The sequence below is a fragment of the Lotus japonicus genome, chromosome 3 (genome assembly GCF_012489685.1).
Source record: "Lotus japonicus ecotype B-129 chromosome 3, LjGifu_v1.2".
Lineage (NCBI taxonomy): Eukaryota > Viridiplantae > Streptophyta > Magnoliopsida > Fabales > Fabaceae > Lotus > Lotus japonicus.
In genome coordinates, this window is record NC_080043.1 from 8,433,429 (window position 1) to 8,505,517 (window position 72,089).

Sequence of the window (72,089 nt, forward strand, 5' to 3'; positions counted from 1 at the left end):
AACAGTAAGCGTTATCGTTGCCGTCTAGCGAGTTCACCAGTATGTACTAGGTGTGGCGCTGCAGTGGAGGACGTTGATCATGTTCTCCGTCGATGCCCAAGCTCGATTTGGATATGGAGTCAATTTGCAAACAATTTACCCCGGGTTCAGACGGCGCTGCAACTTAGGGGTTGGCTTTACACACATCTTCAGGTACATAATCATGCTATGTTTTGTGCGATTGTGTGGAATATTTGGAAATGGAGGAACAGCCGTGTTTTTTATCACGATCAGTGGCAACCCATGGAAGATTTACGGAGGATCCACGTCGATACTTCAGAGTTTCAGCGGTGGGGAAGTGGAATGGTTGATCAGGCGCCTGTGGCGGTTCAGGGAGGCGACTACGTGATGTTACATACCGACGGAAGCTGGTGCCAAGGTCTTAATCGAATAGGAGGTGGTGGAGTGATCAGAGACAGTTTGGGTAGGTGGGTGTTTAGCTTTACCATGGCAGCTGGTGCAGGTGATGCCTTCAAATCTGAAGTTGCAGCAGTGCATAAAGGGCTTCTCCAGGTGTGGGACTTGGGGTTTCGCCATGTGCGGTGTTTTGTGGACTGTTCTGAATTGCAACAAGTTCTAACAGATGACAGAGATGTCCAGAATTATTGGCATGGGGAGGAGATTACTCAAGTCCGTGTAGTATTGGCCAGGAATTGGAACGTAACTGTTGCTCATGTTACTCGAGATCGGAACGCTGTGGCGGATGCTTTGGCTAAACTCGCGCTGAATATGAACGAGGATTGGAAAGCTTGGAGGTACCCACCTTCAGCGGTGGTGCCCTTACTTTGTCAGGATGTAGTTTGCTAGTCTGTTTGTTTTCTTTCTTTCCATTTGTACCAAAAGAAAAAAAAGACACATGCATGAAGTTGCATACCTACACAAAAAGTATTGATCATGTCAAAAACATGTCTTATTAAATATTAATTCCTTGATTAACAAGGTACTTATCAGGAACATTGCTATATGTTATGTCTTGAAATTGTCTATTCAAACAGTCAAAGGAAGAAGGTCCCTGGAATTTTGCACCCCTTCCAATATAATCTCAAAATATAAACATAGGCTGAGATAGCACTCAGACACAGATATATGGTTGACTAATCAAGAACTCATTCTTGGTCAAAAGCCATAATTAAGGCATATAAAAAATAATAAAAATTCTTGTCGCATAAAAAACGAAATTACTTTGAACCTGTTGAGAAAATGTAGGGACAAACGACAGTAGTAAAATGCCGTCTTGTCTCCTCTTTCTTTTCCAATAGTCCAACCCTTATTACGGAGAAAGTACAATTCTTTTGTGCCATGTGGACAATCACATTATTCATCCCTAGTGTTCACATATAAGAATTGTGGAATCAAAATTTTCAATTCTTAAATTCTTTTTTTAAGGTAATTTTTAAATTTTTAAACGATGTCTCATTTTCTGTTTTACTGATCAAATTGTAACACATTAAAATTTCTTATGTTAGATCATAAGTGTTATTATGTTTTTTTAATTGATATGCCAAATTATAAATAGTTAAGATAGGAAATGAGCAATAGTTTTTTAATAAAGGAGGGAAATGAGCACCATATTTAGAAAGACGATTTAAATCCATAAGAATATATATAAAGAGAATGAGACAAGTACAACGTGTTTGAAAGGTTATATTTCTCTTCACTATATAGCCTAGAGAGAGTCAAATTTGCTTGTTTTCAGAGCTGTTATAGTCTACAAAACCGTTAAGAAAACCTTTGAATTTCAATATTTTTTTCCCTGGTTTCAAAATTGAATTTCGCCAAGGTAAAACAACATTGAACATCCCACTACAAAAATTTGGAGGATTTAAGTTATGCTCTTTGATTAAGAAATATGTGAGCGAAATTATATGAAAGAAAAAGATGAGTTTTTTTTTTTTTTTTTTACAAGAGGAATACTGAAAAAGATGAGTTTAAATGTATTATAACTCGTTAGGAAAAGAAGAGATAATTAGAAATTAAAACAAATAGATAATTAAGATCATTTGTCCCTATTTGATTTTGGACCGCATCTCTAACCGCATTTACTGTGTAACTTAATTAAATATTTTTTTGATACATCGGAAAGAACTTAATTAAATATTGAATCAATTAAGTAATCATTTTTTCTCACCCTTTAAATCCATCCCTATATTTAGTTTCAGGTGAAAATGGCCTCACCAATAAAATTGTGTGATGTCAATTAAATAAGACATGAGTACGAGAGTTATAAGAATACATGATTTTTTTAATTTAAATTGTACAATTTAATTTGTTATACACTAGTAGTTCTTAAATATATCAAAATTTTCCAAAAATATTCAAACAAAAAGACCAAAATTAATATATGGAGGACATCACGTGATGCACATATCACAAGTCACAACACCTCTATAAAAAGGATACACCACAATTCTACAAATACCCATTTCAATATCATCATCTTCATCATATTACCAAGGCTTTAAAAAGAAACAATACAAAATACAGAGAAGCTTAAACCACAAGGCTATAGCAGTATCACACACCACTTGTTTCTTTTTATTAATAGAAATCAAAGAAGCATGCAACGTTCATTGGCAATGAGCTTGTTCCAACGCAGGTTTTTCAGCCAGCAAAGGCGATCTCAGCTGTTGGCAAAGCGAGTGGTTACACCGTGTGATGTGTTCCTGAACCACAGGAGCACGGACACAAAGCGAACTGTGGCCACTCTCCTCTATGACTACTTGAGGAGGCAAGGATTGAGCCCTTTCTTGGACGAGAAGAGCATGAGGCCAGGGGACAAGCTGTTTGATAAGATTAATGGCGCCATTTTCGAGTCCCGGATCGGGGTGGCGGTGTTCTCCCCTCGCTACTGTGAGTCCTACTTCTGCCTTCATGAGCTGGCGCTTCTCATGGAGTGCGGGAAGAAGGTGATTCCCATCTTCTGTGACGTGAAGCCTTCTCAGCTTCGCGTTCTTAATAACCCGAAGTGGTCCGCGGAGGAGCTCCGGAGGTTCAAGGAGGCTCTTGAGGAGGCTAAGGACACCGTGGGGCTCACCTTCAATTCTTCCAAAGGGTACGTGTTAGTAATATTTGGTCCTTTAATTAGTTGCATCAAAGCGCTAACAAGACTCCCTTTATTACTGTTTTTCTATTGCTCTTTTTACTAAATTGATTAAAATTAGAAGTAAAATATATATATATATATATATAATTTAGCAGACTCTATGGATTTTAATCAATCAAAAATAGTGTTAGAAAGACGGTATCAAAGTGAATATTACTAGTATTTCTCTTAATTTCATTTTTTTAATAGCGACAATTTTACCATGGATCATTTTAGAAGCTTATTTACTCAAGAACCATATTTTTACTATAACATCAAACATGTTATTTACACTATATGTTTCTTAACCTCACATTCTTTCTTTTGTCTTCTGAAATGCAGGAACTTGTCTGAAATAGTTACTAATGCTTCTGACATTATCATTGGCAATATGATAGAGCTTGAGAATGAAGAGCTGATGAAGAAACAAAACTTGCCAATTCTTCTTTAGAACTGATCATTTACCCTAGTTCTAATTATTTCACCCTTTAAAATGAAGGAATCACTTAGATGAAAAATGAAGAGCTATAGCTGTTGATTTGATATCTAGAAGACTATAACTCATTAATTTTTCTTCTAGAGTGACTCTTCACTTTAAAAGATCAGATAGCTAAAACTCATAAAAAAAATCTAACCATACCTTCCTGTCCTTTGCTCTGTTAATAAGGTCATAAACACCAAATACTTATAATTTGTTGATTGATTATTGGTTCATTATTTTTTTCTTTTCAATAATGTTATGACACATACTAAATTATAACATTTCTGTTTCTTTTGTAAAATACTGTATTGCTCTGCAAATGCTGATATACATACATTATGTTCTCTGATTCTCTCCTTACTGCTTACTTTACATTTTCTGGCAATTATGCTGATGATACTGTTGTATTGTTACTTTAGTTGTATATAAATAAAAGGTGCGAATCTCGCTGCATGTCACGTACATCTTATAATTTCCTCTAGTCAAATTTAACTTTGGTTTTTTGAATGAGCCAAATTTTTTAATGGGAGCACAAGGGTTACCAATTACCAACCAAGTATATATAAAGAGAACAGAAACAGAAACAAAGAAATGACAATTCCAGTACACCAGATAATTCAAAAGAAAGTTAGATAAGTTGTTTTATAGTTGCAACGCGGAATCCTCAGCCAGTAAACCCAGCAAAGCTATTAGATTTTAACACCCGTAAAATTAATTATATAAATTGTTGAAAGATAAAGTTAAGTTTCACTAATCAATTCAAATATCTACATATCATAACCAAAATAATGATGATTTGTGAAATTTTACCAACTTTATGAACTGAATTTTTTTTAATAAGAAATGTTCATTCACGGTAACTATTTGCGATAATGAACAAACAAGCATAACCAAACAATCCAACAAGAACTACATCTAATAAGACAACATATGAACTCAAGCCACAACCACTTATACTCATGTTATCACACCACATCATGAGTCAAATAAGCATGTACATTATACATGTACAAAATCAATAACCTTAAGTCAGTGTATACATATGTCATGCTCATGCAATGAATGCTCCAAAATGATGCGGATATAACGAAAATTCCTCACAAATTAAGTAGGCGGGACATCACTCAGGAACAACATTATATATCGCCTTATTGTGAATGTCACTTACATGGTAGCCCTCTTGGAACCAACGACTATAGGCACGGTGTTCTCTACCTTCCTTAGGCGCGGCTTTCTTTAACGTCCCTAACCAAGATGTATGCAAGCATGACATAAATCATGGTTAGCCAAATAAACGGAAACACCCTCTCGAAAGTTCGCATTTCTCACTAAAGGTAATCGCATCAAGAATACCCACATGTAGGCATTTTAATAACTCTACGAGCAAAAAAGGTTGCTTTCCGCATCCAAGTGACCAACTTTTCACCACAACGGTTCACCACTCTAGGTAACCAAAATCTCAAGTTCATTTTCCTCCCAACTACTCGAACCAAAGACCCCACTTTGAAACTCTTTTCATTCTTTATATCTTGTGTTATAAATAAGCTTCTTTTCGTTTCGCAATAGGGTAAACACTTAGATTATTTCCATTATGGCAAGTTTATTCACAAATCCTTATTAAGTGCGTTCCTTTTCGAAAAACTTAGTGAATTCTATAAAAGTCTTCATCCGTTACTAGCTTTCAAAAAGAGTCTTCGCTTCTCAATATCGATCATTCCAAAACAGCTTTAGAAAACCTTCTAACCGACACTCATAAAGCCCTATGTTTCATAGTCGATATTCAGTCAATCAGACAGTCTGATATCACAGTAAACAAGGCATATATGAACCGATCATGTTATATTACAACCAACACATGAGCATCATGTTATATTACTCAATCATGTATTCCTTAAGAAATCATGCCTTAAAAGCCAATTCAACATCATATACAGCCAACACATGAGCATATCAACACTCAACAAGCAATCATAAAGTCCAAAACTAGAATATGCCCTCACCTCAATCCCTTTACTTCATACACCACGACTGCAACCATGACACGTCCTCGCTTCTCGTACCGGCTCACTTTTCTTCTGTTCTTTAGTTCCGATACAAAACGGCTCATTCTCCTCGTATCATTCACATACACATATCTTAGCTTAGTCACTCTCCACAACTTAAACTTTACTCTCTAACCTATGGTTCAAAGTGTGTTTCTAAGGCTATCCTCAAATGCATGCATCAATGTTACATAGGAAAACAACTTAATCAAAAAATTTATAAAACTCTTTTCACCATAAAATACATACAAGCATGATTTTCACTTCTAAGAGTCTCATGATGACTTTAAAAGCGCTTATACAACTAAAGCCAACTTACTCTTTCAAAATTCCTCATCAGCGTAGAACACTTTAAAACGGGTGGGGATTCTCTCAAGTGGGGAAAAACTTGAGGAAATAATGTGAATGAATCTCAACTCTTCATTTCTTTTAAAACAGATCAAAGGTTGAAACTAGAAGAAGATTAAATAGTGTCTTTTATGTGTGATTTACCCAATCATTTCTTTGTGAGTTTTTGTATCCAATCCTCATACTATAAGATTAACACAACCAAAGTCCATTTCATATTCCTTTTTTTTGAAACTGTCCATTTCATATTCGTGTAGTATGTAAATAGTGTTAAGGTTTTCTAAATTTTACTCTTTTCTTTTCTGGATATTTTTTTTTTTCTGGAACCAACAAATATTTATTGGCCATTTCAAAATTCACGTATTTATTTTGAGTTTCTAACTACCATTTTCAGAACATTTTACTTCCTGAAACCAATAAATAATGTTTTCTAACATATTCTTATCTCAATTCCACTTCTTGTCATGTCTTAAAAAAAAGTAGATAATTCTACTTAAATGATGTCATGTCAGTTGATAATTGATGTCTTAACAATTATGAGGAGTGAGTGCAAAAACATTGGGTACCAAAACTCATAAAGAAAAGATTGGGTACATCACACATAAAAGATACTATTTAATCTTCTTCTAGTTTCAATATTTGATCTGTTTTAAAAGAAATGAAGGGTTGAGATCTATTCACATTATTTCCTCAAGTTTTTCCCCACTTGAGAGGATCCCCACCCCTTTAAAACGTATACATGAGTTAAAAGAGGAATTTCTTCCTCCCCTTTTTCTCACTTCATGCCCTCGGCCACTAGGCCAATTTTACCCAAAATATTTTCTCAAAGTTTTTTGCATCCTCCATTATTTTCTCATGGCAAAACTCACACCAAAACCAATTTTAAACACAACACCTTTTTTCCCTGAAAACTTTTCCGTGCCTTGGCCTCACAAACCAAATATATCTAAGATTTTCTTTCAACTCTTTTGAGCCATAAATCATTTTCTTTACTCATTCAAAACCAATTTTACAAGTTCAACTTAGAAGCTCTTCTCCCATTACCCATTTTTTCATTTTTCTTCCTATTTATTTCAAGTATCAATACACTATGATCTATGTTATTAATCAAAAATCAAAATGACGTGGGGGCATTTGACCCCTCACAATTAACATGCATCCGCCCCTAGCTCGCATTGATTTCTAACTAAAATTCACGAATGCGTATTTGCCGAATTGCCGTCCCATATCATATGATGTTATGGCGGTAACGTTTTATAAAAGCTAAAATAAATACATTCACGTGCCATATTTGTTGTGTGCCATCTAACATCTCTCAAATTTTCAATGTTGGCTTAAAATGTCCATATTTAGCCATAACAGAACGAATCTGTTGGTCACTCAACGCGGAAGCTAAAAAACAGAACTCAAATTATTCTCAAAAAAATAAAATAGGCAAAACAGAATGGAAGTGTGTTTGTGTTCAATTGATCTATCTATACATAACCAAAACTTCTCTTCCTCTTCACGGTTCACCTTTCTTGTATATGAACATATATACACACTTTCTTTTTTGTCCGCATTGATCAAATCGGATATTGAAACAACACTTGTTTACTAATATTAGTAACACATGTAAGCAATGATGCACCGCTTCATGCCTTTTTGATTTTATGGGAAAGATAGACTAGTTTTTAATTGAGGATTTCGTAGTTGAAACGACACATTACAAGGACGGGGATAAATACTTCATTGGTGTCTCATGTCTCCCTTGTAATGTGTCTGTTTTGACATGATCAGCTTTATATTGTAGACATATCAGGAACACAGAATTTCAGGCCGTATTCAAAGATCAAGTTCGAGGGGTTCGAAGCTGCGTTTCTGAAAGTTGATGTTTGTTATGGATCAAGACATCAAAGATGTTGAGTGTCAAACTATATACAAAGAGAGCGTGCATGAGGAAGAAGAACCTGACATATTGCACAAGGGAAAACGTCCTGTAATTCTCAAGGTATGTATGTGTGTGTGAATTTGTAAAATGACCCTTTTGCTTGTGATTGATGTTTGCATTTTAACTTGACGAAAATGATTCAGTCTGTTTAATATACAAGTAGATTGGTGTTCATGGAAATAATTGTATTTTCTTTATTTTCAAAAATCATGATGTACACACCGCGCTAGTAACCATAATAACCCGGCCTAAAGGAGCTGATGTAAAGTCTAACAAGAACTCTAAGCAAAAACGCTTAGGACTTAACCATGATAGCGCGGCCTAAAGGAAGAGTTAATGTGGCATAACTAGTCTCGCGGGCTTAATGTAAGCACAATGATCCTAACCCCTAAATTAACTAGGCAATCATGATACTCTTTAATCACCTAATAATCACATAATTAATGTGTTACTAGAGACAACTCCCACGTCAATTAAAGACTCAAAAAAGGACAAGAATCTATCATCTTCAGTCTAACACTATTCTGGGACTCTGAGTTAACCGTCTGGCATAGTTTCCTAGGAGTTTGGAGAGAGGAAATGAATTTGCACTTATTCTAGGACGTTTCCACATTTTGTATTTTATATTCATGCAGCCTTTATTGTCAGCCTTCTATAATTTGGATCAATGCTGATATTTTTTCTTTTCTTTTTATGAACCACCATCTTGCTTGTGATTAATGACTCTGTTATGTTGATGAAAATGACTCATCCTGTTTAAGAGTTTGTGTTTGGATTAGTATTCAGGGAAATATATGTTTTTTCGTCATTTCCACAATAATTATTTTGGACTTGTTTTTTATTCATGTAGCATTTTATGTCAGCTTTCTCATGTGGAATTTTCTTTTTATTTTTCTTTTTATGATTCACAATGCAGTTTGATGATGTTGTCTACAAAATTAAGACCAAGAAAGGAGGACTCTTTGAGAAGAACACAAAATCAGAAGAGAAAGTGATCCTCAAAGGAGTGACAGGCACTGTTCAACCTGGTGAAATGCTAGCCATGCTAGGACCCTCAGGAAGTGGCAAAACAACTCTGCTCACAGCATTAGGAGGAAGACTAGGAGGAAAACTTCATGGATCCATAACTTACAATGGTGAACCCTTCACAAACACAATGAAGAGAAACACAGGCTTTGTTACCCAAGATGATGTTCTTTACCCCCATTTAACAGTAACTGAAACATTAGTCTTCACTGCTCTTCTTAGATTACCTAACACTGTCACAAAAGAACAGAAAGTGAAACATGCAAAAGATGTCTTAGAACAACTTGGTTTAACCAAGTGCAAGGATAGCATTGTTGGAAGCACAACTTTGAGGGGTGTTTCCGGGGGAGAGAGAAAAAGGGTTAGCATTGGGCAAGAATTGCTTATAAATCCAAGCTTGTTGTTTTTAGATGAACCTACCTCTGGGTTAGACTCAACCACAGCACAGAGGATTGTGTCAACTTTGTGGGAGCTTGCAAGAGGAGGGAGGACTGTTGTGATGACAATACACCAGCCTTCAAGTAGGTTATACTACTTGTTTCATAAAGTGTTGTTGCTGGCAGAAGGGAACACTTTGTATTTTGGGAAGGGATCTGAAGCTATTGAGTACTTTTCTAGTATTGGATATGCGCCAGCAATGGCCATGAACCCTTCAGACTTCCTTTTGGATCTTGCAAATGGTATGCTTTTAATTTTTATGCATATTAGCAAATATGATATGTCCTGTGATATTTTACTAAACACTTTGGTCTACATTTTAGTTTTACTTTGAATGTAGACCATGTTAAATCCTGAGCACCCATGAACCATGTTGTTACAATTAACATTCAGTATATATCATTTGCAATATAATTCATATGTGCTAAAACTAATTTGTAGAAAAACTCTTTTAACTTGTGAATCATGTTTTTCATGGTCAACATTATACAGAGCATATATTGAATTTAACATTGTTCTTGGATCTCTATATATTTGGAATCTGTTAAATTGTTAAGTGCTATTTGCTCCTAGAACTGGCAACTGGACTAGCACATTTTGTCTGAACGAAAATATTTGGTATCGTTTTTTAAATTAAACTTTTCTTAGAGAATTTGAAGCTTCATCCAATGAGATGTTGGTTTAGTGTTACATGTTGATTCCCTTTAAATAAGATATCGAGTTTGAGTGTTGTGTATTCTTAAAACCATGCTGAGAGAGCTAATTCCCTTAAACTATGAATCATCCTGACTCGAACAGGTTTGGCTCTTTTTTTTTCTTTGTCCATGAATTTACAGCTTTTAACTTTCAACATCTAAACAATAATAATATTATAGTAGAGTGATAAGTTCTCTGTTGATGTGTAAAAGTCCAAATGAAAAAATGATTATGTTTGATGTTTATTTAAAAGAAAACATTTGATATTGGATTATACCTTGTTACTTTGCTAAGTGAGGAAAATTTGCAGGTATCTACACTGATGGGTTAAACCAGGACCATGTCATAGATAAACAACATTTGATTTCCACATTTAAGAGCAAGTTTGATGCACAATTGAAGTCAATAAATCAAGAAATCAGTGACCCTGAAATTAGTCAGCGTAGATTTCAAGGCACAGGCTCTGGAAAGTGGCCAACGAGCTGGTCGCAGCAATTCTTTGTGCTGTTAAGAAGAGATGTCAAAGAGAGAAAGTATGAAGCTTTCTCTGCCCTGCGGATTAGTCAGGTCCTTGTGGTTGCTCTTATGTCAGGACTTCTGTGGTATAAGTCTGATATTTCACACTTACAGGATCAGGTAAGAATTTCAACTAAACTTATTTTCATGGGAAATTCAGTGATTGACAAAATAATGTTCTTCCAACATGTTAGCATTTTCTCATCTTTAGTGACTTGCACTTACCCCCCTTGTGCTTTGATCTTAGCCCATAAGAGCAGTTGGAGAACCATGCCACTATAAACTTTTTGATTCAAGAGTACAAGGCATTTTAAACTCCACACTAGAATCCCATACAATTGAATTGATGTGGAACTCTAATCTCATATCTTGCAAGTACATCCTAATATTCCACCACTCTCCACAACCTCCGTCCTCCTGCGCATATAGACCGAAATCTTTTGTTTTTATTTAGTGTCACATTCTCTGTCTCACTGGTTTATTTAATTGTGTTATGTCATTTAAAAATCTCTTATGTAAGGTTATAATTGTTCAATTTGTGTCCACGTGACACAATTTGATTGTTGAGCTAGAGAAAGGGACATCAAATGAGGACAAGGGTTCTTCATTTAGTGCCCACACAGACTAGACTTGCAGTTGCACTTTGCCTAGACCGGGGATAATGTAGATTAATACAATGAACAATAGAAGAATGATCATATTACTAAAGCTAGTTATTGCAGCTGAAGAGCACAAAGCAAATCTCGTACTTTTGATGTTGGACTCAAAACTTGCAAGTGGAGCCAACATCTCACCACGCTCCACAGTCCCCATGGGATGACAATGCACTAGCACTTTGATTAGTCCCAAGTTAATCCCATATTTTTGCAACTGCGACGCCCACACGGGCTCGCGATGCACTCGCCTATAACTAGGCCGGAAAATCTCATGCCTCATACTTTAAAAGAAGATCATAACATATACTTAATCTAGAAGCATGTAATTATAATACATTATCATTTTCTTAATTCAAAAGTATAATCAGTTCTCAGTATTAATGTGGATTATCAGAGAACTAAATTACAAAAAGAATGACTAACCTATGATTTTGATTGTCTATAAGCTACTAATCACAATTCATTTATGTGTTACTTGTAGATTGGGCTCCTCTTCTTCGTATCAGGCTTCTGGGGTTTCTTCCCACTCTTCCAAGCAATTTTCACCTTCCCACAAGAGCTAGTAATGATAGAGAAAGAACGCTCCTCAGGAATGTACAGGCTCTCCTCCTACTTCATGTCAAGAATGGTAGCTGACCTCCCCATGGAACTAATCCTTCCAACCATATTCCTCCTCATAACATATTTCATGGCAGGCCTAAAGCACAACTTCGCCAGCTTCCTCTGCACCCTCCTAAGCCTCTTACTCAATGTCTTAGTTGCTCAAGGCCTAGGCCTCGCCATCGGGGCCGTCGTCCTCAATCAAAAATCCGCGGCCACGCTCGCCTCCGTGATCATGCTTTGCTTCTTGCTGGCCGGCGGGTTCTACGTTCAGAATGTTCCCGGGTTTATAGCCTGGGTGAAGTACATTTCTATAAGCTACTACACGTACCAGTTGTTTATTGTGTCTCAGTATCATGCTGGGGAAACATACCCTTGTTCTAGTGGTCAGTGTCAAGTGTCAGAGTTTCCTTCTATAAAGGAAATGGGGTTTAATTTTCACGGGCAAGCGCTAACTGCGGTGGCTCTTGTGGTGATGATGATTGGTTATAGAGTTATTGCTTATGTTGCTCTTATGAGGATTGGAGTGACTAAGAAATTGGCCTAGTGTAATAATTCTTTGATTTTTGTTCACTTGTGGTGAGTTTTTCTTCTGTTCTTGTTCTTATCTTTATGCGGAAGGGAAGTAGTTAATTTGTTCTTGTTTTGGTGAGCAGTGTTGGATATGTGTATGTTTTTTGTTCTGAGCTGTTCCATATATAAAATTATGTTGGTTGGAATTATGATTCCTAAATGAAGGATCATCATCCCTTTTCTATGAGATTATGACTCAAGAATTGCTATAACGATTTACAATCATGCTTATAGGGGAGACTCGAAAAGTTCACCCAAAAAGTAACAGAGAAATGAAGTTGAGCCAAAATGATTTTTTTTTCTAATTATTGCAAGTTTCCAACAGTAATGCTTATATCATGATGAAGAAAAAATATAAAATTTAATGCCTTCTTACGAGAGCCAAAGGAATATAAGCGAAAATAATATAATAGAAAAGAGTATAAGTAAAAAATGATGTATTTTTTAAGTTGTTTGAATTGAGAGAAAAAGTATCTAAAAGTGATCCAAAAGTGATAACTAAAAATGAGAGTATTTAAGTATTACTAATTTACCGTTATACAATAAGTCAGAATTTATAATATTAAGTGACATTGTTCAACACTGATAAGGTGTATAGCATAACTAGTAGATAGTTATACTTCTTATACATCTAGTTCAATGGTCAATCTATGGAGGTGCGTATGGAAAAAATTTGTTGTTGGGAGATATCTACACAATTAAAGTGATCTCTAAACCCCGTCTAAGGTTTTACTAGTGCTTTTGGAATTTTTGGGGCATGGTAGGTTCCTAGTATGTTACTTTCTGTGTGGTTCTCCTGCGTGGAAATCACATGAAGTAAGTCGAACATATAGAGTCTTGAGCTTTGGATGCTACCTTTGAGTCTGACTACTTTCTTTTGATCATCATTGATGTATATTATACTACTAATGGTTGACTTATGGTTTCCTGCGGGATTGTTGTGTTTATTATGGTTGGGTTTATATCTACTTATTGTCTTAAGTTATTCATGGCATCTTTCGAGAAAACACTTTGAAAAATAAAAAGAAACCAAAAAAATTCATCAGTTATTTTATGATTGTTTGAGGAATTTTTTTGCATGTTTATTTTAGAAATGTTACTATTGTGACCCCGAAAATCAGGGCGTTTCTGTTTCCATTTTTATTGAACGGTAACTTCATCATCCATGCTCTTAATTACTTTATTATGAAGAGTATTCTTACACCATTACTTGTTTAGTAATATAGCTAATTGATCAAGAAATTATGATTCCCTCCGGTGCCTCATCATTTACCTCTCCCGTTCACTCATCCTCTCTTCTCCTATTTTGGCCGAATTAATCATCTCAATATCTTAACCCTATGCTATCATTTGGTCTAATCATGTTGAGCTAGGGGTTAATTTTATTTTTTACATGTACACAGTCCCATATTTTGTCCTTCATATTATTTGTCCTATTCATACACCATGAGCGGATCTAATCTATTCACGCCCAACTAAGAACTGATCTAATCAAAGTATTAAAACTAAGTCTCACACATTGTATAGATATAAGAGATAGTGAGTGTACTCAACATTGTGTGTTCTAGGTTTTTTTAAGCACCTTAAAGATTTTTGGACCACCGCACACCATATGCAAATTAAGCCCAAGATTTTTGTCCTATTGCTACATTTTGGGCTTGCTCTTCTTAGTCCAACACAAACTTTTATAGGGCTGAGTTTGTTCGCATGGCACGTATAAAAACAAAACATAAAACAAGTATATTTATCTGGTACTTCCTTTTAAACTATAATGCTATAAGTCGACGATGTCTTCCGTGGGTCAGTTAAAAACTGACTCACGGTGGTACACTAAAATTTTTTTATTGTAATGTCAGTAATGCCCTTAACTTATTTTTTTTTTGACAATACTATCCTCATCTTCTCCACTCTTCTCTGGGCACTAGCACTGTTCCCCCACACATAGCTCCTTCAAACTCAAATCCACAGTTGCAACCTCTTCACCCTCACAAAGACCAGGTTGTAGCACCCAGATACCAATAACACAGAAAAATGCAATGCAATCATCAGAATCAGAAACAACAAGTGGCAGCTAGAAGGAACAATTCATAAAAGGGGATTGATTGATTTTAATTTATAAAAAAGTTTTCATTTTGAAAATTCTGAATTGTGTGTTATTTCATAAATTGAGTCACGTTGGCGGTGAAGAACGTTGTCTCCGGCGAGGAGAGGAGGAGGAGCAGCTGAGCGTGACGCTGCTTTGTGAGGTTGAGAATGACGGAGGAGGAGGAGATCTGTCTCCGCCACCAGCAGGAAGCACCGGAACCGACAGATCTGGAAGATCAACTCTTCTCTCAAGCGACCTCAGCGATGTAAGGCGAAACCAGAGGAAACGAAACGGGGTTCCAATGGAAAGAAATTCACTGATTCCATAACAAGGGGGAGGAATTTCGAAGAGGATGATATTGATAACCTTGTAATGCATGTTATGTAAATAGGATTCAGACAGTTCAATCTAAGCCCCAGCGTGTTGTTGTTTTGTTCTTCCAACAAGAATCTATGGTTTTCTGAACTCTAACTTGTTCTTGTTTTTCTCTTTGGTTAGAGCATAACTCTTCACTGGAAGTTTTGGTATGTGGCGGCTTTGGTGCTTGGTGGTTCAGTTGATTCAGCAAAGAATGAGGGTTTGGGGGACAAGGATATTCTAGTAATTTGATATCTTTAATCCTAACTGTTGAATTTAAAATAATATATCAGATGGTGAATTTTAAACTGTATCACCGTGGTTCAGTTTTCAACTGTCCCACTGAAGCCAAAACCCTATAAGGAGTCATGGATTAGCGTGAATAACATTCCTTTATTGCCAGCCAAATAAAAGCACGTTGTATTATAAAAAGAAAACGGTGCAGTTTGTGTGCTAGAGTTTCCATGCTTCTTGTCCCATGTAGATGAATATGCAAGTGAAGAAACAATATATTACTTTATGCAAGTGAATATGCACGTTTCCATGCTTCGTAATGTTTGGGTAATTAAGCAGTCAAAAAACTTATGCTGTGGTGTTATGAATGTCGTGCCGCACTTTAAACTAACAAGCTCAGCATAATTTTGTTCTTGCGTGTGTGCCTTCACATAGCATCTCTATAGTATATAGTTTAGTTTGTTTAATTTTCTTCTATAACCGATAAAGAAAAGGTGAACTATGGCCTGCTCTATATATTTGACTTCCAAGTTTTTTATTACTTGAACCAAAATCGTCGACATTCTTTTGTTATTTTATTTCTATACTATATTACATCATTACTAAAGTATTTAGTGACAAGCTAGGATCGTCGTCCCCTAATCGGTTTCAAGATAATAATGATAATTATAATTTTATTCCATGTAATATGAAAACCCAATTTCCATGTGATTTCATCTATTGTCTTTGTTTCTCCTAATTTTTCGGAGACATTTCCCCAAAACAATCTTGCACATGTCAGTTCTATCTGGACAAGACATTTAGAAATTAAAGTAGGGTCCGGAAGAAACTAGACATGATAAAAAATAAACTTAAAATCCAGGTATGAACTCTCCTATTATTGATAGGAAAAATCAGCTTTGACCATAGTTTAATAGTGTCGTCTCCGATGGTTCACTAAAAAAGGGAACCATGCTGGTTTAGATTTTTCGTTCAGAAGAGAAAAACTGCTGGTTTAGTTTAAGCACGATTATTGAATATACTAGTTTAAAATTGAATAGTTGAAATTAATTGTAATTTGAGTCAAAATTTATTAAAATAGCCTTTAGTCTAATTTAAATTCACCACCTTTGTCGGGCTCTCTCCTCGCCGTCACTAATGTCTATCTTGTCCCCGAATGATAGCTCAAATGGTAAGAGCTAGGGACATAAGGGTTGGGTGAGATGAATGGTGAAGGGTCCAGGGTTTAAATCCTAAGGAAGACTAATTTACTAACATTACTAACAACTAGCATTTGCCTATAAAAAAAGAACTAACGTCTATCTTAACCGGTGATGATGAACTCATATCTAGGGGACTAACTCAGATCTGAGATCTCAGCTCTACAGCGACACTGGGTTCCATGGAAATCGCCCAACTGATGCTCACAAAAGATCCCTCCATCAACTATGTACATTCCCCTCATGATTGGCCCATTGCTGCTATTTCGTCAGCTACCACCGTATTCAAGTGTTGACTCGGGTTTTTATAGTGTCTTATGTGGGTATTTTAGGATATTTTAGATTTAGTAATTTTAATACTTTTTAGTCTAAGTTTGTGCACTTTGGCATTTTAAGTTCATTTTAATATTTTCTAAATTTTATTAAGTATTTTTTGTGTGCTTTTCATATTATTGTTTTGCAGGTTTTATTAAAGTTACACTGTTGTTTCTTGTTTGAGCTTCTTCTTTTTGCACATACATTTTCTTAGCGTCGTCGTTGATAGCCTAGACCTAACCATTGGGGCTAAGCCATGTGTTTTTTTATATATAATATATATTAAAAGTTTTTATCACAGACATGTGTGTTTGACGAATCTAAACATCGACTGATTAAGCAAATATGCTACAAACAAGAACGAAGTCAAATGATTATTCCTTTTATTAAACTTTTTATTAGTAATTAACCTTCTTTTTTATGTATCTCCCTATATTGCTCGATCAACTTATTTTTCTCTAATCGCCTGATATTGATGAATGTTGTGTCCATGACCAAATTGTGAAGAAGTAGTATAATTCTCACTCGTGTTTTGTCCTTTCTGACCTTTGGCTAGCTAGCACCTTCATTATGCACGTGATGGTATAGACAGGCAAAGTTTGACATGATCTTTGAAATTATCCAATTGGATTCAAGTCAAGCATTGTAAGAAATGAAAAATCAACTTTTATCACAGCATCAAATTCACTAGTCTAAATTGTCTCTTGAAATAATGCAATAGACTATCAAGTAAAATTAATACAGGATATATATGAGATATGCGCAGCCATTGTCTGTCAAGACTAATAACCAAGAGGATAAACTTTCTGTGAGAAAGAGTAAAATTGCGACTAAATAATTGACTAAGCTTTTGGCATAAAATAAACTCGTCAAAATTAAATGGACGTACGAACTTTCCTTCCATTAACTAGTCAAGTTAAAGGAAGCATGTAAGAATGTTATCAAAAAAGAAAAAGGAGGCATGAAAGAAAGGAAGGGCATGGGAAAGGGATTATCGAGCGAAATAGTAGGAGAAGCAAAATTTGAATTTCAACAATGTTACATAATAGTGTGCCCTCATATATATTTAAGTCTACGGCTGTCCATCGGACGGCTAAGTTGGTTTCGAGCCGCCGACGTCGATTTCGGTTTCTCACGCGAGAAAAAAAGTAAATAATTATAGAATGGATTGTTACCCATGCCTAGATCTCGATGAAAATCACCAAAAATTGAGGTCCACCACCGTCTGTTTTGAGGCTGCAGTTATGTCGGGTTCGATTTTACCGGGAGGCAGATTGAGTTGGTCGGTTAACACGGTTGATACATAAAATAAAATAAAAATAAAAGAAACTGAGAGCAAGGGGTGATTTACAAAACATTTCCTGAAAAATACAATCTAATCAAAGCATGAGTAAATTAATGAATTTTATACAACCAATAAACAAACAAAAAAAAATCTCCACATAAGATTTTTAAAAAAGAAAATTGAAAAAGATGGAAGACGTAACAAATCTTTGCATCTTCAACTTTAACTTCAAATCTTCAAAAGACAGGCAGAGAAGGAAGATAATATCTACAAATCTCAAACCCATAGTTGAGTGCACACACACACACGCACGCACGCACACACACACACACACCTCAGGTACATACACTACCTTCTAACTCTAATCTTATTTCTCCCTCAATATTACTGACTTGAGCGTTGAAGTACCTTGCAAATACTCACCTCTGGTGCCCACCAAGTCGCTGAATTTGAGAAGACAGAGCCATTCTAGGGAGGAGCGGTTGAATGAAGTATCCCTTCAGTATAGTCATACATCCTTACTCCGGTCAGGCAATCTATCACCAGAATATTGTCGTTGTCTGTGGGGAAAATTGGTAAATTGTATTCTCGTTCATCTCTACTATGAAAAACACAAGAAGGCATCAACGAAATTTAACTCCTTCCCAAGAAAGAGTATTTATTACGATCTATAGAGAATCTTTACACCAATTCAGAGCACAACCCTCACAAACCAATAAATTCTAGGGTTCATGACTGCCAAAGGAAACACCTTTGCTAGGTAGTCATCGCAATGACACTCAGCATTTGAATATCTCTGGTGACCCATACCGCACACGAATATAAGGGAAATGAGACAACCATTGTCTACCATTGGTAAAACAACGAGATAGCCCAAGGGGCACAATAAAGTTCCTAACTTTTACCACACCCTAACATGCAACTATGCAATGGAAAAGGAAAACAACAAGGACTGTGAAGAGCTTACAAAACCATGGGAGGGTTGAAGATTTCAGCGAGAAGTGATTTATGCGTTCTTGGTAGATGCTTTGCAAGATCGAAGAAATAGGAAGAAGTTGAAATGGCGCTCAAGTTCTTGATTTAAAGGCAATGAACCGGGTGGAAACTCAATATTTTACCTTCTAATCAAGGGGATAGGCTGCTTTTCGCGCCCTACTTACATCATTGTGTCACCTATAGAGAATCACACTGAGCTAATCCTCACCGATCTAGAAGCCTCACGTATTCGCTCACTTCATCAACTATCAAACCATGACGAGAAACATCTCTTCCCATTCAAGTGTACCTAGGACAAGGCGTCAATACAAAAGGTAAAACCTTGAGGCTGTCGTACGAATTCGGCTAAAATCATCCCTAACACACGCCTTGATGCTTTTAAGCTCATCCCGAATGACCAGTATACAACATGGGACATGCCAAGCATCTCATTGTTGAGGACCGGATATTATCTCAGATCTTAACACTGGTAAAGCGCCTAATGCCTCAGATACTCAGACTAAGACAATTGTTGTGGACCAAAATGATAGATCCATGCATGTACTTTGGCCCAATATGGACAACGTCCCGCGTGTATGGGAATAATGACTCTTAAATCAAGATGATATCTTATAATATCAGGCAATATCTATTATATCTTAACATATTTCTACAATATATTAGATGATCATTTCAGGCTTAGTATATGCTAAATATATAAATACACATCAAAGGACATGTCTTAGGTACATATTAATTTCTAACGCTACACTCATTATTTTTTCTCAACTTTAATTTGCTGAGTTCAGCATTCAAATATCTTACAAGTGCTAATCTGGTCATAGTGAAATATGAGAGGACAATAGAAATCCAACGTTTGTCACTTGTTGCTACATATATAATTGCTAAAGTGTAAAGTAAGTTCTCCTTCATATAGTCATGGTCAGTTTTTCTGCACCCGAACCTTCCAAGTCTTTTACTTAACAGTTGAAGTGAAGCCACCTCTCGTACTTCAAATCTGAACGTGGCACTAAGCCAGTTCTCATCTCAACCTTCAAAAAATATAAAATAAACACATTATTATTGACTATACTAAATGCCTAACCTTCTGCAACCTTCACTATCTTCAATATATTGGTATATTTGTCAACCACACAATATCTATCATTCAAATTCATCAATTGTCAAAATACCACCACCTTCATTCTCATAAAACCACACTCATCATCGCCATTTGACTTAACACGAAAACCAACCACGTCCTATTCTATTAGGTGCATTGTGTTACATTTTCTTTGGCCTTATCTTTCACACTTGTATTTCGCAGAAAATTTTAATTAATGCGTGAAAAATAAACCAAAACATAACATGCCAATCTCTAATTTGTTCCTTTTCCTATATCACCAAGCCAAGTTTCACAAAACTCTAAAACGTCACAAATCAAGGAAGAACAATCGAGTGCAACGCAACGCACCAATATAATATAGGAAAATGATTTCTTCACACCTCATTTTGAGGTGGAAGAAGGTGGAGGAGGAGAGAGATAGGAAGAAAAGAAAAAGTAAGAGAGAGAAAGTATGAGATGTGATAGATGATAAGAGGAGAGAGGTAGAAACAAAAATATGTGAAAATGAAGTGGTTAAAAGATGAGGTGTGTATATATCATTACTCTATAATATATTGACCTTGACTAACCACGTCACCACCCTATCTTTTATAAGAAAAGGACCAAAAACCTTTGAAAACCACACCAAACACACATAATTGATACCTGTTAGCATGTTGTTGGAGGTTGATGAGTGAAAGAAACACCTAAAGCAGCTGAAAAAAGAAAAAAAGAAAAAAAGAAAAAATGGAAAGAGGGGCACGTGTCGATCTGTGGAGGCATCCACCGCATGAGCATTATACGCTGTCGTTTTCGACCTTTCCTATGGTAACAAAATTCCAGCCTAACTCTCAATCTATTATATGGACACGTGCCCGCACGTGGACACCGTCCTCGTATCTTCTTCATGTCGACGTGGTTTAAGGTCATGCGTAAAAATTGACTTGAGCAGAGCTAACTGCATATATTATTACTGCTAGTTTGGAATACACGATCCTCTGCCACTCTAGTCTCTAGCTAGCAGTACCGTGTCATAAAGTGCAGTATGGATATATAGCAATTATATATGCTTCTAGAATATACCTGCAGGACTAACACCTGTCAGAATTATCTGATCCTGCTGTTTTTAAATGGAAAAGCCTTAATTGCAATTTAAAACACTTATGTTTTATTTTGGAGTGAAAAACATAAGAGAGAAAAAAATAGAGGGAAAGATTTGAAAAAAAGTGTTTGGCATGATACTAAAAAGAGAAAAAGCATTTTTTTTTGTTTAACAATAAATTTTTTTAGAATGCAAAAAGCTTTAGAGTCTCAAGCATAATATACTGAACAAGCAAGACAACAGTACTTGAAAGATCAAAGAATGTCATAAAGCAAGGAGAAACACCAAATGCCCACAAGGACCAACCCAGACAAGAATCAAAGCTCAACCAAGCACACCTAAGACAACAACAAAAGCCCGAGAAAATAAGTCGAGAAGGAAGAAACAGGAGAACAACAATAGCAACCCAAAAGCAAAAAATCTAGAAAAGCCCAATCTCAAAACCCAACCATAGGAAAGACAGCAGCAAAGCAAGATCAATTAAGCTAAGAAACACAATATTATCTCTGTTGATTCAAAATGAGATGGTCCGCATATAATCGAATGGTTTCCTCGACAGTCCCCTCAGGTGTTTACAAAAATTTTAACCAATATAAAACCAAGTTGTTATACAGGCTAAAGGTATGTTTATAGCAATTTAAAACCGCTAACAAATGCGTAAAACAAGAAAAAAAGAAAGAAAAAAATACTTGTGCACCCCTTTCCCAATTTGGGAGACTACAAAGAGCTGGTGAGACGCACCTTTGTAGCTCCGGTTCTATCTGTTCTTCCCCTTGCGAAACGAGAGGGAGACCCTTTGATTTCTCACTCTCATCTTTCTTATATAATTATATCATATATTATCTTATCATATCACATCATCTTATTTTATAGTGTCTAATGTAATCTTATCTTATTTAAAATTACATTTTTTTCAACTGCAAAAGGAAACTTATTAGTGCAAATAATCATAACGCAATCTAACAAAATTCACACATAAAAAAAATCACAACTAGCCCAACCCACGAAAACCCAAAAAAATACAACGTATCCGAAAGAGAAAACAAAAAAATATATATCGAACTGACAAATGAAAGTAGACAACAAACACTCCACTAAAGATTTAAAACTACAACCCCCAAATGACTTATAACCAAGAAGGTGCCAACCAAGCAAAGAACCCAACCCTCAAAATGATCCTCCAAAAATCATTCCAGAAAAGTTATCTTCTTGCTTGATTATCCATAATTTGTTCTTTCAATCTTTAATTTCTTCATCCTGAGTACCATCAAACACAAGACCTAATTTCTTACCCACACCAAGCACAACAAGCTTTGGTAAAGACTCTTGACTGTTTCGAAAAAATCTCCTAGACGACCATTGAAAAGAGCCTTCATCGACGACAGATCTCACATAGATGATACAAGCGAAGATTGACCTTCATCCACCACACCATGCAGGTTGTCCTCCTTTCAACCCTTGGGCTTCACCTTTCTGGGTCACCCACGTATAGTCTTATCCTTGGATCGATGGCCCCTAACCTAGCGAATACTTCCCCATCCTCCACAGATGCATTGCGCTAAAAAACTCTGCTCTTAGCCTTCTTTGGTTGTTCCCGTTGTTTAGGAGTTTCAAACACATCATCATCTACGTCAAGAGAACCTGCTTGTACCTCTTCGTAAATCAAATATATTAGAGTTGCACCCAAAGTTTAAAATTACCTAATTTTATCCATTCTAGTATAAACTTATCTTATCGTATCTTAAATTACGCGACTCGTATTTCACTCAATCTTAGTACCAAATTAAGCACTCTGTCATCTAGTTCAAGATTTAAATTTGAATGGATTAGAGATAACGCGAACCCTTGAAAACCTTAAAGACATATCAAAATATCACCTTATAACATGGATATCCCATTGATAACAAAAAAAACATGGTTATTATCACTAACTACAATGTGATTATGATCATTTTTATATAAAGGGTCACTCCATATAATAAGCTATTCGCGCATTTGGTTGAATTGAGCAAGCAGAACATCACATAAAATAGCTAGTTGATTATGTACTGACTTATTGTCACTCACATATTAACTTAAGCGTAAGGATTTTTTTTGCAGATGACCCATCATTGTTCCATCTAATAAGAGCATTAACACCATCATAACTAATTGAAGTTCTACGTCATCATCACCCAACCCAGTCAGCTCATCAACACAAGTCAATACATCTATCTTATAATTCCACATCAAATCAACTTTACAAATATTTTAATATTTGAGATAAAAAGGACTTTGATTTTACATATGCTTGTTTTAATCCTTGTAAAAGTTAAAATTCAACTTGACAACATAATATTGTCATACTTATGCAAAGTTAGTGAAATATTTTGAGGCATAACTATTTTTAATTTGTTTCATATATTTGTTACTTTTATTTTTGTACTAAAAGGTAAATGTTATCACTCCAACATATTATTATTTAAGTATTTAATATTTTATCCAACAAATTTTAAAAACTATTAAATCAAGCGTCTACCACTTGACCAAAAGCTATAGTTGATGGTAAGGTGTAACCTTATTTCTTTTTAATAATACTCAAAGTCGTATATAGCTTAAGAGGATGCACCCATTACAGGCATGTCATGAGTTGGGATGTTAAGCCCATCGAATCCTAAAGGCGACGCTGAAAAAAAGAGTACAATCTTCTTTAGTGTTAGTTGGGGATTCAAACGCATGACTTTACTCTGTTACCACTTATTAGATCAAATAGCTACAACTTGATCAAAAGTTATTGTTGTTGGTATGGTAAGGGTGAAACCTTATTTCCTTGTAGTACTCAAATCTGCATCTAGCTCAAGGGGTCGCGCCCATTACAAACTTCATGGGTTGAGACGTTAAGCAAAAAGAATCCCAAGGGTGATGTTGGACTATAAAGCCAACAAAAATGTTTTTGAAAATTTTACAGGTTAACTAAATTTGTGTTCTTCTTGGAATCTAGATTACGTTTTATGCCGAACTTGGTGGCAGAGCTTAGCTGTGATTTGGTCCGAGAGAGTGGTGGTGCTGGCCTCGAGTCTAGGGGAAATACCTACATAAGACATTTCAACGCCTAAGTCATTGAATGAGCAAAGAGAGAATACATGAGTCTAAGCAGAACTTTGAAATGCTAAGAATGAATAACATGTTATGTAAATGAACGATATAACATGTATTTATATATAGGTTGAGTGCCTAAATTCAAAGTATATGCAAAGAGAGGAAAGTCCTTTAAGTGGAGCTTTCGAGCGCACAGTTGGCTTGGTGTCGTCATGCTTAAGTATTTTATCTCGCATCTTTGCCAGACCGCTCAGACACTTTGCCAGTTGAGTCAGGGTGGTTCATCACTGAACCTAGTTGCGCTAGTCAACCATATGGTGTCTGCTTAAAAGCATAACCTAGTAAGTTGGTCGCGTCGTTGTCAGGTCCTATAGATTTTAGAGCCGAGTGAAACATTATATATATTCTTGTTACTTTATTTAAAATAATTTAGAAAACTTGTTATCATAGTTGTTCACTGAAAGATTTCTCTAGAACAACCTAGTACCATACATGCCTTAGTATCAGCAATACCATGGCTCACCGAGCCCACCGAAACATGAATAGAAACCGCTTCCGGGTTTTCGAAGCCATTAATAACCACGATCTTGGCGGGATTCTCTCCACTATCTAGCCTCGAATTTCTACATCAATTATGGCAGTATTGACTTTACAGAAAAAAGTAATAACTACCCTGATAAGCAAGAACCGCGTAGTAGGTTGGCTGACGTTACTCATGTGATTAAATCCTACCAAAAACCTTAAAAATAATAGTTTCTAAGCCTGACTATTTATGCAAAATCGAAAATATAAAAATTATTCAATTTAAGAGAACTTTTGTTAGAATGAGCTCTTTCTTGTTTTTTTTTTTTACCTCATAATCTCATATAATGAAGAGAGATAAAACTTGTCAAACAAATATGAATTTAGAAGTTATGCATCTTTTTTGAATCTAGCCATTTTTAGTTTAAACCAGATGTATCCTCTCTGAAATAATCATGTTTGAGTTGGGTAGGCTTCCTATGCGCAACAACATTTTTTACGGACAAAGTATTTAACACATATAGCTGCATTAACAAGATTTAAACTTGACATAAAATTCTATAGTAGTAGGCTCTTTAAAGAACATAAGAATGTAACTATAATATGGAAGAGAATGAAGTGTGAATGAATCATCGCTGCCGACTATTTACTAGTGTTTATCAAGAAAAAAAGTTTTGTATTTATTGTTTTTTACTTTTACGGTTTAATATGTTGCGCCCACCGAAGGCCACGAGTCCATGACCGTATAGAAACGAGATAAGGTCGACTGCAGGATGCCTTTTTGGACAGGGAACACACGGCGCTTCCTCAGTGGCTAGCAACTCAAGTGGACCCCACTCTCCACTGTAAGACTGTACTTATCTCGCTCCATTTCTTGCTATAAATAACACCCCATCTCTACCCTCTACAGAAGAAAAAAAAAAACATTAGAAAAAAAAGAAGAAGATAACATTTTAGTTTGGTTTCGAAAACAAACAGCATCATCATCTTCTATCTAAACCCCTCTCTTTCTTCTTCACTGAATGACAATGGGGATTCCAGAGAAAGACCCTCTTTCTCAACTGAGTTTACCTCCTGGTTTCCGCTTTTACCCCACCGATGAAGAGCTTCTGGTTCAGTATCTCTGCCGCAAGGTCGCTGGTCACAATTTCACTCTACCCATCATCGCTGAAATCGACCTCTACAAGTTTGACCCATGGGTTCTTCCAAGTAAGCCTCTCAAATTCTGAAATCCACTTGTTTAGATTTTTTTTTTTTTGAATCTAGGTTCTGATTTGAAAATTGATTTTGCAGGCAAAGCGATTTTCGGTGAGAAGGAATGGTACTTCTTTAGCCCAAGGGACAGGAAGTACCCAAACGGGTCACGACCCAACAGGGTAGCTGGGTCTGGGTACTGGAAAGCCACCGGAACGGATAAGATCATCACCACCGAAGGTAGAAAAGTCGGTATCAAGAAAGCCCTTGTTTTCTATGTCGGCAAAGCGCCCAAAGGCACCAAGACTAACTGGATCATGCATGAGTATCGCCTTCTCGATTCTTCTCAAAAGAACACCGGCTCCAGGGTAAGACACACTTTCGCTATGTTTTTGTTACTGTGTTATTTGATTATGTAAGTTAGTTGAATGATTTATTGTTTTTGCGAGCAGCTGGATGATTGGGTTTTATGTCGCATATACAAGAAGAATTCGAGCGCGCAGAGGGCGGCGTCAAACGGCACCGTTTCGAGCAGGGAGTACACGCAGTACAGCAACGGTTCGTCTTCCTCCTCCTCGTCGCACCTTGACGACGTTATGGAGTCTTTGCCGGAGATCGGCGGCTTCACGCGGCCACGTGTTGGCGGTGCGATGCAGCAGCAGCGTGAGGAGAGGGAGAGGCTCAACAACAATCTTCAGAGCGGTGGTGGTGGTGGATTGGGATTGGTGGATTGGTCTAACATTAACAACCCCTCTGTTCTGAACTCTTTGGCTGCGGCGGGGTTCGTTCCGGTAAATCAAGAGGCTCAGCAGGGCCAGAACCAGGGAATGATGAACTTTGGTGGTGGTGGTGGTGGTGGATACAATGACCTTTATGTCCCTTCGCTCCCAAATCTATGCCAAGTGGAGTCTTCGGAGAAGATGGGTAAACCGGTCGAGGAAGAGGTTCAGAGCGGTGTGAGAACCCAACAGGTTGAGAATCCCGGTTTTTTTGCCGGTTCAAATGGTTTTACGCAGGGGTTTTCAAACTCAGTGGACCAATATGGTTTCAGGTACCCAGCTCAGACGGTCGGGTTCGGTTTCGGGAAATGAACCGGGAATGTTAATGGTAATGTTACATGATATTTGTGATGATCAGTTGCAATTTGTGTAAATAGGTGGGGATTCTTTGGGCTAGTTAAAGGTTGGCTTTATGCTTCCAAAATTAGAATGGGAATGGAAAAAAAAAATGCAAATTTTGGTCCTCATTTTCGGCTAGTGATCATGTAGGCGGTGGCGGCATTAGATTCAATGAATCAAATTCACAAGATAAAGTAGTGATGGAACCATTAGGTCATGGAAAAATCAATTTATTAGGAAGCTAGGATATAGTTCTGGGCTATACTTGAACGTGCTCAACCACATGAGTCACGTTTTGTACTTGAAATGTACTAGCAATTTGTTTGGAATGTTAGGTTTTATTTTATTTTTAAATTTGATGTGATATTTTTAGCTAACCGCATCATTGGTGGCCTCAAGATCATATATAAATCAAATTATAAATCAATAACGGACTCATATTTTGTTGTGTTTTTGTAATTTTGTTATAAGGAAAATAGATTATACTGTAATAATACTCAGAGATACAGATAAACATTGAATTTGATGTGTTTTTGATAATTTAATGGTTTGGGTCACCTAGAACTCGCTAAAATTGAATTTTGTGATATTCACGTGTAAAAGGAGTCACCACTGATGTGAGTAGGTGCATTGCCATTACAAGAAAGAAAGAAAATGGTGAGGTTCGTGTGTGAAACTTCAATATATATAATGTGCTTAAATAAAAATTTCAAAGGTTAAAAGGGTCAAGTGGAGATCATTTTCTATTTCTTTTCTACATTGACATTTCAAACAGAGAATAAAAGAGGAAGTCTTTGGAGGGAAAGATGCTCCACGAAACAATGAGAGACCTATTTCATTGAAAAATGTTTATGCACGAGTTACAGTCTGCCGAATATTGTTGAACATTTGCACACAGTAAGTAAAATATATAATGTAAACAATGGCTCATTATATAATATTTAGTTAAATATGTATTTACTCTAATTTTTATAAACAAATGAGAATCTAAGAATTATAATGAGGATTGAATCGAGTCCAATATCTATGGTTTTTCAGTGAAAATATTTTAGGGTTAATGGTTAAATTTGTCCCTAAGTTTATAAGCGAATTTGATTTTCCTTAGAGAGATTAAAATCAAGCTCATTTACAAGCTTAAAGATTAATTTAACCATTAACCCAATATTTTAAATGTCAATTTTGGTTTTTAAAGAATTAGACGACTTTCTAAGTAAGAAGCTTGAATTGAAGAAAAAAAAGCTGAAGATAATTGAAGAAAAATGAAAAAAGAATAAGAATAAAATAAAATAAAAGAGATCGCTTAAAAAACAAAAATTGCATTGAAATATAGAGTGAAATCACATTCTTCAGTATGTTTAATTTCTTGAAATATTCAATTATATTAAAGTTTTTCAGAAAATATTAAATGAAAATAATAATTGTTTATCGGTAAATTAATAGACTAAGATAAATGGTGTATTATAAATAAAATAATAGTCATTGACTAAAAATTAAATTAATCAAATTAATTTGGTAATATTATAATTTAATTTAGTCATTGCGAAGAAGGTATATGTTGTCACTTTTTTTTCAAGGCAAACTTTTACATGCTGTTTTGTGAGAGGGGGTTACAATGTTGTTTCTCAATTACCCAATCAATGGATGCCTTGGTGTAAATGAGTTGCCTTGTCATTATAACTTTTGAAATTTGAAATCTGGTCCCTCAACTATTTGTATTGTGAATTTTATATTTATATTAAAAAGTTAAATGTTTGTTTTATGATATTCAAATTCGGGTAAAACAACTTAATCTGTTTGTTTCAAAAAAAAAACCTAATCTGTTTTCTCTTTAAAAAAAAAAACTTAATTTGTTTTCTTCCAAAAAAATAATCTGTTCATCTTCTTCATCGATGAATCCTTCCCCATTCTCCATGTCCATCATCATCATGAACCACCACCACAAAGTCTAATCTCATCAGCCCCATCCTTCTTTTTTTTCTCCTTTCATTCCCAACCCTCTGCTTTGCAAGTTGCATCCACCAGAAAAACACTCCTTGTCTGCTTTTTGAAGGATCCCAGTAGAGATTTTTGAAGGATCCCTGTCGAAACTAAAATTGGAGGTCGAAGAAGGCAATTGAATGAAATTAATCCCATAAAACAAAGAAATCAACCCACAAACCCCCAATCTATAGCAACTCTTGAAGCACCCAGCTGAAGGTTGAAGCCATGGTGTTCCCGCAAGCACGAGATCTGCACAAATGGGTGTTATTCCCCTTCTTCTTTTCCAGTCACTACGATCACCGCCTACGACCTTTGCTTCTGCCGCTTACGACCTCCCCTGCGACCAGGACCTCCATTGAGCATGGCATTTGCAGTCTCAGACCCATCATGATCTGTGTTTTGATATGAATTTTTGTAATTTTGAGTTTCAAACAGGTCTTTATTATTGTTATTGGCAAAAAGTTGGGGATAAAATACAAATTTTAAGAAGTTTAGGATTCAAATTTGGAACATAGTCAAACAAATGACGTGGCATATTAGTCCACTAAGCATCTTTTTATTGGTCATTAAGTGGGGGGCATGACTGTTGTTTAAAACACAACCAGCATTTTTAAGTTTGCCTTTTTTCAATATTTACGTGAATGTGTTGTCGTTTGTGTGGAACCAGTTAGCGGTGGGGGATAACCCTTGTGGCTTTAATATTAGTTTCGGGTTGTGTGTTAATCACCTTCTGTATGCGGTTTCTATGCATGTTTTTTGTGAGGTGCTCCATGTTAATTGAAGGAGATAAATGATTTTCTAGAATATTTTGTTCTTTGTTCTGGTTTGAAGGTAAATTATAAGAAATCAATCATGATTGAGTGCAAATTCAAAGTGGTGTGGTGGATAATATTGTAGAGAGGTAAGGGGTTGTGGTGGGTTGTTTGCACCTTATCTTGGATCTCTTTTATGGCGAGGGCGAGTAGTCTGTAGTTTGGGCCGAACCAGATAAAAGGCCTATGTAGTAGTTTTAGAGCCCATGTTGTAATAGATATAGGATTAGGGGTACGACCCCACTATAAAAGGCGAGACCCATGACTCAAGAAGACAGATTCTCTCTTCAGCTATGAAACAACTACACAAACCCTAGATCTGAGAATCCCCACTCCACATATATACTGGCCTTCCCTGAGTTTCCTCTGGGTCATGAGATCTAGATGAACCCATACATGCGATAGGAAATGGGGGCGAATAACTTTCTTACCACTCTTCTTTCTTGACCAAAATCATCATCAAAACATGCACCAAGGCGATGAATCATCAACAGACGCACCAAGCCTATATCATCATCAATTGATGGCATTTCCTAGGGTATCTCTGGGATTGTGAGATCCCCAATGTTACCGCACTATTTGACTGCACGCAGAACAAACCATATCTAAACTTCATCATGACAGTTGGTCGTGAAGCTCATGATGGCGAGACCTGTAACGATGAGAAAAAGAACAAACACGGTGTGGAACGAAGAGGGAGCGTGAACTCTTACTAGGGTGGAATCCACTTTACTGATATTCTGATTCACGTAGAAAATGTGTATAGGTCTCTTCAGCTTCAGATTTGAGATCACAAAGGCCAATTCAAAATCCCTACTTCGCTTGTGATCTCTCTCCTACAGGTTTATTTTTTATGATTTTGCACCTTAAAATTTTCTAACCTCTACTCTCATTTACTTCTTTCAATTTTAGATTATCAGCTTTTGAACATAAGACCTAGTAGCCCTATTTTTTGTATATGCGTGCCTTTTTACTTGATTGATGAAATGTCTGATGGTTTTGTGAGTATGATTGCATAAATATAGTTTGTTGTGTAGCATACTATAAGCTTTCTTTAAGAATTGTGGTCTAGTTCCAAATCTGTTGGATTAAACAATTAAACTTTAAATTATTGGATTGGAGTGTGTTTGTGATTGTGAAGGGAAGTGGGTATCGGAAACATCATTTTCAACATGTTGTGATAATTTTTCTTTCAAGTATTTGATGAAATGCTAAAATGAAATTTGCTTTAACTTTCAATTTTTGCTTGAGTGTTTTATTCCATGTGATGACTCTATTGATTAAAATTGTTTCTAAATGTTTAATTCGATGTTAAATCAGATGTGCAAAAGTTCAAGTTCTTTGACAAATGCTTTGTATGTTTATCTCTGAAGAAAATGTCGATGATCTATTACAATATTGTATTCATTTTCAAGAAGCTGATCTTAGTTCCATGATCTCGCTTCATGTTTAGTTGGTCATTTTTTTTCACTAATAATCATGACTCGTCTTATTCTTCTTCATGATGAATAGTTTTAATTTAAATTCAACGTGCACTATTTTCCATCACCAATTGTTTTATAGTCTTGACCAATAATTAATGCATATAATAGTAGTTTAAAATTTCACTTACGAGCTTTAATGATTTTTAATGCGTTGCAAAAGTGACAACAAAAAAACTCAAAATTAATTTCGAAGATATCAGAATTTTTAGATAGTGTTTCCAATCATTATCTTTAGAAATTTCGGCCATTATTCATTAGTTTGCCTTATTATCTTTTCTCTCTTCCTTTTCTGTGTTGGACTTGTATGGTGACTTGATTCTATCTAGGTGACCTAATTATGTGCTCAAACTAAAATGTTCAATAATTATCTTTCCTGCATAGTTGATATTCCCTATTGGGCTTATTATTGTGTTTGCTTGTTTATCTTGCACTACGAGAACCATTGCATGTGAAAAAGAATCATGTTTTGTGGTCACTGATTCCATAGGAAATTTGGTGGTCATTTTGGATGCCATGGAACAATGTTATTTTCCATAATGTTTTATGTTCTTTTTCTGGGGATTTGGACTTGCAGATCAAGTGTATATTATAATAGGTGCAAGCGTGGTTGAAACATTTCCCGTATTCAGACATTTTGCTCAAAACTTTTAGACGGTCTGAATACAGGGTGTTGTGGTGAGAAAGATGGGAAATGTGAGGTATCAAGAACATGTTATAAGCTTTCAAAATTATTTTTGGCTAATTTATCTGCATTTGATTTCAAAACTGAAAACTTTTGTTGTATATACTCTGATAGTTTGATGATATATGTTTGACTTACCTATGGTTTAATAGTCTCACACACACACACACACATATATATATATATATATATTAACTTCAATTCTTGAAGTAATTATTCATAAAGAAAGAAAAAAAATATGTTACTACTAGGACGAAAGAAGACCATAAAGGAACGCACAATGACTAGATCAAAAAGGAAAAAAAAATTAATGATAGTGGAAAACTGGAAATAACAATCCCTCTTCTGATAAGCGTGCTCGTTCAAAAAATACACAAAATCAGGCTAGGAGGGGAGTGTTTAAGACATTTTGAGTGATTCAACGTCAAACCAGAAGAATCCAAATACATTAATAGATCATCCATTAGTTTCCCCTAGATTTGTAACATTTGATAAAAACACTAAACAACCTTAGATCTGGGAAGAACAGAGGAACTACAAAGAGCAGAGGAACTTGCAGCAAGAAGAAGATGATTCAAACACTCTTAAAGTGGGACAAAGCATTTATGGCTTATTTGAGAGAAAGTATCAAGGAGGATTTTTTATCAATTTTTATAATGGAGGTTGTTCTAACCCTCCTTTTATGGATTTCTCTTTAAGGCAAAGCTTCTAACATTTTACTGAGTCATTAATATCTGTCAATATGATGGGAGGGAGGTCACTGGTTTAGATCTCGTGGCTCGTCGGGAAACAACAGGGAAGAATTCCAGTGGTAGTGATCTGAATCAGTGACCTCCATAATAGTGATTCATTATACATGTGATATGCTTATACCATGAAGAGAAATCCATAAAATGAGGGTTATAACAATCTCCATTCTTAATATTGATCCAAAATTCTCCTTGATACTCCCTCAAACATACCATAAATGGTTTGTCCCACTTTAAGAGTGTTTGAATCATCTTCTTGTTGCTCGAAGTTCCTTTGCTCTTCATGGTTCCTCTATTCTTCCCGGATCTAAGGTTGTTGAATGTTTTTATCAATTGTTTCAAATCCAGGGGAAACTAATGGATGATCAATAATTGTATTTGGATTCTCATGGTTTGGATTTGAATCATTTAGAATGTCGTAGACACTTCCCTTTTGACCAGATTTCGGGTATTTTCTATGACGAGCACACTTAGCAGAAGATGGATTGTTTTTTCTACAATCAGTGTTTTTTTCCGGTTTGATTTCATCATTGTGTTCATTTATGGTCTCCTTTCATCCTTATAGTAACATGAAAAATTATTTCTTTCTGTAGCAATAATTAATTCAAGTATTGAAGTTATAAAAATATGTGTGGGACAGTAAAAATATAGGCTAAACAAATATATATAAATATATAGGGGCGTATCGGGTGAGAGGAGCGGTTTATGATGAGAGATGAGAGCATTTAATAATAATCGTTAGATGTTCATGAAGGGATAAGATTTAATCTCGTTTAAAATATCACACGTCACACTCTCCAACCTTAATATCTCAACCCCACACGCATTTCTTTTTCCTGTTCCCTTCTCTCGCACAACTCACTTAACCATGGCCACCGATCTGTCGTTGCATTCCTTCTACTTTCCCCTCTGTGATTACCACAAGCTGCATCTAAATTCTCGCCAGACTTCGTTCTCCCCTCTTCTCTGTTCCTTGTTTTCTTTCTCGTACACAGCACTGAGTGGTTGGAGGCCTTGCAAATTAAAATAGCATGATAAAACTTGAAACTGAAATTGAAAATTAAAATTGGATCTGCACACAACATTGAAAACCAGAAATTGAAAATAATTCAATTGTGATTTGTCAATTATTACTCGAACATAATTCAATTGCATACTTGCATAGTTGTAGAAACTGCAAGTCTTTTGAGAAAATACCCACGAAAAATCTCAATTGAGCCATTAATGGGGTAGAGAATAGGTGAGTGGCACTGAGAGAAGTGGAGGGGATTTGGGTTTAACACCCCACTCATTAGGCCCCATGCCCCACCTGAAGGGGCGAAATTACCAAAAAACCAGTTGATTAATAACGGTAAATGATTACCCGACACTATAACGGGTAATCATTTACCGATCGTGTTTAAAACCTATAAACTCGACAGTTTGGGTTTTGAAACCCATTATTTCAAAACCCAAATTTCCCTCCCCAAATCACACCCTCTTCAATCTCTCTGAAAGCACTTCAATCTCCCTCAAAGGTCGGTTCTAATCATCATCAAAGCTCCCTCAAAGACCCATTCCATTACATTCAAAAGGTAAGTTTTGATTTCAATGATTCTCACATTTCAAGTTTGAATTAGGTCAATGGTTGAACACTAGGGTAGTGCATTTGTGATTAAAGGTAGGTTTTGTTGTGTTTTGTTGCCTGAAATTCCATGAAATGAGTATGGGCACGAGTGGGGTGCATTTGGGTCTGCTTCTGGGTTCACTGTAATATCGGAAAATGATTTTCCGATATGATAATGGAAAATGATTTTCCGATATGATAATGGAAAATGAATTTCCGATATGACAGTGCAGACTTCCAAAATTTATTTCCAATATTTAACCATGGCATGTATTTAACTTCCAGGATTACTTTGCTGATTTGTTGAGAATTGGAAAAGATCAAGATAGATTTGAGTTTCATATTCTTCATGTGTTGTTATTAGGAAAGTTGTTTCTTGTTTTTGTTTGCTTGTGATGATGGTTGCTTGACCTTAACACAGCTAGAAAGGCTGTAAAGTTACACATGAAATGGCTTGTATCAGACTTCTTCACACGCTTCTTCCTCTTTGCTGGTTGTGAAGACTTCTTTTCCTCTTTAATCTTCTTGTCAGTAAGTTCAAACACTGAAGGATCACGAGTCAAGGATCCTATTGCTCGACCCTTGGGTGGTTTGCTCTCCTTCAACTTAGGAGTGCGGTTGGACTTTATCCGAAGCTCAGGAGTACATAGTGTACTCCTTTCAGGACAATATATCGCATGAAGCTTCCTCCTTACCATACTCTGCCCTCCAGTATCCAAAGAATGGAAATAACGTGTCAATGCCTCAACTTCTGGGTGCATCTCTCCATGGTTTAGTCCGCAAATATCTGAGCTGCCAGTATCTGCAACAGGTACATGCTCCCAACTTAGGCTCTTCTAGAATGGATGAATGGCCTTGTACGGAATCCTCTGATAATCAGCAAGTTCACAAACATGTCACATTGAATCACAAATATAAATAATTGGAAGTAGTTGACAGGAGAGTGGTTGACAACCGCAAGGTAGTCCATGAGTCTCTCTCAATAAGCAATCGCTGTAAATTCAGGTTCCCTCTTATCCGATTGTCCTGCACGATGCTGGGACGAGAGGTTCGACAACTGCTTTACAGTAAAACAAAACTTAACAGCAGAAACAATAACACACAGTAATTGTTAACCCAGTTCAGTGAAAACTTTCACCTACGTCTGGAGGGTTTGCACCCAAAGAAAGGAAATCCACTATCTCAAGATTCAGGAATTACAGACACTCATGAACAACTCAGTTCATAGTTCACTTCCTAATCTACCCAGTGTATTTCTACTTAGAATCTCAACCTAAGTATGAGAGCCCCTCTCACTTCCTCTCAATCACTGCCACAGTGATTGGTAAACACAATGAACAAGTAGAGTTTGAATGCAATCAAACACACAGAATCTCTCTTTGCTTTATAGAATCAGTGAGCAAAGACAGATTCACAACCAACAAAGGACAAAGCACAATTAACAAATCCTAAAACACTCGATCTTTCTCTATCAGCTTCGACTACTTTCATGTTTTAGGTCTTCATCCTTTTATAGACTTCAGCAGCGGTAGCATGGGCTTTAGGGTTGGCACGGGCTGAAGAAACAGATTGCAGTAACAGCAATTCAAAACGCAATCTTGATAGATTCAGTTTCTTATTGCACAAGCAAAGATAGAAACCAATCTTTTAACAAAGATTGTTTCTACAAATAACAACCCAACAAATAAACCCTTATGGAATAGCTACTTGCTCCTCAAGTAACTCAAAAACATATCTTCAGTAAATCTTCAGAGGGCCCACAACAGAAACACAAGCTGAGGACTGATGCCCTAGCTTCACGAGATCAGATGCCACGGCATCTGCTTCGACAATCGGTTGTTTTGACAAAATGCATGACAACATGTTCCAACAATCGCATCTGCCGCCGTAGGACTACATTCTTGTCAGTTCAGCATCAATGAGTTTCAGGCATTTGATTGACACAAATCCCCTAATATTTGTGTAGAAATGAGTCTTGAAAAGGTGATCAATTTTATTCATACTGCGCTCAAACGATGCTACTATCTCAGTGTGACGATTGATGGTCAAACTATGCGACGCATCCCATGATGTGGCCAGGTCACCTTTACTGTTCCGCAACATCAACTTCAAGCTGGCATGTGCACCTTCAGCCCTGCAAACCAACAACGCGGATGTAAGAATTAATACTGTAATAATCTATGAAATGAAATACATATAACAAGTCATAACATAATTTTTGTACCTGTTACTTGTTGTTGTTCCAAAATGCATCACATGATTTGTCAATGCCTTGGCAAATTTCTGCTTGTGGACCAACCATGTGGTAGAACAATAAGTGGCAAATTTCAACTTGTGTTTAAGCTTTCACATGTTAAACAATTCAATCCAATGAGCTTCAAATTCTGGAACTGTTGGAGCATCTACCAATTCGGCCCACTTGTCCATAACCTCTTGAGCAAAATCATCCGTGCCAACATACTCTTTGCACTTTGCCAAAACACACTTGTTGATGTGCAACAAGCATAGTAAATGAGTAGTGGTGGGAAGGCTTTGTGAAGCAGCACTCAATAAGACAAGATCTCTGTCCGTCACAATCACTCTAGGCAACCTGGATTGGTAGGAAATCAGAGACTTCATACACTCCAGTGCCCAAATGTAGTCATCTGTGGTCTCACTGCCAATGTAACAGAATGCTATTGAGTATGTTTTATCCGTGGAGGTCAGGCCAACAATCTCGAGCAAGGGTAGTTTGTATTTGCTGGTCTTGTATGTGCAATCCATGATCACTACATATGGGAATGTGTTGAAAAGTTTGACGGCATTCGGATGAGCCCAAAATATATCTCTAATCACTTCCGATCCGGGTTCATTTCTTTCGAAGTGAACATACTTCTCACCGTCCAACTTCTTCAGCAAGTATTGCATCTCTGTCAGTGACCCACGAACGGATTGTCTGAACCGCTTACAAACACCATAAATTTGTTGGATGGTAGTCAAGTTTGAAGGATCTTTTTCTTTCAAGGACGCCAACATCTTTCTAGGTGGAACCCAAGTCTTAGCCTGATTTATCACGTCCTCCTTCTCCTCACTATTCAGTCGATCAGCGTAATTGTGGCCAAGTAGTGACTCAGCTGCGAGATGGATGTGTCTACCCTCCATCACCTTCAACCACCATCCTTTACCATCTTTCGTACGTCGTCCTTTTAGCCTAAAAGGATAACCTGTCTTTTGTGTTGACGTTCCTTCAACAAGATCAGGATCTCTGTAGGAAATATACACACTATGTTTCTCACACCCCAGAATGACATATTCTTTTCTTCCCTTCGCACCACTATCAGACTTTGTTGTCACCAAAACAAAATTATTTGCCATAGAAATGTCGCGAACCCATTTCATTAGATCATCTTTCAAAGGGAAACGCTGTTTTAGGATAAACAAGGCATAAGGCATAAAACAAGGCATAAACAAAGCATAAACAAAACATGCAAAAATTTGTGTAATGAGTACCTGATCAGTCTGATACAAATGAGAGACATCTATAGATATAATCGGAGGTTCAACTGGTGATGGTTGCTCCTCTGGATTATAATTTTCCAATCCAGCAGCATGTATCAATTGTGATTCACAAAAAAAAAAGGACTCTGTCATCCCTGGAACCAAAACGGTAAATCAATATCCGAACCACTAACGGAAAATCAACATCCGGTCCTATAACGGAATATCATAATCCGACCCATTAACGGAAAATCATTTACCGATACCGTTCACGATACAGCAGCCTAAATTACCAACTTAACTAACTAAACTAACTACTTAAACTAACAACTAACTACTTAAACTAACAACTAACTACTGAGATAAAGTACCAAAAAGCTAACAATACTTACCAGGAGTTTAGAGCTTCCCCTTGGTGGAGGTGGTGTTGGTGGTGGTGGTGGTGGAAAATGTGGAGATGGTGGTGGTGGTGGGAAAGTGAAATGTGAGGGAGGAGTGGAGTAATGGTGGAATAAGGTTGTGTGGGCGAGTTATGGGGGGCAGGTGGAGGGAGGAGTAATGGTGGAGGGGTTGGTGGAGGGAGGAGTAATGGTGAAAAGGTGATCAAACTGCCAGAAATCATAACGGTAAATGATTAACCGTTATCAATATACGAATCTGTTAATGATTAACCGATATTGTTCTTCGTGTTCTGGGTAATGGTATGAAGGTGTTCATACAGAGGAATAATAACGGTTAATGATTAACCGATGTGTATATTTATATCGGTTAATCATTTACCGATGGGTACTTTTGGGATAAAAAAAAAAGCTGGGGCGCGTAGCCTAAAGGGTGGGGTGGGAAACCCAAATCCCGAAGTGGAGAGGCATTGAGTGGACTTTTATATATATATATATATATATATATATATATATATATTTATATTGATGTTCTGGTGTTAGTGGTGTATCTTGGACAACAGTATTGAGAAGTTTGAGTTGTTCAACAACCTTGCGAAGAAGCTTGCTATCTGCATCTTTTCCGGCTTGGGTATTTTGGAGATTTAGTTTAGAGCCTTTCGTTAATTGGTAAGGTTTAAACAAGGGTTTTTCTTTGTGATTTTCTTTTTGAATCCCTGAGGTAGAGGGAGCTTCCATCTTAACTTTTCCTTTGTTCAAAAGTTGGAAATAGGCTTCATCACCTAATTGCTGAAGGTATTTGTTTGTGTAGTTGGCCTGTTCCATGATATCTTTGATATCCTTCCATGTAACTGCTTCCTCACTTTTCGTTTTGAACGGGGATGCTAGGACACGACGGTTTTGGGCATTTTTAACCACAAAAGGTGCCTTGGGAGGTACATCTGATTGTATTGTTTTTCCATCGCTTAGTTGCCAGGTTATGACATCGACTTGATAAGGGTAATTAATCCCGTTTTTTATGGTATAAGCATGGAACCAATTGAAAAAAGGGATATTTTGTTGGACGAGTTCAAGAAACCTATAGAATCGCTCTTGGATATTCTTTCTATTTTGGCCTTGGTAGTTTTTGAAGAACCATTCTCTTTGAGGAGTCCATTCCTCGGAATAGAAATCTTTTCTAAGAGATTCTTTATCAATAGTGAACTCTATATTGATTGCTCCGATGAAATTTGGGGTTTCAATGGAGGAGTAAGTTGGGGATAAAGTAGATCTCTGGTCATCATTATCCATTTGATAGGTTGTTTTTACCGGTGTTGTAGTCTCAAAACCAGTAAGGTGGATTGTAGATCCATCATGGGAGGGTTCAGGTTGAGCTCTACTGATGGAATTGGTTCGAGACATGGAAAAAGATCTTCTAGATATAGTAGATCTAAAGTCTTCTTTGGTTCTGATCGATCTAGGTAGGGAAAAGGAGTTTCTCCTATCAAAGACTAAATCAACCTGCCCAGTTTGGTGTTGGACAACATCACAGAAGTCAGGGGTGACAATAGGTTGAGCCGGTGTAGCTCTTTCTATTGACCATTTCTCTGGTAGAGTGATATCATTCCATTGAATAGTTTTTGGGACGATAATATTAGCTTTTTTATTATCAGTGAGAAACAAAGTGGTTCCTCCAGACTTTTCACAACCTGTTTTAAGGAAATGAGATTTGATTGAGTTCATAACCTTATACTGAACTCTGTAGATTAAGGTGATTGGGATAGATCCTTCCTTCATATCATAGCCATGAAGCTTGATGTTAAGGAATAGAACATCAAGAATGTTCTTGTCATCCAGACTTACTGTTAAGTCCGGATAACAGTTGAAGAAGATTGGTCCATGACTCAAGCTAGATTCAATAGTTCCTAAGAGAGAGTCGTGAAAATTGTTATGTCTAGTATCTCTTAGACATAGAAGAACGGCGACGTCTAGTGACCTCTAGTAAGAGGTTTCATACCAATTTGAACACTACCTATGTGCAGGTAGTTAAAACCTTTGAGGATATGTTCTCTGATGCTTTTCTCAGAGAGCAGATGAATTTCTTCATCCTCTTTTTGGATTTTGTATTTTTGTTCTACAGTTCTAATGATGTAATTTGATTTTTTGAAAAAGGATCTATTTGGTTTGTAGATATCGTTATGAGATATTCTTGGAATTTCCCAATTATCAAGATCCTGATTAATGTCTTCAAAATGAATTTCTTCTTTGAAGATTTTCTTTGAATGATTATGAGATTCATTTTCGTTGAGCGAAGATGAGGAAGGTTGGGAAGATTTGAAAGAAAGCTTGGAGAAGGAGCGTAGCATAATGAAATACAAATCTTCCTTACCCATTAATATCATCGCCATCATTTGGTTTCATAGAAATAGATAATTAAATTGGAATTATAAGTTATGTTCTAGGTTGTTCTTAATTCTTAGGCTGGAAATAAAGATAAGATCATACTAAAGCCACCTGAAAACAAGTGTTTAAACAGGGAAAAAAGTTTTGTTCGGATCTGACAAATTTTATCTATAGTATGGCCAAAAGACAACTAGCCCGAAAACCACAGGACTTACAACCAAGCGCCTCCGCTATAGATAAAAACAGTAAATCGGAACAGTACTTAAGTTCCCAGAGAGTACTCATAGTATAGATCCAACTTATTTCCAGATTAAACAATTAAGAACAAAGAAGATAAACAACTTATATCCAAGTTACTCATCATATTCCGACTTCCCCATCAGGCTCTGATACCAAGAGGGGTTCGGAAGCAGATTTAAGGGGTTAGAATTAAAGCTGGTAAGAGAAGTAGGATGCAGCCAGACTGCAGAATATAAAGATAGACTGGAATAATAAATGCGCAGTAAGTAAATAAATTAAAAGGAGGCTCAGCCTTCCATTGACAGAATAAAATAAAGCAGGAGGCTTAGCCGTCCATTAAACAAGATTGCAGAAGATTGATATTATTGAAAACTGAAAAGGATTGAAATTACAGAAATAGATTGAAAAACTGAAACAGATTGAAAAAAGAGAAAGCAGGAAGAGATAAGACTTACAGTTTATCTCTCTAGGATCTGACTATCTCCCTGCGTCTAAAGTGTGCCCTCTAACATAAGAGGGGCTCTCTATTTATAGGAAAAATACGAACACTGTTTGAATAGTTCCGGTTATCGACAGGAACTGTTTGGTACTAACTACAGTGAAAAGTCAACTTTGCTACAGTAAAAAAGTCAACTTTTCTACAGTAAAAAGTACAATTATTGAGATGAAAATCAAAGGAGATCATCTTCACTGTCATCCAGGCTGTCTGGGACAAAATTGGCGTCAGATTCTGATTTAGAGGGTATCCGATGCTTTTCCTTTTTCTGCAAAGGGTCCTTTGAAGAAGATGCTTGATTGTCTTTTGAATTATTTTGTAGTATTTGAAGAGCAACTTGGAGGCTTTTCAATAAACCTACCTCTGAAGAGGCACCTGCGAGTGTTGTAGTGATGTGAGCCTTCTGGTTGAGCAGGAGGCAAGATTGAGGACTTGCATGATTCATATACTTCTGATTTGTTCTGAACCAAAGATCAATATTTTCTTTTGAAACCATTGAAGCATCAAAGGTTTTCCACCATTTGATTGAGGTTTGCTTGTGGAGCTCAGGAAGATTATTGGTTTTAATGAGGTACTGCCATGCAAAAATCCAAGACAGCGAAAAGATTGTATAAAAATTTAAACTAACCGGATAGTTGTTTAAATCTTTATTCTCCAGTACTTCGGAGGGAAAAATATCTTTTTTAGGTCCAAAGAAATCCCACCAAGAGTGGAACCAATTTGGAAAAGAGTAATTGGTGGCTTTCTTGAAATAGATAAGCCAGGAATGTTTGAGATTCTTATTTTGGAAGCCGAGGATGGTATTTTCCCAGGCTCTGACATAGTCCCAATAATTAAAACCTATTGGGTCAAAGTTCTTGGAGAATTTCTTGGTTTTGTTGGGATTGTTACCAAAGTCTGAAGGTTTAAGAACTCTCATGATTTGGAAAGTTGAATGGGTTATTAGGGATTCATCATTTTTATCCCTAAAGTGTTTGATTGCCACACTATCTGTATCTACAAGAATACACTCATAGAAGTTTTGGGTTTTGTTGTGGCTGATTGGTTCAAGGTGGCTTGATGCGGGAAAAACTTTTGAAGCTGTTTTATTGGCTACGAGCTCACCACTAGTTTGGTCCCAATACTCTGGTTCGATCAACATGACAAATTTGAAAATTGGTTTTTTGAGATATTCTTGTCTGGGAATGGTTGATTGGATTGGTTTGGGATTGGCTTGAATGACTTGAGATTTCTGGGTTTGGATTATTGTTTGGAGTGATGGTAGGTCTTGGTAACTATCATCATCAGCAATGCTAGCCCAAGTCTTTTTTGGAAGTGTGGCTAGACCTTGTTCTTGGAAGGCCTGAAGGGTTTGGATTGGGAAGGCATAGTCTTCCTTAGTTTGTTTGGATTGGGCAAAGTTTTGGGTGGATAACCCAGATTGGTTTAGGGTGGATGACCCATTTTGATGTAAAGAAATATTCTTACCTCTGGATTTGCTGCTTCCCCTTCCTCTGGAGGAAGAGGTTCTGGAGGCCATATTAGCTTCTTCCCTGTAGATATTCACGGGTGAGATAGTCAGGGAGAGAGTTTGCTGAGCCTTTGATATATTCTATGTCAAAATCAAAAACACTTAAAATAGCTTGCCATCTAGCAAAAATTTGTTTTGAAGCTAAATTTTTAACATCCTTTTGTAATATATCCTTGGCAAATTTACAATCTACGCGGACTAGAAACTTTTGATTTATCAAATCCGATTGAAATTTTGAGATGGATAAAACGATTGCTAAAACTTATTTTTTGACAGTAGAATAATTCTGCTGAGCAGGGTTCCACTGTTTTGAAGTAAAAGTAATAATTTGTTCTTTGTCTAAAATTCTTTGTTTCAAGATGCCTCCAAAGCCAATATCAGAAGCATCAGTTTCAACAATTTTAAAAGCTTGGGGATTGGGTAAATAAAGACAAGGAAGACTTTTGACTTGAGCCGTTATTTGTTTGACAACATTGGTATGAATATCCGACCATGGAGGAGGATCCTTCTTAAGTCTATCATGAAGGGGCTTTATGAGGTTGCTGATATGTGGACAGAAATCAGCAACGTAATTGAGGCAACCCAAAAACCTTTGTAATTGAGTTTTCTCAATAATTTGATCAGGGAATTTGTCTGTAAATTCAATGGCACGATTGATAGGAATTATAGTTCCTTGGTGGATATTGTGTCCAAGGAATCTGATTCTAGTTTGGAAGAGACTAATCTTTGATCTGGAAATAGCAAGACCATTTTTCTTGATAATAGAAATGAAAATGCTGATATGCTTGAAATGTTGATCAATGGATTGGGAGAAGACCAGAACATCATCAATGTAGACAATTGTGAATTTTGAATAAGGATTAAAAATATCATTCATGATCTTCTGAAATTCGGAAGGGGCGTTTTTTAATCCGAATGACATAACATTCCACTCATATTGTCCAAAAGGGACAGTAAAAGCGGTTTTATACCTATCTTCTTCTTTGATTTGAATTTGCCAAAATCCGGATTTCATGTCAAACTTAGAAAAGATTTTAGCATCATGTAGTCTTGCAAGAAGATCCTTTTTGTTAGGGATAGGGTACCTATTCCAACCGAGGGCTTGATTAAGAGGTTTGTAATTAATGACAAGTCTGGGAGTTCCTCTTTCTATTTCAGCTTGCTTGTTAACATAAAAAGCTGAACAAGACCATGGACTCTTACTTTTGCGGATTAATTTTTTGCTTAATAGATCATTGACTTCTTTTTGACAAAATTGAAGAAGTTCTTCGTTCATTTGGATTGGCCTAGCCTTGGTGGGAATTTTTCTATCATTGAAATCTTTTTCATAAGGGAGATCAACCATATGGCGTTTTCTCTCCCAAAAAGCGCTTGGTAAATCCGAACCAATGGAAGATTGGATACCTTGAAGAAGGTTTTCAATCTTAGCTTGGATCGAAGAATTTTGTAATTGGGTTTCAACGTTTTGAATGAAATCTCATCTTTGAGAAAATTAATCTGTCTTTCTTTATATGAGATGACATTTAAATTCTTGATAATCGGAGGTTTGGAGAATTTGAAAGTAATAGGTTGTCCTAGATGTTGGACAGTAATGCCATCTTTGGTTGTCATATAAGGGAAGAGTTTTTTTATGAAGGGTGTTCCAATAATTACCCTGCTACTTAGATTTTTGACAAGCAAGAAAGATGTCTCTATTTCAAGGTTTTCATTTTGAATGATAGCCGAAGAGATTTTATATCTGATAATAAGCTTAGAACCTTCAGCAGCACTGAGTTTTTCAGTAGTTTTTCAAAATATTTAGTGGGGACAAGTCCTTCTAAAATGCAGCTGGAATAAGCCCCAGTGTCAAAAAGAGCTGCAGTTTTAAAGCTAAAATCTCCTATGATAATTTTGACATCAATATAGAACTTTTGGATTGTAACAGTATTAATTATCTGCAAGAAATCTTCAATATCATTTTCAGGAGAATTGTTATCATCATCGTTAGGTAATTTAGATGTTGAAGGTTTGTGGTTTAAAGAATCATCTTCATACGATTTTTCTTCAATCCAATTAACTAAGATGAGTTGCTGACTAGCCTGTTGTTGCTTCAGACTTTTGACTTCAATTTTTAAGTTGTTGACCTCCGATTGGAGATCTTGGATGGTAACAGGCTTAATACTTGATCTCTCAAGCTTCTTAAAGGTTTCTCTAAGATTAAACTTATTGGTGGTGAGAGGACCCTTAGGAGGTTTGCTTTCTAAGGTAGATTTGAGCTTCTCAAGATATTTCCTTTTCTCTTCTGGCTCAGGAATGGCATTAATTGCTGTAAAGAGCATATCTTGCTCATTGGTTAGGACATTAATAGAAGAGGAAGATTGGGACCAATCATCATCCTGGATGTGATTAAGGTCTTCAAATTTGTCTGAATTAGGAGAATGTGATTCTTCCTCATCAGAAGATTGAAAAAGGAGATTGTTGAGTTTGTCTTCTAATTCAGGGTCAAGTTTAAGCTCAGAAATCTTTCCTTTGAGCCTACAATACTTACTATAATGACCAGGCTTGCCACAGTTATAGCAGGTAATGGTTTTATTGCGAGAATTGTTATTATTCGCATAAGGCTTTTCAACAGGTTGAGTAGTTTTAGAATTAGGTTTAGGCTTCCTATTGTTGTAGGTTTGTCTAGGTCTCCTTCTATGCTGAGGTTTGGGAGGATCATGCCTAGTTTTAGGTTTGTCTTTATTTTCACAACGAACTCCAAATCCAAATTGTTCACAGAAGGTTCCTAAATCCCTTCTATTTTGGGCTTTTTCTTTTGAGAGTTGCTCTTGGATTTTGTCATCTTGGCAAATTTTAAGAGCAACCTTTTGGATTATAGCTATAAGCTGACCATAACTTAAGGTTTGGTAAGGGATTTCTTCGCCTGGATGTTGACTCCTAAGTTTTTCCCTAACCTTGTCGCCTAAGGATTTGGGAAGACCTGCAAGGAACTTTTCTTTCCAGAAGGCTTGCTGACTGTCTTCTCTAGTGTAAACTCTAGTCAGGAAGGTGTCTTTATACCATCTAAAATCTCCTAGAGATTTACATTTAAGGTTGGATAATAAGTCGCCAGACCTATCTTTGATCAAGGAGGGGTCTCCTATGAAGTGTTGGGCTATAGTGAAGATGAGAGTATTGACAGCATCAGATGTATATTCTCCACCTTCTCCTCTGATGGGGTTATCCTCATCATCGTGTTTGATGGTTGTCAGAATTTGGAGTCTTTCATCGTCAGTGAGATAGTTATCCCACCATCCTTTGAGTTGACCGCAGAATCCTGCTACGAGGATTTCTACAATTAGGGTTTCTGGACAGTTGTTTGAAGTAGAGTATGCTGTAGCGACCATTGTCATATTTTGGAGGATTTTGGTGATCCCATATTCATTTTCACCGTCTATGTTCCATTCATAGATATTGTTGGCATTGAAGATCTTGAAATTAGAAGAATCCTTTTCTTCTAATAATAAATAAGGAGCAGTAGCCCTATTGTAATAGAGTTTGGTTCCTTTTCTCCAATTGTTTCCTGGATTGTGCATGACAGGACTGATTTTAGGTGAATCTTCAACAGATCCTGTTGAATTTACTTCTTCAATATATTACAATAGGAATAAGGGGTCTTCAAACCATCAGAGTATATACTACAATAATTTTCAGTTTTCAAATTAAATTCTATCAAATTTCTACCATTTTCGGAGTTTAAAGGGCACACAATTGGGTGAATTAGGAAAAACATTATGGGAAGCTCATAATATCTACTTGATAACCCATCGATTAGCCATCCAAACCCACTTTTTGGCGCTAAGCGGCATGTAAATTGGCCAAAAACCACCTTAATGGCGCTAAGTGTTACTTTCTTGTGCTAAGCACCAAGTTTGCTTCAAAAGTAAGTTTTATTCAATGGTCAAAATGTCGTTAAGCGCTATACTCTGTAAAAAATTCATTTTTTTGCCAAAAGCTTGGATTTCCTTTATTTTCTTTACGCTTCCATCCTACATCAAAATTAAATGATTAAACATGATTTCTACTCCTAAAACTAAGTATTTGACAAATTAATCACTTGGAGGTAAAAAAAAAACAAGAATATTTGAAGCTTATAGGCCATAAAAGTGCTTAAAATGATTTCCACTTATGCTAAAAGAATGACACTTATCACTTCCCTCCAACTAATATTTTGTTTACCTAAGAAAATGTCATAACTGTCCTCGAACAAGCATGGCTGAAATATTTCCAAAGCATCAAATGCAGGATTTAACAAAGATTTATTGAATGTTTTAAAACATAAAGATGACGCCTACAATATAATTGACACTGATACAAATATTTATCAAACATGAAGCTCAATAAGCATTCTAATCAAACACTATCAATCAAGGAATCACTTAATCTAACCAAGTGTATATACATCACTACATCACAAAAGTCAAAGTTGTTACATGTCTCTACATTCATCAAATTTGCATGCACAATTAAGAATAACTAAGGACTTTATAGGGTTGTAATGAGACAAGGCTTCGAAAAACTTGGATGTTCAGATATACAAAGAAGCTCAACAAGCCAAGAGAGAAATCACACTTTCATGATATACACTCGTACTTCTTGCTTAAACCAACACTTATACACCTTTTTTCAATTCAGCTCTACTCTTTCTTTTACATTCAGTCTCTTATTTATTATTTTTCTTCTTTTTTTGAAATATGTACAATGGGAACTTTTACCAAGTATGTACAAAGAGATTGCTGTGTAATGACAGATAATAGCCTTCTGCCCCTAACTTGCATACAACCTACACTAATAAATTCTCTCTTATTCTTTTATGTACAAGGTTATATTCAAGAAAAAATACAGAATTTTCAACTTTCAGGCACAAAAGGTGAAAATTTGATTTCAATTGATACATGTAGGCTATTTGGAAAATGCAACTAATAATAGCAAGAGACCCAAACAAAATCAAACATGTAATGAAGTAATGTTTTTTCAACTCACAATGTATAGGACCATACCCTCACATGTTAAAAAGTTTCAAATTTCCCTAATATTTAAGCAACTTTCATGTTATGCTTCAAGAATTCAAAGAGAACCATATGAAATCATATCAAGTAATGAAATCAAGGGGGGAAAAATACAATTTCAATAATGTAATCACTTACTTTTAAATCATATACAATAGGCTTAATATGCAATTTTCTCACTTCATCAAAGACAAAGAGTTAACTAAAAATCTATCCTAGAACTTGAAAAATAACCTTTGAAACACAACACGATATTATTCAGAAGTTATAAGAATCAAATTTTCCCAGTTTTTGCAGAAAACATCATAGAAAGACTTATACTTCATTTGGAAACCTTCGATACCATCAATTCCTTTGCATTAATATAAACACTAAATTGGACTTGTATGATTCTCAAACTCAGTATTTAAAAAAAAATTGAATGTTATTTAACGTCATTGCTTTCAAAGCTTTTGAACACACTCAGTTGATGTGGTTAAGTGCCTTGTGGTCTTATGTAAGAGTAAATATTATGACTAATTTTTAATGAGGGTATCCTTGCCGCAGAGCCTTGTATCTTCATCGTTGTCCGCCGCCGAACCTGCTATCTTCCCCTACCACGCCACCGAGGTCCATTCGGTGCAGGATGTATGTACCCTTCTCGTCTCTAAGGGGCAAACTCTTCATTGGGATTGGGGGAGAGCAGGTGTTTATTCGAGAAGGTCCCAGTGCACATTTTCATGCTGATTTGTGCATTATTCTTTTCTTGGTTAGTTAGATAGAATGATTTTGTGAGTTGGGCCAAATATGCATGGGTCCACGATTACATATCTTTGAAATTCAATGTTTTGGGTTCATGATACTTTTTTTAAGTCGATGATGAAATTGGTTCAACAATGTTTGCGCCAAAACTTACTAAAAGATTTACATTAAGGGCCCATTGTGCTGGTAGATTTATTTTCCTCGATTATAAAGTTAAATAAAAAAATTCAAAGTAAAATTATTTTCGCACATACATTTTTTTAAGTCAAAGGTTTGGGCAAAAAGCAAAGTTATTAAAACCGGGCCGATGATCAAACCGGTGAGGGTACTAGTTCAAGGTTTATTGGTTCAACCGTAATTGAATCGTGGTCCGACTAGTATTACCGCTATAAATTAAACAATATTTTTTAAAATAAATATATAATATATAATGTAGTAATATTGAACAGTAAAAGACAAAAAAGAGAATTACACTAAGCAATGTTTTATGATATATATATATATATATATCTTAACAACTATAAAAACTTAACGTCAAAGAAAAAACAACTTTTTGTTATAAGAAAAAAAAAACTTTTAAACCTTAAAGCCCTAGAAAGCAAATATTTTTTTTCGAAACCTAGAAAGCAAATAGATACAGCCGGAGTGGCAAGAATGAACGTAAATGAAACATGTCACTATGGTAGGGGGGGGGGGGGGATAACATGAATAAAGTGTCAAAAGTTGGGCAGTAATGGAAGCGTTATCTGACAGAATAGCTACTGAACAAAGACTAGGAAGAGAATCACCGCCAAAAGATACATTGGAAATGAACTTGGACCTGTGACGCTAAAACAAATTCTTTGATATATTTTTTCAATTTTTTTCTAATAAAATGCAATTTTAGATCTGTGTAAGAGTGCTCATATGGCGCTATACAGTTGAAGATTTGCATCGGTCAAATAGCTCTTTAGAGTCATTGGATCTAATAAGCGGGTCATGATGGGTTACCGGTTACATGTTCAACCTCTAAATTTGTTAACTTATGTTTTACAGTAAAGCCCCTTAGTTTGTGCGTCATCCTTTCTCCCTCAACCTTCTTCGACACTCTTAACCAGTAAAACACGCATTACAAAAAAAACGTTATTTAGTGGGGGTTATTTAGCGGAGGTTTTGATAACCCCGCAAATGTGGGTAATTTTTAATAGTTAAGGGGGGTTTTAATAACCCCCGCAAATGTTTTATTAATTAACCATCTCACTTAGGGATGGCAATGGGGCAAAAAAAAACCCGAACCCGCGGATAAAAATCCGTCACGGGTATAATAACCCGCGGGTTTGAAAAACGGATATTTTAAATATCCGTCCGAAAACGGGGCGGGGCGGATATCCGCGTACCCTACCCGTGGGTACCCGTTAAAGTAAAATTACATAAATGCCCTTACTATTTACTTAAGCCCAAATTAAAATTTTAGGGTTTCATTCATCTCCATTCACTCTTTCCCTCTCCTTCAGCCACCGTCAGCGCCGCACACCACCATCTCCTCCCGCCACCGTCAGCCCATCTCCGGCGACTGGTACACCACCACCGTCTGGTAAGAGAATTTGATGCCTCACGCAACCCATTGCTGCGTTTTTCTTCGTTATCTGTTGTTTTTCGAAAATACCCTTTACTTATGGTAGATATTGAATGATAGGTATACATAATGATCATGGCTATAATGTTCTGTTTCATACCGTTTCAAGTCTTTTTTTCTTGGGTTAGGAAGCTAACAAACTAAGAAAGTGGTATGGGATTGGTGCCACTCTATTTGTAAAATGGTTTTTTTCTAGCTGAAAGGCTCTCCTTATAGGTGAGTTTGATAAAATTATCGGCTGTTTATGGGATAATCCAGTGGAAAGGAAACATTCTTGCATTCCATCATAAAATAATTATATGCATGTGGATGATTTTGGAAGAGAATTCATTTGTCACTCTACTTGGAGAACTGTGGTTTTATGCATACAACTGATTGGCTTATTGGTTGTGTTTACATGATAGAATTGTGGTTATTTGATAGCATTTGCCTTATTGTTTAACCCATCAGCTCAATGTTGATGCATACTGTTTTGTTTAAAAGTAAACTGCATAATTGTTCACATTATATGATGATTTTTATATCTCTGATTATGCATACTGTTTTATTTTTTTTGTAGAATGTCTACGGAACAATCATTCAGTTCGACTATTCCATTGGGTGATGGCCAAGAAGGAGAAGAAGATTCGCCATATACTATGAGTGGTTCAGATTTTGGTGCAGTCCCTGAAACTGTTTTGGAAGAAGAAGTTACAATTGAAGTTGTGGGTGATAAAAGGAAGACAAGATCTGAAGTCTGGGGCCATTTTGAGCATAAAATAATTGATGGCAAGCAGAGAGCAATTTGTGTACATTGTGGAAAAAGTTTGTTAGGTGATCCAAAGCAAGGTACAACACACTTGCGCAATCACTTGAACAGGTGCAAGGAATATCAAAAAAAGTGTGGAGAGCAAAAACATTTCAAAACCGAGCAAAAGAAGAGTGAGGATGGTTCTTATGTGCTTAACCCTGAAAAAGCAAGACAAGCTCTTGCTAGAATGATCGTCGCCCACGAATATCCATTAGCTGTGGTTGACCAATCAAAACCAAGGCTACATGGCTGTGACTGCTCACTTCATTGATGACTCTTGGGTTCTTCAAAGTCGTCTAGTGAGGTAATGCCTAAAATTTGTCATCTTTTTACAAAGACTTGTTATCTTGTATGTGTTGTTAATGATTTTTATTGATATTAGGTTCATTCATGTGCGTGCTCCTCATAGTGGAAGAGCTCTTGGGGATGTCTTGATTCGGTGCTTGAAGGATTGGAGTTTGGATGGTAAGTTATCAACTTTAACCCTTGATAACTGTTCTGCGAATGATAAAATGATTGAATATATTTTGGATGATATTTCACATAGCAAACTCATCTTGGGGGGTCGCATTTTTCACATGCGATGTTGCGCTCACATCTTGAATTTAGTTGTAAAAGATGGGTTGTCTGTAATTTCTGGTGCCATTGAGAAGGTTAGAAAAAGTGTTAATTATTGGACATTAACACCTAAAAGAGAAGAGAAATTTGAAGATGCTTGTTTACAACTAAATTGTCCATTTAAGAAACCGGTTGTTGATTGCAAAACTCGGTGGAACTCTATCTTTTTAATGCTCCGAGTTGCAATTGAATACAAGGCTGTTTATGAGCGGTTGTCACAGAGAGAGAAAGAGTATGAAGACTCACCTAGTGAAGATGAGTGGAAAATGGCTGAAGAAATTTGTCTGAAGTTGGAATTGTTTTATGATGTAACCAACTTGTTTTCTGGTAGATCTTATCCCATGCATAAACCCTGAAGTGGAAGAAAAAAGTGTTGCTGGAATAGTGCCTTGGCAGTCAATATATAAAAGTCATCAAGTTGCGCAAAATGGGAGGGCCAAAGGAAAGCATAAGTCAGAATTAGATATGTATTTAGAAGAAGCGGTTTTGCCTTTTGAAGAACCTTTTGATATATTGGGTTGGTGGAAGCAAAATGGCTTAAAATACCCAAGTTTGCAAATGGCAGCAAGAGATTTCCTAGCAATTCCTATCTCCACTGTTGCTTCGGAGCCTACGTTTAGCACTAGTGGTAGATTTCTCACTCCACATCGCAGTAGATTGCGGCCAGATACTTTGGAATTAATGATTTGTTACCAAAACTGGCTATGGAGTAATTTGAAAGGTATTTAAGTGTATTACTTTAAGTTAATAAAAATTGATTTATTATTGCAACCCCTTTTTAATAAACTATTTGTTTTCCACTTTCAGGTTCTTCGCCATCAATGGATATGAGTAAAATGATGGAGTATTCCACCACAATATTGGAAGATATGGATGTTGACATTGTTAGTCTTATCTTCATACTTTCTCTTTGAATTTCATAATAATATTGCTTGGTTGGATTTTAATTTGTAAACTTCTGTAGGAGCCATGTGGTGAAAGTTAATGAAGATTGATCAATATTAGTGGAATGAGGGATGATGAAGGTAAGAGTGCCTAATTTGTATACATTTCCTACATGATTTGCTAGTTCAAAAATGAGTGCAAACCCTTGATTTTCACTTGAGTCTTGATGCACATTAACTTTTTTGGAGGCGCTGTCTGGTAGTGGTTGATTTTCTTACTGCAGAATTTTATCCGGAGCTATTGACCTATTTTGGGCACAACTGAAATTTATTTCCTCTGGATTACATTGTTTAATGGAAATCTTAATGTACCAGAGCGGTTTTTTGGGTAGTTGTTATCAGTTTGTGGATTCTTGGTATTGTAGACATGTTTTTAAATTGCTGCTACCATTTTGGTTTTGTAGACATGTTTTTAAATTGCTGCTACCATTTTGGTATTTGAGACTATTTTTCTTTTAGCCTACCAGTTGTGCTTTTCAGTGAGTAGTAAGACAATTATTTGGCATTTGAGAATATTTATAATCTTGGATTGTTTTGATGAACTTTCAAACTAATTGAAATTAATTCATATTTATTTGCTTCATCCACTCAATTAATGTTCAATTATATGGGTGTTATAAGATCTGAAATCAATTTAAATTTCCAACAAAAAAAGTTAATTTGCAGTAATTTAGGAAAATAAAAAATTGTAAACGGGTACCCGTTTGGCGCTTAACGGGTACCCGTGGGTATCCAAACCCGTTTAAGGCCCGTAAATGGGTACCCGTTTGACGCTTAACAGGTACGGATACGGGTCGACTACCCGCGGGTAGTGTTGCGGGTTCGGGTACGGGTTCGGATACCCGCCCCGTTGCCATCCCTCACTCTCGCACTCTCACTCTCAGAACTCGTTCTCAGTCTCGTTCTCGTTCAACCATGGAAGCTCACGATTTCAAGCGATTTCCATCGATTTGATCTCGTTTTGCACCTATTGATCTCGTTTTCCACCGATTTCCACCGATTGCAACTTGATTCCCACCGATTTCAACCTCCACAGATTTCAACCACCGCACGCCGTCGTAGCAACAGCCTCCTCCGCCGTCGGTATGACCTCATTTTCCACCGATTTGATCTCGTTTTTCACCTTTGCTTTTCTTTGCTTCAAAAGCTGACTAACCGTTTCTTCTTCTTCATTCGCAATTCTCTCTGCAATTTTCTCATGGATCCATCGCTCAGAGACTCAACAACCTCTACTCCGTCGTATGCTGCATTCTCTGGTACCGATTTTTTCTTAATTAACCTATTCAGATTTCTAAATTATGTTTTCATTAGTTGATTTGGTAAATTGGGTCTGGTTTGGTCTTCAAAATGCTGGTTTGCAAGTCAGATTAAGTGGGTAGTTGTTACTGGTTTGAGGAGTTTGTTCATCTTGGGTTTGTTGCTCTCGTGTGTTTGCCAATTGTTATCTGGTTCTTTCTTTTTGCCAAAACAGTAAGATGAACAGATTTTTAGTAATGTTAGGTTAGTCAATAATGCCCTTGAAGAGCTAATTACACAGATAAAACTTGCACATACAAGAACTATCAGCTAGTAAACAAATAAAATGCCTTGATTGTTGATAGAATGATATGCTTCTGAAGATATGTAATAGAGATAACTTGCCTTGATTGTTGATAGAATGATATGCTAGAATAATATTATATCATGACTCATGTGGTGCTTTTTATATTTTCTTTCTTTTTATAATCCAAATATTTTCAGTTTCTAATTAGTACAAAGTAAAAATATTTTATTCATTCTCCAAGATACAAGCCTAGACACATTCCGAATTCAAAGGCTATGTGACTTGTGCTACTTTTTAAATTGGTTAATTTATAGAAATACATACTGGAAAATATGATGTGTTCTTGTGGTTAAAATTTAGTGTGATTTAGCTATGAATCACATTCCTTGGCTGGTAGCTATGAATCCCAATCAAAGTTGTATATGTACCATATTGACTTCACTTAACAGAATGAAAGGAAATTGAATGTAACAGTATTAAAAGATGTGTTCTTCTTGCTCCTACATTTGTCCTCTTCCATGCATCACTTGTGCTTCTCGTAATTTCAAGTTTCCTCTGTAAGTGTTTGTTTTATACTATGATTATGTTCTGTTCTGGAATTTTCAGTAACTAGCTCTTATCTTAGTTTTTGAAAGAGAGAGGGGTTGAACAGTGTGCTTATTTCTTGTTTGTGGTTTAGTTGTTTGGATTTGAAGATGGAGTTATTTAACCAGAAGCACCATATTCTGGTTTCTAATATCTGAACTAGTGGCTCTAGCTATTATAAGATGGATTTTCAGCTTCATGTGTTGATCATGAAAGTACAATTTTCTTTCATTTTTTAATGGCATTAATGGGGGGAGGGGTTGAAAGCTGCATTCTATAGTCTGATATGTACATACAATTTGACTTGAAGAATCATAAATGGGGCCATTACTTTATTTGTGGGTGAGTCCATTTCAAATGTCTCTTGCCACTTATTATTGTTTGGTCGCTTTCAAGGTATGACCACAAGTTTAGGCAGATGTATGAGGCTATGTTTTACTCTCCTTAAATAATGAACCTTATAGAATTTCATTTGGAGAATTAATCCTGGATGCACCTAATATGCGTACCAGTTGCGTTTTGGTTTGAAATAGGGACTAGCTAGTTATTTATATGGTATATTTACTCTTTACAGAGTGAAATTCTATATATGGATGAGGAAGCTCATGGATAAATGTGTGCAATTTTCTATTTTTGGGCAAATGAGATAAATTCGTAGCATTGTTGTTTGATTTGGTATTGATTAATTATATGTTTTATGCAGGTACAAAGGTTTCCATGATTGGTTTTAAATTAGAATGGTGCTTCCAAATTTACCTCTTAAGTGAATGTAGATCTTTATCTTTGGACTAGAGTAAAGATGACAGAGTCATGTCATTTGTTTGTTGATGGGATTAAATTAAAAGGACAATATCTATTTTTTTTCAGGTTCAGGACTATCAAGCTCTGCGGCGTTTGTTTGTTCTTCTACAATTTGCTATTATGGCTGCTTTTGATGTGAACTTCGCTAAGGTGATTTCGACTGGAATATGTTTAATAGTTTGTGCTTTGAGGGGCAAATTCAATTCAACTCTTGGTGAAACTTTTGTATGGATAAATTGTTTGTGTATATAATTTGCAGGGATGAATTTTGTGTTGACTATGAAGTAATATACTATGCTTCCTTGTTAAGGTTATTGTTCTCCATTGTTTGTGTTTGCGCAATTTAGAGACAAAATAATTCATATTTCACAATATATAACTAACTAGCCTATGTTTCATGTAGTAAGCAACTTATATCTAGCTGGTTCTTAGATTCCAGGAAGAGAGCTTGAAAACATGTGTGGTGATTGACATTGTGTGGAAGTGCTATTGGTTAAGAGGTGGTGTGGTATGCTGTTTGTGGTTTTTTTTTATGGTTGCTGGAAGGTATTTGCGTGTGGCTTTGAGGCACCTGAAAATTGTCATGATGCAGCATTGTTTGCGCTGCATAATTTTCTTGGTTTTTGGGCAACTGTTTTCTTTTCAGCTAATAACGTTTCACTTGTTTTGTAGGGCTGTTTTGTCTGCATTGTTACTGGATATTGTGAAAGTGGAGATATGTGAGTCTCATGTTAATACCTGTGGACTCCCAGTATCGTGTAAAAGTTCATGAATTTTATATGCCTATATGTTTAAAATCTTTCTTATGTTTGTTTTCTCTTCAAATCTTTAACAGGGCTGCCTTGATGAAAAAGTCAAATGGGGCTTACTTTCCAGAGGAGGTGTGTGCAAATATAATTGATTTTCCTAAATCTTGGATTTTTGTTAAATGTTTTGCTTGCTCACTTTGGAAGTGTTTGGCATTGCTCAGAAACTCTGCAAGTGGATTACTCAATTACTGTTGGCAGTAGAATACCTACATTCAAATTTTGTTTTACACCGTGACCTGAAGGTGTTGCTTAGATCAAACAAACTATATGGTCCCTTTTTGCCCCTTACTCTTCCATTTGAAAATATACTAAGTTTAATTTTGTCAACTCTGCTGACAGTGTTCCAACATATTTCTTACCAAGGATCATCTAGGTGAGTTCATCTAATACATTTGATTACGTCAGAGATAGATTATTACGTCAGTGATTCCCAAGCCCAAAGTCCCTGCCTCTTGTTTCTCTCTAAACCTTTCATTCATTCCTGCATGATGTTTTATGAACTAATTCAAACATGGCCTTTGATTTCAGGCTTACTATCAATATCCAGAAACATTGAATTATCATGTCTGGTTTCAAGCTAGTGAGGTAAGAATAATCTTAACTTGGGAATTTCATGAATTTTGTTTTATACGGGAAATATGTGCCGATTACGGTTTACAAATTTGTATGATTTGATTTTCAATCTATTGCTAGTTCATTTTTTCCTCACATTTTGCTTGCTATATGTCAATTTTTGTTTGAATGTCTTGAGGTTATGCTACTAATTCTGCACAAGGGGTGGGAGAAGTGAGCTTTTGTATTTTTTTTTCTTCCTATGAGATCATGAATAAGTAAGCTATGAAATTTGTTTTCCATGTACTGAGGATAATTTTGGCAGTTGCAGAATGAAATGTTCTCCTTGAATCTCATTTTTAGTAACTTTACATATTATGAAGCAGATTGAAATTCCTGAGAATGATTTGCAGGAAAGCAAACAGGAGCTGCGCAAAAGGAAGGGAAGAGAAGCAAGATTCTAAGGTGGCTGCTATCTTTACTAGTAGAGTCAATCAAATATCTTTTGGTATTTCTTTCTTTATGCAGTATTGTTACTTTTATCAAGAGCAATTTTTTGTAGGATGTTTAGAAAGCCTCTTTAAATGGTTAATAAGTAAACTCCACAATTAAATGATGTTAAAAAGGCCCCTAGAATAAATTTCGGTAGCCAAGGGAGGTTTAAAGCCGTAAATAATCTCTTGCATTTAAGGGAGGTTGAAAACTCCCGTTAAAAAAACTTGCAGATAAGGGAGGTTTAAAACCCCCGCTAAAAACCGCCGCTAAATGCATATGCAGTACCAGGGTTTGCTGAAAAACGCCGCTAATAATTTGTGGGGAGTGTAACTTCGGGATTTTTCAAAACCCCCACTAAGTAACTCGCGGGGGTTGAAAACCCTCACCAAATGCAAAAAAAAAACCCCGCTAAATAACGTTTTTTTTGTAGTGACGCTTCTGCGGCCATCCCAAACCAACCATTAAGGCGGCGATCGCAAGGTTCATCTCTCGTGGCTCGTCGTGAAACAATGGGGAAGAATTCCAGTGGTCGCGATCTGAACCAGTGACCTCCATAACCATCATATTGGCAAACATTAGTGACTCATTATACATGTCAAAAGCTTCTTCCATGAAGAGAAATCCCTAAAAAGAGGGTTAGAACAATCTCCATTCTTAATATTGATCCAAAATCTTCCTTGACAGTCTCCCTCAAATAGACCATAAATGGTTTGTCCCTTTCTGAGAGTGTTTGAATCATCTTCTTGCTGCAAGTTCCTTTACTCGTGGTTCCTCTATTCTTCCCGAATCTAAGGTTGTTGAGTGTTTTTATCAACTGTTCAAATCTAGGGGGAGCCAATGGATGATCAACTATTGTATTTGGATTCTCCTGGTTTGGCGTTGAATCGCTCAGAATGTCGTAGACACTCCCCTCTTGGCCTAATTTTGGGTATTTTCTTGTTAGAGCACGCTTAGCAGAAAATGGATTATTGTTTCCAGTATTAGTGTTTTTTTTCGGTTTGATTTCATCATTGTGTTCCTTTATGGTCTCCTTTCGTCCCTAAAGTAACATGAAAAATTGTTTATTTCTTTAGCAATAATTACTTCAAGTATTGAAGTTATAAAAGTATGTGTGGGATTGTAAAAGTATAGACCAAACAAGTATGTATCATCAAACTATCTGAGTATATACTACAACGGTTTTTCAGTTTTCAAATTAAATACAGTCAACCTACTACCAATTTCGGAGTTTAAAGGTCACACAATTGCGTGAATTAGGAAAACAATTATTGAAAGCTCATAGTATCTACTTGATGACCCATCAATTATCCATCCCAACCCACTTTTTGCCAAAAACCACCTTAATGGCGCTAAGCGCTACTTTCTTGCGCTAAGTGCCATCAAAAGTGAGTTTTCTTCTTTGGTTAAAATGTCGTTAAGTGTCGTACTCCCTTCAAAAATTAATTTTCTTTCCAAAAGCTTGGATTTCCTTTATTTACTTAACGCTTCCATCCTACATCAAAATTAAGGGATTCAACATGATTTCTACACCTAAAACTAAGTATTTGACAAATTAATCACTTGGAGTAAAAAAAAGATGAATATTTGAAGCGTATAGGTCATAAAAGTGCTTAAAATGATATTAAATTATGTAAAAAAAATGACACTTATCAGCTTAGAAGGTCTTTATTTTCACTCTATTCAATCTTAAGGTTTTTAATCTTCATTTGTATGCAAACTTGAGGTATTGTTCTTAATAAAAAATATTAAATCTTTTTATTCAAGTTGATTCATGTTCTTTCACTCTATGCTTTGAATATTCTTTACGTTCATGTTTGAATTTGAAATTATATTATGCTTTAATTGTTCATTTAAGCGATTTGAAATAAGTAAATGATTCTTTACCCGATTAATGAAACGATTGTGGAATTTGTTTTCCAAAGAGCGGAAATATCCAACACCGCAAGAATAAACCAAAGCCGCTTCCTGTTGATTTTTAAGAGCCCGTCCAAGGGGAAGATGGAGTAACGACGCGTGCGCAACGGACTTGGCTGATTGGTAAACAATTGGGTTTAAAACCAAGAGGATCAGAAGCTTTGATGATTAAGGGTCTAGAGGCTCAAATTCGTCTTAATCACCCACACCTTCGTTGACGCGCCTGGACTTTGGATTAGTTTCAAATGTTTTGGTTTTCCTGGGTGGTGAATTTTTTGCAGTTGATTTTGTGGAAGATTGGTAAATGTTTTTAAGGTTGGTCTGGCTTTGTTTTGGAGCTTATTGAAAAGGGTTGAGATGAATTTTTTTGGAAGGGTGTGAGTGGAGGGGGTTTGGGGGTCGGAAAAAGTTGCATTCAGAGTGGTAGTTACAAGTGGTGCTTGGAAGATGAGGAGGGACAGCGGTGTTTGAAGGAGGGGAGGGACGCTTTGGAGGGTTTGTCTCTTTCGGAACTAATAGAAAGGGGTTTGATGATAGGTTTGCTGTCAAAATTATCTAATGTTTTTGTTTCGCTGGTGCAACGTGTTGCGATCAACGTCAATTAGTTGATGTTGTACATTGCTGTTATTTATTTGCTGGTGTTGTCGTTTGTTGTTGCTCCTGCTACTGGTATACTTATTTGCCGTTGTTGCTGTCAAAATCTATGTTGCCGCTGTTGCTGATGTTGTGTTCTGGAGCTGCTGTCAATTAATTTGTTGTTGTTATTTAGTTGTTGTTGCTGTTGTCTACTGTTGCGCTGTTGTTGCGTTTTTGTTGGTGTTGTTGGGGCGAGGTGCATTTTCTTGGGAGGGGCGCTTTTGACTTGTGGAAAGTTTATGGGTTATGATATTGTATCAAGGATGCAATTCTGGCTATTCTAAGGTTGTGACACTCTTTTTTCTTGTTAGGTTTTTTCCCAATGGGTTTTTCTTAACAAGGTTTTAATGAGGCTCATCCTTAATATTATTTTTGACCTTTTGCGGGGAAGACATTTGGGAGATGGTAAGGATGGTGGGAGGTGCAGTTTTGGGATACTTTGTAATCGCCATGAGAACCTTCTTCTCATGCTTGCTCCTTTATTCATTATTAATAATATTACTTTCATTTTCAAAAAAATCATTGGGGATCCTGGGAAGAAGATTGTTCTCATACTTTTAAAGGAGAAGGCTCTTTCTTAACTTGAACAAATTAAATTATGGACGACTCTCTAATAGAGAATCTAGATCTTCCAACTCATGATTATGAGTTGGGATTCGTCTCAGCGAATTTAATAAAGAGTTCAATAAATCTTTTTGTAATCAATGACGGTTTGCTACACTAGCATGATTGATACCCAAGGTTTGACGTTCTCTCTTCTGAATTCCTAAATCACTTATTTTGTGCTTTAGTTTCATTGCAAACACATCAACCAACCCCCTAGTTACTAGCGTTTCTACTCTATTGTTTTAATAATCCACCGAGTGCTTGTGAGAGCAAACTTGGTGTATCAACACCTTGTACTAAATTGATTTCAAAAATTACTTGATGATAAGTATTACATGTTGATATTTTAAAATATTAAATGTTGCTAAGTATGAACGTAAATGCTGATAATGACATTATCTTCTGAATGTTTAGTTTTTGGCTTAATTGCATTTTTGGTCCCCCAACTTTGGCCTTCTTGTGAAAATCATCCCCGAACATCAAAATTAGCAAAAACCATCCTCAACGTTTACACTCCGTTGCAAAACTGGTCTGCCGTTACACTTCTGTTAGAAAACTAACGTTTTCTAGGTAAAAAATAATAAAATAATAAAAAACACCTGAACTTCATCATCTTCATCTCTTTCTTCATCTTCTTCATACCTTCAAACCCAGAATTCCAGAAAAAAAAACAAAAAAAATCCAGATTCAAGAATCTCATAACAAATTAACAATTAATCAAGCATAAATATCAGAAGTACACACCCAAGGCCATATGAAAAAACATTTGAGGATGATCAATGACAATGTTTGTTTCTATAACATAACTCAATATAACCTCATCTATAACCTCCTCTGTGTAATTACTAAAATTAGCCCCTGTAACCTCTGTGTATTTCAACTCATCCTCACTGATCTTTTCATCAACCTAGCAACAAACCTGCAAAATCAAAAGGCACAAACACCAATTTACCAAACCATCTTCTAGATCAAAAGGCATCAATTCTTTTCCATAATAGAAAATGCAATATCAATATTTAACCTTCAGTAATTCCATGCGTGAAAATTCTGAGGATCAGCCTTCTGAAAACCATTTAGAAGGCGCAATTCGTTGTCCATGGACGAATGCCCCTTGCTGAGCACCCATTTTCTATGACGCCAGGCACCATAAGACTTGAAATTCTTCCTCAACGCACTCTCAACCTGAAAAACCGAAACGGAAATTCATCATCTGCACTGTTATTGATAATTCAAATCAATAAACTGAAAGAAAAAACGCACCACTCTGAGTTCCTCATCAAAAAGAGATTGACGATCGGAATCGGAATCGGAATCGGAGTGAGTGAGGGAGTGTTGAACGACGAGCTTTCAGTAATTCCAAGCGGTGCGTTTTTGCTAACATAAGAACCCTGAAATCAGCAAACCCTGAAACCCAAGAACCCCTAAAACCCCAACTTAGAAAACCCAAATCAGAGCTTCCATAGCCACCCATTTATGTGTATGAACGAAAAGGTTTGAACTTTTCGATTTGGGGTTCAAGCTTTAAGGAAAGGTTCAAGCTTTACAAGATGGAAGAGAGCATACTGGTGCGGTGGAAGACAAAGGAGGTGCCGACCCAAATCGACGATGATCGATCCTTCTTCTTCTTTGGGTTGTTGTGGGGGTGGGTTTCTGGGTTTTTGGGGGTGGGGGTTGGTTTTTGGGATTTTGGTGGGTTCTTGGGTATATGAAGATGAACTTCATCATGAAGAAGATAATGAAGAATGTTTGAAGAAAGAGATGAAGATGATGAAGTTCATGTGTTTTTTATTATTTTATTATTTTTTACTCAGAAAACGTTAGTTTTCAGACATAAGTGTAACGATAGACCAGTTTTGCAACGGAGTGTAAACGTTGAGGATGGTTTTTGCTAATTTCGAAGTTTGGGGACGATTTTCGCAAGAAGGCCAAAGTTGGGGGACCAAAAGTGCAATTAAGCCTTAATTTTTTTTACTTTTCAATGATATTAACTTTTTTTATAGAAAATTGTAAATTAAAATAATAATTTTTTATTGATAAATTGATAGATAAAGCTAAGTTGTGTATTTTAAAATAAAATAATAGTCATTGACTGAAAATTTAAATAATCAAATTTGGTAATATTATAATTTAATTTAGTCATTGCGAAAAGGTGATATGTTGTCATATTTTTTATTCAATATTTGCGTGAATGACTTGTCACTTGTGTGGAAGCCGTTAGCATGGGGTAACCCTAGTTGCTTTCTTATTAGTTTTGAGTTGTGTATTAATCACCTTTAGTTTGCGGATGCTACGTTTGTTTTTGGTGAGGTGCTCCATGTCAATTGGTGGAGATAAATGATATTCTAGAATATTTTCTTCTTGGTTCTGGTTTGAAGGTAAATTATAAGAAATCAATCCTTATTGGGTGCAAAATTCAAAGCGGTGACATGGATTATATTGAAGAGAGGTTAGGAGTTGTAGTGGGTTGTTTGCAACTTATCTTGGATATCTTCTATGGTAAGGGCGAGTTGTTTGTAGTTTGGGCCGAACCAGATAAAGGGCCTATGTAGTAGTTTTCGGGCCCATGTTGTAATAGATAAAGGATTAGGGTTTTAGCCTCACTATAAAAGGCGAGACTCATGACTCAAGAAGACAGATTCTCTCTTCGGCTATGAAATAAGCACACAAACCCTAGATCTAAAGATCCCTACTCCACAGATATACTGGCCTTCCCTGAGTTTCCTCTGGGTCATGAGATCTAGATGAACCCATACCTGCGATAGGAAATGGGGCGAAGAACTTTCTTACCCCTCTTCTTTCTTTACCAAAATCATCATCAAAAGATGCACAAAAGCGATGAATAATTCTTTTTCCTTGTCGATTCTTCTTAAATCGAGAGCCTCTATCATCATCAATTGATGGCATAGCCCTAGGGATTCTCCTTGATCGTGAAGATCCCCAATTTTACCGCATTATTTGAGTGCACGTGAAACATACCAGATTTTGGAGCTTGTCGTGAAGCTCGCGGCGGCGCCACTTGTATCGGTGTGAGAAAGAACAAACACGGTGTTGAACGACGAAGACGAGGGAGCGTGAACTCTTACTAAGGTGAAATCCACTTTACTGATATTTTGATTCATGTAGAAAAGGCGAAAGGATCACTTCAGCTTCAGATTTGAGATTGCAAAGGCCAGTTCAAACTCCATACTTCACTTGTGATCTCTTTTCTACAGGTTTATTTTTTATGATTTTGCACATTAAATTTTCTAACCACTGCACTCATTTGCTTCTTTCAATTTTGGATTTGCATCTTTTGAACCTAAGACCTAGTAGCCCTATTTTATGCCAATGCGTGCCTTTTTACTTGATTTGTGATGTCTGGTGGTTTTATTAGTATAATTGCTTAAATATAGTTAGTTGTGTAGCGTGTTATTAGCTTTTTCAGAGAATTACAGTCTTGTTCCAAATCTGCTGTATTAAACGATTGAATCTTCAAATTATTGGATTGGTGTGTGTTTATGATTGTAAAGTGAAGTGGGTGTGGGAAGCATCATTTTCAATAGGTTGTGAAGAGTTCCCTTTCAAGTTTTTGATGAAAATGCTAAAATGAAATTTGCTTTAACCTTAATTATTTGCTTGGGTATTTTATTCCATATGCTGACTTTACTGATTAAAATTGTTTCTAAACCTCTAATTCGATGTGAAATCAGATGTGATCAAGTTCTGATGAATGCAATATATGTTAATCTCGGATGAAAATGTGGATGATCTATTACAACGTATTATTTGTCAGGAAGCTGATCTTAGTTCCACGATCACGCTTCATGTATAGTTGGTCATTTTCTTCACTAATAAGCATGTCGTGTCTAATGCTTTTTCTTCATGATGTAGAGTTTTTATTTAAATTCTCGGTACACTGGTTTGCACCACCAATTGTTTTATAGTCTTGGCCAATGGTGTATATAACAACATTTCATAATTGCACTTAGGAGCTTTTATGATTTTTAATGTGTTACAAAAGTGCCCAAAAGAAGACTCAAAATTAATTTCGAAGATATTAGAAACTTTTATGCAATGTTTTCAATCATTAACTTTAGAAATTTCATCATTTATTCGTTAGTTTGCATTATTATCTTTTCTCTCTTCCATTTCTGTGTTGGACTCATTTTTTGTTTGATATGGTGTCTTTATTCTATCTAGGTGACATAATTATATATTCAAACTAAAATGTTAAATAATTAACTTTCCTGCATAGTTGATTTCCCTATTTGACTTATTACTATGTTTGCTTCTTTATCTTGCACTATGAGAACCATTGCGCGTGAAACGAATCCTGTTTTGTGGTTATTGATTCCATAGGCAATGTGGTGGTCGTTTTGGGTGGCAAATAATGGTATTATTTGTTATATGTTCTTTTGATGGTGTTTGAGACTTTCATATCAAGTGTATATTGTAAAAGGTGCAAGCGTGGTGGAAACATTTCCCGCATTCAGCGTATGATGGGACTTTCAGACGATCCGGATACAAAGTGTTGTGGTGAGAAAGATGGAAAATGTGAGGTCATCAAGAACATATTATAAGTTTTCCATAATTATTTTTGTCTAATTCACCTAATTGTGTGCCCGTAAAATCTCCTTAAATGTTAGTAATTTATCTGTATTTAATTACAAAACTGGAAACTTTTGTAGTATATACTTTGATAGTTTGATGATATATGTTCGACTTATCTATGGTTGAATAGTCACACACAAATATTTATAACTTCAATACTTGAAGTACTTATTCATAAAGAAAGAAAAAATTCATGTTATTACAGGGAAGAAAGGAGACCATAAAGGAACACAATGATGAAATCAAGCTGGGAAAAAAACATTGATAGTGGAAATAACAATCCGTTTTCTGCTAAGTATGCTCGTCCATGAAAATACACAAAATCAGGCTAGGAGGGGAGTGTTTACCGACATTCTGAGTGGATTCAAGGCAAAACCAGGGGAGTCCAAATACAATAATTGATCATCCATTGGTTCCCCTTGCATTTGAAAAAATTGATAAAAACACTTAACATCCTTAGATTCGGGAAGTTCCTACTTTGAGAGTTCTTGAATCATCTTCTTCTTGCTGCAAGTTCCTCTCCTCTTCGTGTTTCCTCCATTCTTTCCTGATCTAAGGTTGTTGAGTGTTCTTATTAATATTTTCAAATCCAGGGGGAACCAATGGATGATCAATAATTGTATTTGGATTCTCTTGGTTTGGCCTTGAACCACTCAGAATATTGTAGGCGCTCCCCTCTCGGCCTAATTTTGGGTATTTTTTTGGACGAGCATGCTTAGAAGAAGATGGATTATTGTTTCCACTATCAGTGTTTTTTCCGGTTTGATTTCATCATTGTGTTCCTTTATGATCTCCTTTCGTCTCTATAGTAACCTAAAAAATTGTTTTTTTCTTTAGCAATAATTACTTCAAGTACTAAAGTTATAAAAGCATGTGTGTGACTGTAAAAGTATAGACCAAACAAATATATATCATGAAACTATCAGAGTATATACTACAACGGTTTTTCAGTTTTCAAATTAAATAAAGTCAAACTACTACCATTTTCGGAGTTTAAAGGTCACACAATTGGGTGAATTAGGAAAAAAAAAGTATGGAAAGCTCATAATATCTACTTGATGACCCATCGATTAGCCATTCAAACCCGCTTTCTCTGTCAACCTTCTTGAACCTCTCTTTACCAGCAAAACACTTCGCTGTGGACATCTCAAACCAACAACTGAGGTGGCGATTGCATGGTTCTGGCGCAGTAACCATGTCCTACTCCTCACTTCTTCCATCATCTCTTTCGTTTTCACTTCTTTTCCATCGGAACCCCCAACATGTCCTTAACCTCTTCACCCACCTAATATACTTATCAAGCTAAATAAATGGATCTAACAATTGACAACGAAAATAAGATTAGTGATAAAAAAGTTAAAGAAAAACTTATCAAACAAATCATGTTCTTGATCTTTCAAGGAAATTAGTTTTCAGGAATTGTAACCAACATTTCTCAATTTGCATACAAACCAACCCAGAAATCCCTAAATGTCAAAGGAAAGAGGGAAGCACGTAAGAGGAATACGAAGTAGTACAACTTGGTGGTTCGGGGGCGAGAGAACTTCAAGTCACCCTCAAGGGGTGAATCTATATCGAACATTTTGGCTCTGAGCATAGGAGGGAAACTAGCTCCCATTCAAATAGCTACTAAATCAATCTCTTTCTTACCCTAGCATATTAGCCAACCAAACCCACCAACAAGGTGTTAGTGTATTCGTAAGCAAGCTAAACCCTGTAAAGTCCCGTAAAAGACGTTTGTTGGGATCGACATGTGATCTATACATGATCTATGCACACTATATGTGATATGCTAAGCTGGATACATTGATTTTGCATTATTTTGACGACTTCGCTGAGTTCTTATACCTACACATGTTTGGGTTTTTAATGGAAATGTGATTAATTCTTTATTTTTAGCTTTCTATGACCTTTTGCATTAGAACTAGTTGAATCTTAATCTGTAGTGATCGGAACGAGGCAAGTAATATGTCATTGGAAACCTCAAAGACATATCTGCAACTTTCATGTTGAAATCCAATGATTAATCGGTCTCTAACTTGGTCAAAGTTTAATTGCAAGTTTTTTCGCTGGAACCTGCAAGTCCAAACAGTCTGGACTAGAATGATCATGTCATGGGCTACAGACCTTGGAATTAGGCTCTGTTTGAAGCCACATGAAGTTAACATAAAGGGGTACACCTTTCATGAAAGACTCCAATGAACATTCAGTCATTAAGTTGGCCTTGCAATGAACTGAACCGAGCGTTGCTGCTGCTGTGAAGTTTTGAACAGTCAGAAGTGAGCCACAATCAAAGGCCAATTAGTCCTATTGGGCTTGTAAGATATCAAATGACTTGGTGAAATAGAAGACTTGGAGGACAATAATACCTGGGGGACAAGCTTATTATTATAAATAGACTAGGTGGAGAACTTTATTAAACACTTCATCTTATGTTTCACCCTTTATGTTTGTAATCCTTGATTTCTATGTTTCGTTTTTCTTTATTTTCACTCTATTTATGAGTGTTCATCAAATTCAATGGTTTTATTAACTTCTTAGTCAATCTTAGGATTTTTAATATTCATTTTTTTGCAAACTTGAGGTCTTGTTCTTAATAATAAATATTTCATCTTTTTATTCAAGTTGATCTACGTTCTTTCACTCCATGCTTTGAATACTCTTTATGTTAATGTTTGTTCGAAATTATATTCAGTTTTAATTGTTTATCTAAGAGATTTGAAATAAGTAAATGATTCATTAACTGATTAATGAAACGATGAAGTGATTGTGGAATTTTGTTTCTAAACAACTGAAATATCTAACACCGATTAGTTGTTATCTTTGGGGATTCTGGGAAGAACATTGCTCGCGTACTTTTAGGGGAGATGACTCTTTCTTAACTTGAACAAATCAATCTAATAGAGAACTTGGATCTTCCAACTGATGACTATGAGTTGGGCTTCGTCTCAACGACTTTCATAAAAAGTTAAAGAAGCCTTTTTGTAACCATTGAGGGTTTGCTGCACTAGAATGATTGATACTCAATGATTAACGTTCTCTCTTCTGAATTCCTAAATCACTTATTTTATGTTTTAGTTTCATTGCAAACTCATCAACCAACCCCCTGTTACTAGTAGGGGTGTCCACCGGACTAGTTTGGCAGCTTCGGGCCAAAAACTTCGGTTTTGCCAATGTGAAAATTACCCAACCACCTGATTTGCCACTAGCCGTCCAGTAACCACAGGTCATTCGGGTTCGATTTTGATGGTTTATGGTTTAAACGGGTGGGTTCGTGTGGCTTCTAACATCCACAAAAAATCAAAAAAAATAAAGATGAAGAGGGCAACAAGAAACTATTTCCAGTAACATACAAAAAAATATAACATAGATCTGGTCTTAATCAGCAGATAATTAAAAAAGAGATTGAAGAAACGAGTGAAACATTTATCGTGCATAGGTGCATTTTCATCTTCAACAGAGAAAATTGAGGCGGTGGTGCGACGGACCTCAGAAAGAAAGAAGGTTATAGCGGCGTTGGATCTGCATGTTGTGGTGGCGGGGATGGACCTTAGAGAAGGAAAACAGTGTGGCATCACTAGATCTCCATGGATTGTCGTGACAATGCTGGACCTAAGGGAAGGAAAAGAAGGTGGTGGTGCGGAGGATTCTATAGTTGAGTGATGGGAGAAAGGGAAGCGTGCGACGGTGGTGTGCGGCGACGACGACGTTGAGAGATGAGGCTGGAGTCGAGAGATTTGTGTTGATCTGGACAGAGATGAAGAAGAGGTGGGGGGGGGCTTGAAAATATGAGAGAAGGCTAGGGTTTTTTTTAATGAATGAAGGCTAGTGTAAAAATTTATCAAATGGGTTTTTTTTTAACTCTCCCTCATTAACAAACTGGGTTGGGCTAGTTTTTTTCTTTAATGTAGCTTCGGTCGGTTCGTTCGAGCTGGAGCTCAAACCGAAGCCGACCGGTCAAACCCAGACCAACCCATAAAAGCAGACCGATCATACCCGCGACTGAACCAAACCACCGGTCTGTTTTGTTAAAAACGCCGGTTTGCTCAGGTCAGGTTCGATTCAGTCCAGTCTAGACAGCATTTAGTTACTAGCGTTTCTACTCTATTTTTTTTAATAATCTACCAAGTCCATGTGAGAGCTAACTTGGTGTATTAACACCTTGTACTACATTCATTGCAAAAATTACTTGTTGGTAAGTATTATATGTTGATATTTTAAAATATTAAATGTTGCTAAGTATGAACGAAAATGTTAATTTTTTTATAGAATATTAAATGAAAATAATAATTTTTTGTTAGTAAATTGATAGAGTAAGATAAGTGGTGTATTTTAAAATAAAATAATAGTCATTGACTGAAAATTGAAATAATCAAATTAGTAATATTATAATTTAATATAATTTAGTCATTGCGAAAAGGTGATTTGTTGTCAATTTTTTAATTCAATATTTGCATGAATGGGTTATCGATTGTGTGGAACCAGTCAGCGGTGGGGGAAAACCTTTGTGGCTTTCATATTATTTTCGGGTTGTGTATTAATCACCTTTAGTTCACTGATGCTATACTGGTTTTTTGTGAGGTGCTCCATGTCAATTGGAGGAGATAAATGATATTCTAGAATTATTTATTATTTGTTCGGGATAAATTATAAGAAATCAATCCTGATTGGGTGCAAAATACAAAGCAGTGTGGTGGATAATATTGTAGAGAGGTTAGGGGTTGTGGTGGGTTGTTTGCACTTTATTTTGGATCTCTTTTATGGCAAGGGCGAGTTTGTCTCATATAGATGATATAATCCTCTTTTTTTCTTTTCACTGACACATCAGATAATAGAGAGTATGGATGTTGAGTTCCCATAGAAGTTAAGACATAAGATCTTTAGAGAAATTTATCTATTTTATGATAAGGTAGTTTAAGAACGTTGTTATTATTCAAAACCTCTCAAAACATGGGATTAGGGATTTATGAATCAAGCTTTTAAACTTTACATCTAATACCCACTGAAATAAACACATGAAGGCGAGGTTGAATTATGCCTAAAACTTTTTGCAAAATTTTCAAGGTAGGACGATAGAGTAAAATCTCTTATGAAATCATTTCAGTAAAACCTCTTGTTAATTGAACAGTAAAATAATAACAAGTAAATAAAGAGTAAGGGTTAAGAGAAAAGACATATGACCCTTAAGGCTTGGGCTACGTCTAATCCTTGGTCTCCACCAAGTGTTTTCATTAATAAATTTCAAACAAGTATTTTATAGGACTTCTTTACAAGTATGTTTAAAGACTTTTCTTGTTATGAGTATTCATTTATCAAGCCTCTTCAGAATCAACAACCTTTACAAAGAGCAAAGAGTTTTCTACTTAGTTTGTTCTTAAGAAAGGGTGATAGAAAATGTAAACTTTTGGAACGCTTATGTTCTTACTAAGTGTTTTAGCACAAATAATACTACACAGAGGCTTTACAAATGTTAGCAAGAAAGAATAAGAAAATGCAAACTTGTATGTAAGACAGTGTCTTCCATCTTCGTAGGACGATATGTTGTGTTGCCTCTCAGACGATGTAATGCTTGACAATATGGTTCATGAAATTTCAAAACATCACTATTTAATCAAGTTAACTTAACGTATTTACAACTTTATCCTATTATCATCAAACCATACAAATAGAATTTTAAGTACTAGACAGTTAGATTTAACAGCTTGACCAAAGTGGCTGTGATTTCCCTATTTTCCGTTACTATTTCCCTATATGTGCGCAGCAAATCCTAAGGACATTAAGCTTGAATACACAATAGATGACATTGTCCACAGTTCACTGGATCATTTTCATGGTTAGGACTTAGTGGCTCAAATTGTGGTGGAGTTTTCTTTTGTGTCCTATTTTTGAATTTGTCCACTTTCATAAAGAGGCAAGGTGATCTGCATTTGCAAACAATGTCAGCAAAATTTGACTTAAAAACAGCTATTAGTGAAAGCAACCATTAAACTCGCATTTTCTCTCACATTCTGCATATGGTTAAGCAGAACCCAAAGGCTAATACAACCCTGATTGCCTTTCTTGAGCTCCATTTGATGAGTCACCAATCATCCTTTTGTTCTGTTCGAGTGTATCTTTCAGATATGAAAGTGAAATGCAATTCATAATTACACTGCATGGAATTTGTGCAGCATTTATTATAGGATAGGGATTATATTTTATATTAATTTGAAATTCTTCATTCTTTAAATTTTTCCACTTATTTTCATACACGAAATTTGTAGCAGTTTCAAATTGATACAATTTATGTATTTTTAGAGTTGTCACTTTGTGATGATAAAAAACCACCACAAAAATTATGTTTCGTTCGGTTTTAGATTATACGCAGTACAATACGTTCATTAATCTTTCAATAGGAAAGAAAAAAGACAAATAATTTTAATCATATAGAATTCCATATTTTTCTTAGAGGAAAATTGTTTCAACCAAATCACACCGCAGAACAGAGTGAAAAGGATTAGAAAAGGCTTGAATTAATTAAAGATGATATGAAGAGGTTGAAAAGGTGAAAATTCCTTGCAAATACTAGCCGGTTAATTGCATGGTACTTGGTTTGGCCACGTTTGGCTTCTACTTAGTCGCCAAAAAATGTCCACTACCAGACAAATTCAACAGATTTACACGAGAGAAAAAAAAGGTTAAAGTGGGGAAATCTTGTAAATTCCCAATTTAATCACTTTTGGAAGTGGTAATCTTAATCTATGACGCATGAAAAGGAACCTACATAAATGCATTTGATATTTTACAACAAGAAAAATATATGGAACTAGTGATAAGTTTGACAAAAATTGACAGAAAAATTAAGGAAATATCACTGAAGATAAGCATGCGTTTTTGTTTGGAAGCGTAATTTGGAAAAGATTACATGCTTTACCATTTTACATTTTAACTATCCTTTTATTTATACCATATTTATATCCTCTTATGCGTGCAAGCATCATTTAGCGGCTTTACATCTTTGATATCCACGT

General features: G+C 36.1%; 4 protein-coding genes and 1 long non-coding RNA gene across 5 annotated transcripts; all 5 read left to right on the forward strand.

Moving 5' to 3' along the window:
* Window positions 1-2,477: 2,477 nt before the first annotated feature.
* LOC130749045 (probable 2' cyclic ADP-D-ribose synthase BdTIR) lies at window positions 2,478-3,902 on the forward strand. The gene is made up of 2 exons (XM_057602322.1): window positions 2,478-3,091; window positions 3,464-3,902. Exons 1-2 carry the CDS (start codon window positions 2,598-2,600, stop codon window positions 3,570-3,572), a joined length of 603 nt encoding a protein of 200 aa, XP_057458305.1. The 5' UTR covers window positions 2,478-2,597; the 3' UTR covers window positions 3,573-3,902.
* Window positions 3,903-7,633: 3,731 nt separating this feature from the next.
* On the forward strand, window positions 7,634-12,615 carry LOC130742457 (ABC transporter G family member 9). The gene is made up of 4 exons (XM_057594563.1): window positions 7,634-7,982; window positions 8,839-9,628; window positions 10,393-10,718; window positions 11,736-12,615. Exons 1-4 carry the CDS (start codon window positions 7,863-7,865, stop codon window positions 12,399-12,401), a joined length of 1,902 nt encoding a protein of 633 aa, XP_057450546.1. The 5' UTR covers window positions 7,634-7,862; the 3' UTR covers window positions 12,402-12,615.
* A 12,969-nt stretch (window positions 12,616-25,584) lies between these two features.
* On the forward strand, window positions 25,585-27,351 carry LOC130747241 (NAC domain-containing protein 72-like). The gene is made up of 3 exons (XM_057600109.1): window positions 25,585-25,894; window positions 25,979-26,247; window positions 26,332-27,351. The coding sequence occupies exons 1-3, from the start codon at window positions 25,708-25,710 to the stop codon at window positions 26,968-26,970; spliced, it is 1,095 nt and encodes a 364-aa protein (XP_057456092.1). The 5' UTR covers window positions 25,585-25,707; the 3' UTR covers window positions 26,971-27,351.
* Window positions 27,352-50,756: 23,405 nt separating this feature from the next.
* LOC130743538 (zinc finger BED domain-containing protein RICESLEEPER 2-like) lies at window positions 50,757-51,960 on the forward strand. Its single transcript, XM_057595785.1, has 2 exons — window positions 50,757-51,226; window positions 51,369-51,960. Exons 1-2 carry the CDS (start codon window positions 50,757-50,759, stop codon window positions 51,958-51,960), a joined length of 1,062 nt encoding a protein of 353 aa, XP_057451768.1.
* A 278-nt stretch (window positions 51,961-52,238) lies between these two features.
* LOC130748788 (uncharacterized) lies at window positions 52,239-53,053 on the forward strand. Its single transcript, XR_009022772.1, has 4 exons — window positions 52,239-52,325; window positions 52,412-52,488; window positions 52,569-52,629; window positions 52,738-53,053. It is a non-coding gene; the product is annotated as an uncharacterized LOC130748788 (long non-coding RNA).
* Window positions 53,054-72,089: the final 19,036 nt, after the last annotated feature.

Excerpts from the sequence above, each read along its gene's own strand:
- LOC130749045 (XM_057602322.1), top strand. The coding sequence starts at position 2,598 with ATGCAACGTTCATTGGCAATGAGCTTGTTCCAACGCAGGTTTTTCAGC. Across the intron at positions 3,092-3,463 it reads ACCTTCAATTCTTCCAAAGG|GAACTTGTCTGAAATAGTTA; the intron begins GTACGTGTTAGT and ends TCTGAAATGCAG.
- LOC130742457 (XM_057594563.1), top strand. The coding sequence starts at position 7,863 with ATGTTTGTTATGGATCAAGACATCAAAGATGTTGAGTGTCAAACTATA. Across the intron at positions 7,983-8,838 it reads AACGTCCTGTAATTCTCAAG|TTTGATGATGTTGTCTACAA; the intron begins GTATGTATGTGT and ends TTCACAATGCAG. Across the intron at positions 10,719-11,735 it reads TTTCACACTTACAGGATCAG|ATTGGGCTCCTCTTCTTCGT; the intron begins GTAAGAATTTCA and ends TGTTACTTGTAG.
- LOC130747241 (XM_057600109.1), top strand. The coding sequence starts at position 25,708 with ATGACAATGGGGATTCCAGAGAAAGACCCTCTTTCTCAACTGAGTTTA. Across the intron at positions 25,895-25,978 it reads TGACCCATGGGTTCTTCCAA|GCAAAGCGATTTTCGGTGAG; the intron begins GTAAGCCTCTCA and ends TTGATTTTGCAG. Across the intron at positions 26,248-26,331 it reads AAAAGAACACCGGCTCCAGG|CTGGATGATTGGGTTTTATG; the intron begins GTAAGACACACT and ends TTTTGCGAGCAG.
- LOC130743538 (XM_057595785.1), top strand. The coding sequence starts at position 50,757 with ATGTCTACGGAACAATCATTCAGTTCGACTATTCCATTGGGTGATGGC. Across the intron at positions 51,227-51,368 it reads GTTGACCAATCAAAACCAAG|GTTCATTCATGTGCGTGCTC; the intron begins GCTACATGGCTG and ends TATTGATATTAG.